At 39.0% G+C, this 70,541-nt stretch overlaps 7 protein-coding genes, 1 long non-coding RNA gene and 1 pseudogene across 11 annotated transcripts; 3 read left to right on the top strand and 6 right to left on the bottom strand.

The window, feature by feature from the left end:
• Window positions 1-11,310: 11,310 nt before the first annotated feature.
• Window positions 11,311-13,243, bottom strand: LOC121750595 (expansin-like A2). The gene is made up of 5 exons (XM_042145157.1): window positions 13,003-13,243; window positions 12,822-12,931; window positions 12,580-12,758; window positions 11,757-11,889; window positions 11,311-11,679 (listed from the first exon to the last, which is right to left on the bottom strand). Exons 1-5 carry the CDS (start codon window positions 13,121-13,123, stop codon window positions 11,428-11,430), a joined length of 795 nt encoding a protein of 264 aa, XP_042001091.1. The 5' UTR covers window positions 13,124-13,243; the 3' UTR covers window positions 11,311-11,427.
• Window positions 13,244-14,571: 1,328 nt separating this feature from the next.
• LOC121752130 (alanine--tRNA ligase, chloroplastic/mitochondrial-like) lies at window positions 14,572-19,722 on the bottom strand. Of its 2 annotated transcripts, XM_042147034.1 has the most exons (13): window positions 19,472-19,722; window positions 18,990-19,091; window positions 18,687-18,895; window positions 18,166-18,344; window positions 17,797-17,875; window positions 17,569-17,703; window positions 17,346-17,495; window positions 17,138-17,248; window positions 16,129-17,046; window positions 15,781-16,053; window positions 15,501-15,710; window positions 15,158-15,318; window positions 14,572-15,078 (listed from the first exon to the last, which is right to left on the bottom strand). In XM_042147034.1, the coding sequence occupies exons 1-13, from the start codon at window positions 19,569-19,571 to the stop codon at window positions 14,745-14,747; spliced, it is 2,961 nt and encodes a 986-aa protein (XP_042002968.1). In that variant the 5' UTR covers window positions 19,572-19,722; the 3' UTR covers window positions 14,572-14,744. The 2 variants fall into 2 exon arrangements, with proteins under 2 accessions (XP_042002968.1, XP_042002969.1); XM_042147035.1 differs by lacking the exons at window positions 18,990-19,091; window positions 19,472-19,722 and having other exon boundaries at window positions 18,654-18,829.
• Window positions 19,723-25,004: 5,282 nt separating this feature from the next.
• LOC121750239 (lysine histidine transporter-like 8) lies at window positions 25,005-27,646 on the top strand. Its single transcript, XM_042144733.1, has 5 exons — window positions 25,005-25,484; window positions 25,592-25,728; window positions 25,814-26,241; window positions 26,676-26,807; window positions 26,907-27,646. Exons 1-5 carry the CDS (start codon window positions 25,105-25,107, stop codon window positions 27,393-27,395), a joined length of 1,566 nt encoding a protein of 521 aa, XP_042000667.1. The 5' UTR covers window positions 25,005-25,104; the 3' UTR covers window positions 27,396-27,646.
• A 244-nt stretch (window positions 27,647-27,890) lies between these two features.
• LOC121751155 lies at window positions 27,891-29,967 on the bottom strand. 3 transcript variants are annotated; one of them, XM_042145872.1, is made up of 4 exons: window positions 29,602-29,967; window positions 29,423-29,533; window positions 28,642-28,737; window positions 27,891-28,247 (listed from the first exon to the last, which is right to left on the bottom strand). In XM_042145872.1, the coding sequence occupies exons 1-4, from the start codon at window positions 29,959-29,961 to the stop codon at window positions 27,954-27,956; spliced, it is 861 nt and encodes a 286-aa protein (XP_042001806.1). In that variant the 5' UTR covers window positions 29,962-29,967; the 3' UTR covers window positions 27,891-27,953. The 3 variants fall into 3 exon arrangements, with proteins under 3 accessions (XP_042001806.1, XP_042001807.1, XP_042001808.1); XM_042145873.1 differs by having other exon boundaries at window positions 29,611-29,967; XM_042145874.1 differs by lacking the exon at window positions 28,642-28,737.
• Window positions 29,968-36,274: 6,307 nt separating this feature from the next.
• LOC121750659 lies at window positions 36,275-38,232 on the bottom strand. The gene is made up of 2 exons (XR_006039915.1): window positions 38,045-38,232; window positions 36,275-36,488 (listed from the first exon to the last, which is right to left on the bottom strand). It is a non-coding gene; the product is annotated as an uncharacterized LOC121750659 (long non-coding RNA).
• Window positions 38,233-46,959: 8,727 nt separating this feature from the next.
• On the top strand, window positions 46,960-51,049 carry LOC121752928 (L-ascorbate oxidase homolog). The gene is made up of 8 exons (XM_042148030.1): window positions 46,960-47,182; window positions 47,622-47,731; window positions 48,749-49,019; window positions 49,117-49,219; window positions 49,365-49,707; window positions 49,852-50,220; window positions 50,340-50,418; window positions 50,579-51,049. Exons 1-8 carry the CDS (start codon window positions 47,060-47,062, stop codon window positions 50,777-50,779), a joined length of 1,599 nt encoding a protein of 532 aa, XP_042003964.1. The 5' UTR covers window positions 46,960-47,059; the 3' UTR covers window positions 50,780-51,049.
• Window positions 51,050-51,256: 207 nt separating this feature from the next.
• Window positions 51,257-53,718, bottom strand: LOC121751077 (annotated as a pseudogene).
• A 502-nt stretch (window positions 53,719-54,220) lies between these two features.
• Window positions 54,221-56,592, bottom strand: LOC121752920 (coiled-coil domain-containing protein 124-like). The gene is made up of 3 exons (XM_042148021.1): window positions 55,817-56,592; window positions 55,343-55,462; window positions 54,221-54,567 (listed from the first exon to the last, which is right to left on the bottom strand). The coding sequence occupies exons 1-3, from the start codon at window positions 56,372-56,374 to the stop codon at window positions 54,550-54,552; spliced, it is 696 nt and encodes a 231-aa protein (XP_042003955.1). The 5' UTR covers window positions 56,375-56,592; the 3' UTR covers window positions 54,221-54,549.
• A 10,056-nt stretch (window positions 56,593-66,648) lies between these two features.
• LOC121750339 (rop guanine nucleotide exchange factor 1-like) lies at window positions 66,649-69,434 on the top strand. Its single transcript, XM_042144859.1, has 5 exons — window positions 66,649-67,118; window positions 67,447-67,563; window positions 67,654-68,183; window positions 68,274-68,627; window positions 68,743-69,434. Exons 1-5 carry the CDS (start codon window positions 66,857-66,859, stop codon window positions 69,175-69,177), a joined length of 1,698 nt encoding a protein of 565 aa, XP_042000793.1. The 5' UTR covers window positions 66,649-66,856; the 3' UTR covers window positions 69,178-69,434.
• The last annotated feature ends 1,107 nt before the right edge of the window (window positions 69,435-70,541 follow it).

Genomic DNA, 70,541 nt, shown 5'->3' with positions numbered 1-70,541 from the left:
AGGCGGACTACTGGTGGTTGAGCTTCCGAGGGCTTCGGGGTCGAACCAATTTCACGCCTCGTCCCTCAGTAACGTGACTCGGGCCACCCGCGTAACGCATTGCGAGTGGCCCTAGCCTTCCATTAGGTGAAGTTAAAATGTTAAATCGATTATATATCCAAGATTCAATAGATTTGAAATCAAATTTAAAAGTAGTATAGTACTACTTCCTTCTCTACTTTCACAATTTCTTTACCATACGACAGTTATAAAATTGTTTGAAGATTAAGAGCAAAGAGAAAATGGAACAACTATTAAAAAGAATAAAACAAAAGAGTGAAATAGAATAAAAAGAAAATATTTTTTTTACAAAAAAATAGTGTATATAGATTAGGATGAAGATAATACTAGTATAATACTTAAGCTATAATTAATTTAATACAACGCCATTAAAGGTTTTATATTAATCTCTTTGTTTTATTAAAGTCGAGCTGTATTTACAGTCCCATTAGTTGAGTTATTTTTATTTTTGGAAAAAAAATTCAATAATACTATTAATTTATCTTTCATCTCAATTTTATTATTTCTAAGAAATGATATTAAATTTTCTACTAACTCATTTCAATCATATTTTATTACTGTATAAAATTATTATATCTCTTATGTCCTATGTTATTTGAATCGTTTTATTTGATGACATGCGTGAACTAATAGAGTGGTGCTTGATGAGTAATTGCAAAGAAAAAAATAAAAAAGAGGAAAGAGAGTAAATAGAAGTGGAAAAATAAAAGAGCTTAATAAATGTGTTGTATTTATCATAAATGGAAATGACTCAAGTAATAACGAATAAGTATACAACTCACATAATGAATGACGGGGAAATATATATATACTTAATAAAAATAAGATAAACATTCCACTAATTTTTATATCTATTTTTTAAAATATTATTTTGTGTAGAGATATTTAATCCCAATTAACAGAAGGAGTATTAATTTTGGCATGAGAAAATGGTAGATTAGGTTATAGATCGAAAATGGAAAGTAATAACAATAAAAAAGGAAAGGCCAGCATATGACATGTTGACATACTATTTTGCTTCTGACTACACTTGACCTTTCCCATTTGGAATGTTCAAAGCTTCTGTACCCACACCTCTCTGCCTCTTAATTTCTTCTCTTTTAATTTCTCATTTCTTACACTATCACTATTTACATATGCATGTGAATTATTTCACATAGAAAATAAGTATCAAATAAAAAGACCGATCACATGTGAAGCAGTATGCATAAAAATTTAGATGTGAATTGTATCATATCATAAATAAAAAACTGAAATGGAGTAGTATGTAAGAGTCTCCCTTGTATCAGAATGGTGGAGGTAGGATTTTGACTGGGAAAAGTTAATGTTAATGGTAGAGAGGTGGAGTATTTTTTAGTGTCGATGTCATCAGAAGTATTTTAGACATTGAAGGTGAAAGTTGAGAGAGATAGATGGGTAACCAGATGAATCAAATTAGAGAATTAGTAATGAAATCAAGAGATACACGATGGGGTTGTTGGTATCATTCTTCCTTAATACTACCAACTACACTACTTACTTACTACCCCATATAATAGGAATATATTTTTTAACTTCTACGGAGTACAAAATTATTCAAAATCTCATCATGTTATCAATAACTTTTTTGGTATATTTAATCAGAAATTTCCATGATGAAATTCAATATAGACGATAAGGAAATAAATCGAAGTAATTTTTTGAAAATAAAGAGAATAATTTTAAAATTAAATTTATTAATATTATACTAAGACTAATCCCATGAATATAAAATGTAGAAAAATTGGATGTAAATGATAATAAAAAACATACTAATATACCTATTTTGTACGTGGAATCCGAACTCCAACCAAAATTAAAACCTAGCCGATCAGTGATTGAATGAAATTGTTGGGTCAAAGCAGGGACGGAGCCAGAAATTTTTAGTAAGAGGGGCAAAAATATACATGAAGATAATTTAAATATTCAAGAAGGGGCAATTAATGGAAGATTAACACAAAAAATGTTATAGCAAGTTATATTTATATATACGTAGTTAAATATGAGCAGAGGCATTTGCCCCATCTAGCAACATGCTAGGTCCGTCCCTGGGTCAAAGGATCACACAATTTTAACTTCGCAACGGTGTATCACCAATTAATTATAGGATAGAACACTTGAAGGATTTTATTAATACTCCATCTTTTTACCTTACATTTTTTTTACGTGGGTCAACTTGAATATGGGAATATCAGAACACACTCACTCAAATGTGAGACCTTTGTAGTTTGTTTATATTGAACATATCACTAATGTCCAGTCACTTTCGAAGTTATTCTACAATTTTTTTATACTCCATATAAGAACTCAAATATGAATATATTTATATAGTAGTACTCCATAAAAATATATATAACGCCGTGTTTATCTTTTTCAACTTGAAATCGTATGTGTTGTTCACATGTTTTTATTCCCGGCCATTAGTTTTCCACCTCAATTTAAAATGTGGTTTCGTAACATGTAGGGTCACTAATGCTTAGCTTGTTATTTATTTTTATTTTTATTGCACCATAATTTTGATATACTGTATATGGTACTGGTAATTATAACTTATTCATATAAAAATTTTATTTGGATTACAATATAAGATAGATTTACTAAACGGGTGTGCACTGATTATTTGAAAAATAGTTCCGCTGCGCGCGTGGGTCCTTATCTATTTTTAATTATATAAATTATTGTAGTTCGTTACAAATAAAGTGGATTCATAATTAACTATTGTTTGTAGCCATGCATGGTAAAGCCTATGCGTGTGCATGCAATACAGCTTAAATAGGCCCCCCCTTCTCTCTCTCAACGTTAAGAATCAATCTGCCGTTCCTCAATAATTATTTGTCCTAACAATCTAACTATATTCAACATATACTTTCTTCACTCATTACGCACAAAAAATTCTAACCGTTTGATTGTCTGAATATTTTTTTTTTTAATAGTACAAATCTAATCGTATGTCCATTGTATACCGCATAACAAAAATAAAAGGTCCACGCATTTTATATCGCATAAACATAGGAAGAATATACCTTTTTTTAAATATTGACCTAAAAAACTTATATATTTCCTGCGTTCGCCACGAAGGCTGTTCATATTTTGTCTGCTCAGTACGCACATTGGACATTAGGACTAGGGATTCTTCGCATCAACACCTTGGGGAGACAGTGAACCAACACAAGAAGACACATAGTGTAACAATTGAGTACTAATATTTTAAAGTTCATAAAAATACAAGAATCTGGCTTTGGTTGGTTCATGATTTTTCGAACCAATATCTCTGTATAATTCTTAGTTACGAGGCTAAAACAAGTGCAATTATCTATACCCTGTATGCTACCGATTGCAAAAATATTTATATTTATTTTTTTCACTTATATTTTGCGTACATAGAATATCCCCTAAGGGTATCCACAATAGGGGCGGCGCCGGAGTCGCCGCAGCCGCGGCGATCCATAGTGCAGGAAACGTCCGCCCCGGCGTGGACGGATGGGAGGGGGCGGAAGGGCCATCGCCGACTACGCGGCGGGTGGGGAGCGGTGCGGCGATGGCGCCGCGGCGGTGGAAAAATTATTTTATTTTTTTTGTTTTTTTTTTAAATTTATTTTAATTGCCTATAAATACACCTCATTCCCCTCATTATTTTCACATCATTCCAACTCTTTACCTACTTTGTCTCTCTAAAATTTGTGGATCTCATTGCTATTAAAAAATGGATGATTTGTGGAATGACGCGTAGGATTCTCTGATTCAAGGGGTGCAGAGGGAAGCCGGCGAGGAGGATGAGGCGGCGGCGCTCCCTCGTGCGATTCATCATCGTCGGACAATCCCACAAGACCATACCGGAGCGCACCAGCGGCTGATGGCAGACTACTTTGGCGATAACCTCCGCTACCCACCAGAGATTTTCCATCGGCGTTTCAGAATGTCGCAACAGCTCTTCACCCATATAGCGATGACATTGGCGGAGCGGTACAAGTGCTTCACCCTCCGGAGTGATTGCACTGGCCGGATCGGGCTGTCTACTTTTCAGAAATGCACCGCTGCAATTAGGCAGCTTGCCTATGCCGAACCGACTGATATGTTCGGCGAATACCTGCAGATGGGTGAGACGACTAGCCTAGAGGTGTTCCGGCAGTCTTGTAAGGGAATCCGGGAAATCTTTGGTCCGGAGTTCCTACGAAAGCCAACCTCTAATGAGTGCCAGAGACTGCTAGATATGCACGGTTCGGTGCACGGTTTCCCATGGATGATAGGCAGCCTCGATTGCATGCACTGGGAGTGGAAAAACTGTCTGGTGGCGTGGAAAGGCCTGTTCACTACTGGTTTCAAAAGCAAACATCCATCGATGATTCTTGAAGCCGTTGCTGACTACCGTTTGCGGATCTGGCATGCGTATTTCGGTGTTGCAGGTTCGAACAACGACATCAACGTTCTGCAGACATCGTCTCTCTTCAATGATGAGTGCCGGGGGGAGGGTCCAGAAATCAGATTCGTAGCCAATGACACACAGTACCACAAGGGATACTATTTGGCAGATGAGATATACCCTCGTTGGCCCGTATTCGTCAAGACAGTTCGCCAACCGGTTGGAGCGAAGAAACAATATTTTGCGCGAAAACAAGAGGCTGCTAAGAAGGATGTTGAGCGAGCTTTTGGTGTGCTCCAAGCGCGATGGGCTATTATACGATGCCCGGTGCGAGTTTGGCACAAAGATGATGTCGTGAATATTATGTTAGCATGTATCATATTGCACAATATGATAATAGAAGATGAATGATTTGCTGCAGAACGCTGGGCACCGGAAGATGGTGCAACTACAAGTCACGGTGTCGCCTCCGCACCGATACAGATGGGTGTACCACGTAGTAATGAATATCTGCTCCAACGTTTCACTGATATGCGCAGGAGCACAGTACATACCCAACTCCAAGCCGATTTGATTGAAGAGGTCTGGGCACGTAGGGGAGGGGGCGCAGTGTGAAGAACATGTGTGATTTTCCATAGATGAAATTTTCGCTGTATAATTTTCCCCTTACTCTAATACGACGAAAATTTAGTTTTCAATTTTAATTTATTTAATTAGCTATTTTTTTCTAATTATGTATAATGCGATAATCTAAATCTTCATTGAATTAAAATATATAAAGAATAAAATAAAGTGAAATGTGGCAAAAAAAATGTCTACTATTGCTATGAGGCCATCCACAACGCTGTCTCTATACCGTCTCTTAAACCGTCTCTTAACTACTATTTGAGCACTATTTGAGGGCCCCACTGTCCTTTTTTCCTCCATCTCTTAACTAAGAGACGGAACCTGCAACGCTCCGTCTCTTAACCGTCTCTATACCGTCTCTTAATTACTATTCATTCAATTTAATTTATAATTTTTTTTAAAACCCAATTCAATTTAAACAAACACACTTTATTAAAATTAAAACAATATTACAACTTAACATTAAAAAAAACGAAGACATAATTAAAATTCTAAAAAAATAAAAATGACATAATTTAATCTTCTCCGCCAAAGTTTTCCCAAATGTGCTCAATTAGATCCTCTTGGGCGCTAGAGTCGCGTAAAGTTTTCCCAAATGTGGGCGCTAGAGTCGCGTGTCCTTGCCCGAATAGCCAACCGTTCTTGTATAGATGGATGCGCTCCACTTCGCGGCGGACTACTTGCGGTTGAGCTTCCGAGGGATTCGGGGTCGAACCAATTTCCGGCATCGGGTCCTTCGTCTCGGACAATCATGTTGTGCAAGATTATGCACGTATACATGATGTCGATCATGCTCTCCATGAACCACGAACGAGCCGGGGAATAGATGTGTGTTTGTGTTTGAAATGAGTATGGAATAGAATTATTTATAGAGTAAAAAAATTAAAAATTTAAAAAATGAAAATAAATATTTAACGGTAATATTACCGTTTGAAAAAAAAAATTTTTTTTATTAAAAATCGATTTTTTTAAAAAAAAATGAATTATTGCGTCATCAGTGACGACGCCCACTCGCGGGCCAGCGAGTGGGCGTCACGCACGCATGGGGACGTGCCACGTGTCTCGGGCGCGTGGCGAGACAGCTCGTCTCGTGTCTCTCCGAGACGAGCTACGCGACGAGACGGTCGCGAGCTGGAGACGAGATGGCCGCTGCAATGCGTCTCGCGGGGGTCTCGTCTCTCCGAGACGAGACGCGAGCCCGGCGCGAGACGCGTTGTGGATGGTCTGAAAACCTTTTTTGTGGCTGTGGATAAATTAGAAATGGCTGAAGATAAAAAAAAAGTGAATGGTCCAGGAAAATGTCCTCCTATCGGGGATACTCTTATAAGTCCTACGCACAGCATGATTTCCTGGGATAATGTCGTGAAAAAAAGAGAAAATTAATGAGAGGCCAAATCAAATTATAATTGTTAGTACAACAATCATTGCAGCTGCAGAATGAAGACTAGCCGATAAGTATTTGTTTAGAGGAAAAATTAATTTATTACTCCAGCTAAAACACACACAATTAGTCATGTCAAATCGGGTACCCGATCCGAAATTTTCAGGTATTCGATCCTGAAATTCTCAAAAATCGATACCCGATCCGAATTTGATTTCGGATACCCGGATACCTGACTCGGGTATTCAGTCCCGAAAAATCGAGTATCTTAGTCCCGATTGTGATTTTTTTTATAAAATTAATTACAAATTTTTAGAATTTATTTAATACTTGTATTTATCCCGAATGGCAAATTTAATATAAAGTTGAATCCTCACCCTCTTCCATCTATAGATTATTTTTACTATTAGTTGGATATTAGAATATAGGGCATGTATAAGAAATTAAACTATACAAAATCAAGACACCTTTTTCTTTAGTGTTCAAAATCAAGACACCATTTTTCTTCTGTTTTAGAATCAACATCCCATTTTCTTGTGTTTTTAGAATCAATACACCATTTTAGTTTGTGTTTTAGGATCAAGGCTTTGAATTATACACCTATTGTAATTCTCAAGACATTAAATTCTCCCTTCAAACATAATCTTAGAAACCCAACTCAAATAAGGTGGAGGTGGCAGCAACATTAATTTGACCCGGGGATTTAATACAATGTCAATAAGAGCCTAAGAGGCAGTGACGGGACTACTATTCCGGCGTCTTCGATGGCTTTGTCGGTTTGCGGATATGGCGGAAGAAAGGGAGGGTGGCGACTGGGAGGAGAGCACGCGGCGCTGGGAGAGGGAGACAACACAGCAATGGGCGGCGGCGGCGGAGGGAGGTGTAGGCGAGAGAGCAGCACAGGAAAGGGGAAGGGGAGGGAGGCGCTATAAATTTTGGATATACCTTTTAGTCACTAATAGCCTACGCTAATTATTTACTAAAATATAATTAAGAAAGATAATTACATTTAATTAGAATCAAATCATAATTTATTAATTTTAAAAAATAAACCGGATAATTCGGGTATACCTGATAATCCAAATTCTCACTACCCAATCCCGATCCGAAACCCGAAAAATCGGGTTTCGGGTATCCAATTACCCGATTTTTTCGAGTTTGGATATCGGATATCCATATCCGATATCCATTTTAACAGGCCTACCCACAATGTTGGAATTTGCCAATTTAGATTGCGAGTGAAAGAGATAGAAGAGTGGTGGTGATGGTGGCGGTCGAGCAAATCATAGGGCGGCGCGCTTTTATGTTTTTTCTAGCGGCGGCGGCGGCCGTGCTCTTCCTCAACGTAAAAACTCCCTTCTGTCATAGAATTAACTCTGCATTAATGAATTCGTTTCCCCAAGTTGTAATAATAATACTAATATTTCATTATTCTGAGAGCACAATCGTTCTAATTTGCTTAGAGCATCCACTATAGGCTGATGCTTTCAATAGCCCTGCCCCTTTTTTTATCCACAGTCCCACTTTTTTGTTCATAGCCCCAATTTTTTTCTCCAGTGCCTCACTATAGGCGGACACTTCCAATAGCCCCAAAATTTTATAACAAATTTTTATTTTAATTTTAATTCAATTATAATAATTAATTAAATTTATCGGACTATACGTAATTATAAAAACACGGGTATAAGTGAAGAAATTAAAATTAAACACCACATTTTCATTGTATTAAAGTGGGGGTAAAATTTTGTGAAGTGGTGGAATGTTTGGTGTGCAAATAATGAGAAGTGGAGGAGGGAGTATATATATATGTAATTTTCGAAAAAATTTAAAAAAAAATAAAAAAATCAAAGTGGGGCGGACGTCCATAGCCCGGCGCCCCACTATAGACCGCCCCACCCATCGCCCCATTTCGCCCCGCGGACCCCACCATCGCCCAGCGATCGCCCCGTAGGAGGCGAAGCCTCTACCGCCCCACCCTCGCCCCATTTTTCTTATCCGCCACGGGGCGGACGTTCTCTCCACTATAGACCGCCCCACCCTCGCCCCATTTTTTCGTCCGCCCCCTTTCCTCCTATAGTGGATGCTCTTAGAGCATCTCCAATAAAGATAGCCCAGCCATAAGCTAGCCATAGCCTAGCTACAAACTTCACAAACCATATCATCAGTACTAAAAACTCCTTATGCCACATCATCAGGACAAGCAATAGGTCAGTCATAGCCTAGCCACAATAAACAAAATTATAAAAAACAAGTAATTAACAATCACACAAAATACGGAATTAAATTTACGACACAGATACGGGAAAATTCAATAATAATATTAAAATTTTTAAAAGTACATTAATTAAAAAAAAGTACATTAATTAAAAAAATTACATTAATTTTTTTTAAAAAAAACTCCTCCACATACTAGCCCCCCGCCTCCGCCTCACTCCTCGTTGTCGTCGCCGTCGCCGTTGTCGCCGCTATCCGGGACCCCCAAATCTGCGGCATCTGAGCCCGCGTATGAGCCCCCCAACTGTGCCGCGGCGGAATTCAAATCGGCCCGCATACTCACAAGCATTGAGTGAAGAAAACTCTTCTTCTCGGGGTCAGTTTCCGTCTTCCAGTCAACTAAGATCTTGTACATCTGAGCTTGCGTTTATTGACGAGCGAAGAAGGCCAGCTCGGCTGTCGACCTGCCAACATGGGGGATGCCGACTGGACCTCCTATGACCAATGGCGAGCCCGTTGGGCCCGCCTTTGACCAACCGGGCGAGTGCGGCGAGTAAACGCCGGAGGAGACTGGAACTCCTGAACATCCTCGGGGAGGTCGTGGGAACCGCCGCTGTAATCACTGGTATAGTTCAGTCGCTGCTTCTTCGGCCAGCCAGCATCGATACCTGTCGGATCATCACCTCATAGGCCATAGCAGTTCCAGTAGGTGAACTCCTTATAAAGCTGGGGCACGGGGAAGGCTTTCTCCGCTATCCTCCTGCAGTCCTTGTCAGTTTGGCCACTGGTCTGCATGCGGAGTGTGTTGGTGTACAAGCCCGAAAATCGGGAGACCGCAACCCTGATTCGGTCCCACCCCTTCCGGCACTCCTCCCCGCTGCGTGGCCTCCCCTCCGGGCAAAATGCCTTGTAGGCTGCTGTTATTTTAGCCCACAAGTTGACGATCCTCTGATTGTTCGAGGCGAGGGGATCATCGCAAACACTCACCCACGCCTTGGACAACGCGACGTTCTCCGCATCCGTCCATTTCCTCCGTGCCGGGCTCTCGTCATCAGCCGGCTGCGACGACTCACCGACCACCCTCTTGCCCTTGCCCTTCTTCTTCTTTGGCGCGCCCCGACCCCGCCCTACTCCCCCCGTTTGAACGGGAGTGTTTGCATCCCCAATATCTATCCCCAACTCCTCTAAGGAGAAAGTATCACAATCAGTGAACTGCGTCTCCGATGGGGTCGATGTGTGCGAAGAAGCAGTCAAAAATCAAAACTGGGGCGATAGACGTTGTCTCCCCCCGGCGTCCCCTGCATCCCCGGCTGCCACCCCGACATCATCTGCATCTCGGGTGCCCACCCCGGCATCATCTGCATCCCGGGTTGCATCCCGGGTACCCCCTGCCCGCTCGGCATTGCCGGTCCGCCCTGCATCTCCTGCCATCCCGGCATACTACCCCCTGATGCCATCCCGAGCATCATCTGCTGCCAAGGGTACATGTTGTAGTACCCGGCCATCGGACCTCATCCACTTCCCACGGATACCGTGGGAGTTTGAGACCCGCTCGTCACTGGAGTAGACTCGTTGTTGTGCTCCATTTCGCGTTGTTGCTCTTGTACAGAAATTAAGATAGAGAGAAAACTTGTTAAAACAAGTGGTGCGAATGGAAATGACGTGCAAATTGTGTATATATAGTGTTTCGAAAATTAAATAAAATAATAATAAAAAATCGACTGCCCAATCGCTCGCCGATCAGGAGCCTGCAATGGCGGCTAGCCGATCGGCCAGCGCCCGGGAATCGACGTGAGCTCGCCGTTTTTCTCGCCGATTTGACGCTCACCTACTGCAATGGTTCGGCGAGCAGACCGTCAGCGCCGGGAATCGGCTAGCCGGTCCGCTCGCCGCCATTGTGGATGCTCTTATGCTACACAGATTGATTTTTTGGCGTCATAGGCCATGCCTTTATTAATTTTCGACTCAATGATGTCCATTTATTGCCTTTTCATTTTAAATTTCTTTTCTGTTTATCCTTGTTTTAATTAGATCAGTCCATGTGAGTCTTTTAACTTTTGAAAATACTACAATTTAGCTTCAGTTACTTTTTAATCTGATATTGATTTTTCATATATTTTTTCAAAATTATTGCAATAATAAGAATGTGATTTATACGTGATTGATATATATATGGTTAGTACAAATTAAATTTTCATCTATAATGTAGACTGTAGTAGTGAAACACCGTCACATTTTTCATCATTTTGGATGTGTCCACTTTGTAAGAAAGTATAAACAATTTAAGATTTGATTTTATGGAAACCTTTTAAAAATACGTGCCATGCAACACACTACAAATTTATTTGTGATAGATCAGATATGTAAAACCTAATTTATGAGACTAACTAAAAAAATCAAATCGGGGCTATCTCAAAGCTTGTGGACTATATCTACAGTTTATGTTTTGGCCCAATTGGCTCTCATAAATTTAAACAAAATATAGTTATACAACCAACTAAGCCACAAGAGCTCATTTGATATGTTGTAGTATGTGATTAAATGTGGTAGATTAAATTAGAATATTTCAATTTTATGACATCTAATCTTATTATCATTAAACCCAATAACGAAGAAGAAGAAGAAGAAAAAAATCATCCACTTAAAAAACTGTATCCCAATAACATGAAAGTATGTATATATTTTTTTGGTTACAGCATAAAATATATCTTCAACTACTGCTAAGTTTCTACTTATGATTAAAGGAGTGAATAAAAGTAGAATTTGTTTAATGTTTCCAGGTGCCATCATCACAAATCACACAAGCCTCTTGCGCGATATCAGTAATCTGGATTCCGGAATCATAAATCGCGCCGTTGATCCAATCAGCTGGAAGCACGCTTTTAGCCCAATACATTTTACCATCGAACCCCGCTGTCACCACAAACCGCAACTGCAACGCCCCTTCTGGAACCCTACTCGTGTCCCAAACTGCCCCATAATTCCTCCTACCCATGAAATTCCAATTTGGAGACCCCACCTGTAAATATTAAATTAAAAAATTGTGTCACATTATATTAAACTATAAATTGGACTTGTAAGTGGAATTGAAAAAACCTTAGCAACGTCGATTGCTCCGATTTGGGTTTGGCCTCCTTGATATAGTAATTTGATTGCTAAATAGTGTGGCTTCTGGCTCGATTCCTCTACCCGGACTGCCATTTTCTTCTTCTTGTAGTCACATGCCACCCTAATTTTATTTTTATTATTTTGGTCAGATTATATTTACAAATAATAAATGATTAGCATGGATAGTATCCGACAACTCTGAACTGCATTCATTATTCACTACTTTTTCAACATAATACTAAATCATGGGATGTACTATGGAGAAAATGTAAAATTCAAATCAATAAATTGGGACCCGCTATAACCCTAAAACGGTCCATACAAATCAAGTTGATTATTGGGCAACATCCTATTTAGCTAATTCATAACGCCACTACTAAACACTTATCCATTTAGCAAAACAATAGTATTAAATAATTCTATATCTCATAATTAATTCAACGTCAATATTTCGGGATTTGTGTACCGAACCTAAACAATTTAACAATCCACGCTGTTTCCGACTATGAAATTAAATTTATTAGAATACGCAGCATTCTATTTCCGACTCTGAAATTTATTATTCTCTAATTCACTATTTACTACTATTCGTAGCATTCCATTTCCTCTTTCCCCATTTTAAATGGTTCAAATCAAAATTACGAATGAAAATCGGCGTTTTGGTTGCAATAAATGAAACGAATCCTACTTTTTAATAACACTATTGGCTTAGTAATATAAAACTAATATAAGACGTATATTTTCTAGACTTTTTCAATTAAAAATGGACTTAGCATCACATATGCATGTTAGTAAAGAAAAAGGCTGTTACCTCCGATATTGAACATTAGCGAGGCCAAGTTTGAGAAGCTGAGGCCCCATTCCATTATTGGCCATCGCCGCGAAAGCTCGGCTGCTTAGGACGAAGTCCGTCGCGTTGTCGTGATTCCGGTCCGTCACCACCACCGTCGCTCCCTCTTTACTGCATATTTTCTTATCGTCGCACCGAATCTGCCACGCCAATATATAATTATCATATACATATACATATTAGGAGCATTTAAATAGGCGTACCTGAAAACAAGCGCCGCAGCCAGCTCCGTCTTTGTAAATGGACGGAGCTGCCGCTGCGATGCGCCCGTCGTTGAATCCGGTGGCCAGAGAGCCGTAGCCGCAAGCTCCAGCTGCAATTTTGGGCACATACTACTTAATAAATATATAAATGCAAAGTAATTGAAATATAGTATGTTCTTACATTGAAGAGCTTGAGCTTTGGAGAAGAAGGCGACTTTTGATTGATGCACGCAGCGATCGCAGGCAGCTGCAGATGAAGCCAGAAGCAGAGCTACCAACAAGACAAAACCAATTGCGGCCATGATTTTTTGCTAGACAGTGTGTTGTTTTTCACTGGTTGGGAATGGAATTATGCGATTCAAGTGCATATATAGAGGAGAATATTAAGAGAGAGAGAGAGAGGGGTGGAATACAGACAGGTGTGAGAGATTTCAAAAAATAGCTGGTACTCCTACTACTATATTGGATATATATTGGGAATTGGTGATGCAGAGTGATGGAGACATCAAATTGCGTAAACGCGCTATCATCAATATCATTACTGTTAGGGTGTCCGTAGGGCAGACACGCCCAATAGCCCCACCCCAGTTTTTGTCCATAGCCCTAATTTTGTTATCTATAGTCCCAAAAATTCTATTTCCGCCACTATAGTGGACACCTCCAATAGCCCCTAAATTTTATAATCAATTTTCATTTTAAAATATTTTTTAGTTTCAATCAAGTGTAATTTAAATAATCGCAGTATAAATAACTAGAATACGAGTTAATTAGGGCCGAATATTCGTTGTATTGCAAATCGGTAAAATTATACAACGAATAATTAAAATAAAATACAACTACAAAACTCCGCCACCGTCTACTCGGTGTCGGAGGCGCATATCCGCCAAAGCCCGACGGCTGAGAAGCATATCCGCCAAAACCCGATGGCTGCGAAGGATAGCCCGAGGGGTTTGATGGATTTTCGTCATATCTCGATTCCTGAGAGTCGGGTGATTCGTCGTCTCCTCGATGCATTTTTTAGAGAGTGGTTGTGTAGATAGTGAGTGGATGAATTTTGTGAAAATGGTGAAAAATAGGTGGTGGGAAGTGGTATTTATAGAGGAAAAAAACCAAAAAAAAAAAATTTAATATCACGCCGCATGCGCCGCGGCGGATATTCCCACTATAGTCGCCGCGCCTATAGGCGCGGCTATGTCCCCTCCGCCGCGTCCTCGCCCCGCACACGGCGATCGCTCGTCTGCCCACTCTGCCCACGTCCGCCCCGGAGCGGACAACTCCCCCACTATAATTCGCCCGCCTACCGCTCCAACCCGCGGCTATAGCCACGGGCGTCCCATAGTGGACACTCTTAACATTCATTTCGGCGTCTCATTGCCAAATCCCTAGTCCAACATCTGCATTGCATAGTTATTGAATTTTAATAAAACTTTATTTTTGTACTTGTATTAGATTAAAAGTATTTAAATATTATTAAATTATTGTTTTAAATATGAAAGCCAGATATTCTAATTCTACTAGTACTATTACTTTTATAATTAGGAGCACTTGCTGGTAAACAAAGAATATTAACTGTATCCAATATACGAAGTGGACTGGACTGGACGGTGTGAAAGTGAATGTCGACGCACCGACTTTCCCAGTCAAAACAACCCCTATTTTGCTATATTTGTGTTGTGTGTGCGCGCATTTATTAATATGTGTTGACACTAGTTTCCAGAGTTTTACCTATCCTATCTATATGTAAATCCACTTTGCGCAATAATTTTGGACTGTAACACATGATGTCACACCATAACAAATGTTTCTTACACTATACTATACTATACTCAAAATCTATTCTTTGCTTCTATCAAATAAACATCCATCTTGAGAATTAAGAATATATTCCATTCCGCACACACTATTATGCTAAAGCCTCATAACTCAAGTTGCTTCAGAAAGCGCGGAGACTAGCTCTTCCCGCGCTTTCTCAAGCGCTGCCGGCAAATTCTCCGACTCACTCCCGCCCGCCTGAGCAAAATTAGGGCGGCCCCCTCCTCTCCCGCCACACACCTTCGCTATCGACCCAACGAACTTCCCCGCTTGCAACCCGAGTTTAACCACTCCCGGAGAAAATGCAGCCACCAAACTCACCCTTTTCTCATCCGGACACGAACCCAAGATCACCGCGGTTGGATCTTGCAAATTACTCACGAGATACTCGGCCGCGCTCTTCAATGCATCGGCGTCAATGTCCTCCATGCTCGACACCAGTACTCTGCACGGTAGAGAAGTTCGAAAGTAAGACGAAGATCATACTACTTTTTTTTTTCTCGAATAGATAACACGTTACTTACGTTATCTTATTAGAAGAAGATCCTACTGTGAATGCGCTGCTGATGATGCTCGATGCTTTATAGATCGCTGCTTTTGTACGAGCAGAGGAGACCTCGTTCCTTGCTTCGCGTAAATCCTTGAGAAGATTGTTCACTCTAGCTGTAACATCTTCTGCATTCACCTTTCACAATGCACAATAAAAGGACAAAATATGAGTATAAAGAGTACATAAACAGTGTGTATGTGTTGGCCTAGCGGTAGAGTTGATAATGCATGATGAGTCTTTGTCGTCTCAGGTTCAAGTTTACGTCTTTAAATAATGTTGCAATTACCAAAACAACAAATAGCTGAGAAATAGCATACTTTGAGAGTAGAGCAGAGCTGCTTCAAGTAGTTATCTCTGGTGATGACATACTCTACAAAAGCGTCACCTGCCACGGCCTCAATGCGTCTGACTCCCGATGCTATCCCTTGCTCGGATATTATCTTGAAACCGCGTATTTCTGAAGTGTTCTTTACATGTGTGCCACCACATAGCTCCATGGACACACCGGGAACCTCCACAACGCGTACCTAATGGTGTTTTCGTGTTACAAAATAAAATTATCGAACAATCTAAGCTTATGGCAGACGAGAACCACACCTCTTCTCCGTATTTTTCACCAAACATTGCGATAGCTCCAGCCTTCTTAGCTTCAGCCAGCGCCATCACTCTTGTTTCAAGGAGTGTCGCCTCTCCAATCCATTGATTGATCAGCAATTCGATCTCTGCAATCTCATTCTCGCGAAGAGGTCTATTGAAATTGAAATCAAACCTGAGGCGATCAAATGCCACCAAAGAACCGGCTTGAGAGGTTTCGCCACCTACCACTTTCTTGAGAGCAGATTGGAGGAGATGTGTGGCAGTGTGATGGACCTGAAAGCGAAGCAAATACAGTCGATCAAATGGCTTCAAAATCACTCAAGACGACACAAGTGAATAAACTCTCACCTTTGCTCGTTGCCTCAAGTTTGCATCGACTTCAGCTTCAACTTCTCCACCTACATTGATTAGGCCTTTCACTACAGTTCCTTTGTGAACGAATATGTTGCCAAGTGACTTCTGCACGTCTTGTATCTCCACGACGGCTTCCTTATTTTCCTGAGCATCGGTAACATATAAAAGCCCGTGATCCCCAATTTGCCCTCCCGATTCAGCATAGAACGGGGTTCTGTCTAGCAACACTTCGACTTCATTTCCCTCAGAAACCTCTCCTACTGGCTTACCATTTACTAAGAGACCCTCAACCACTGCTCTAGTAAAAAGTGTGTCGTAGCCAAGAAACTTGGTGTCTGGAATGCTATCCGTCAACTCCGCTCCATCTTCAACAGAGAGCTTTACCGTGTTGTGTGCAGCCTGTGACTGACGTCTCTGATTCTCCATTTCCACATCAAAACCAACCATATCTATACCAATGCCACGTTCCTCAGCAACTTCACTAGTTATCTCCACTGGAAAACCATACGTATCATAGAGAAGAAACGCGTCCTTGCCAGATATACAAGGCACAGTCCCGTTCCTCTGTCCAGTCGACAATGCATCAGTTAAGATTTCTTCTAGAAGCTTCTCTCCTCTCTCGAGTGTCTGAACAAAGCGAAGCTCCTCCCTCTTCAACTCCTCAAGGATGCGGGGAGTTCGTGTCTTCAAGTCTGGATCAATATTGGTGCTTAATTTGATGACTTCTTCAGCTAAAATTGGCAAAAACGCGCCTTCAAGGCCTCCCACACCGTCTCTCCTAATACCTAACAGCCTTCCGGTTCTTACTGCCCTCCTGATCAGACGACGAACCACATAGCCTCTTCCAATATTTGATGGGAAAACACCGTCTGATATAAGATAAACTATTGCACGCATGTGGTCTCCGATTATCTGAAATGGACAAAAAATGAAAAAGAAAAACGGTTCAATCACTCCATTGACAAGAAGATCAATGAATATGGCAACTCCACCAATAGCGTACTTTAAGGTTTGTTTTTGCGGACTCATCTGCAAGTGAATACGACTCGTATGCCAAATCCGCGGCCTTCTTGATAATAGGAAAAATCAAATCAGTTTCATAATTATTTGGAACCTGCAAGAGAGAAAATGAGCGGTTAAGCACGTGAGACACTCAGACACGACATATAGTACGCGAACAAGTTCTTTCTCTCTCGGTTCAGCAGACTTGCCCGTTGAAGAATGCGAGCCATGCGCTCTAACCCAAGCCCAGTATCAATGTTCTTCTGTTTTAAGGGCTCGAGTGATCCGTCTTCCTTTTTATTGTATTGCATAAAGACGAGGTTGTAGAACTCTATGAATCTTGAATCATCTCCAAGGTCCTGTTACAAGAGTTGCATAAAATAACATGGCAAAAAACGGAAAATTTCTGTCCTAAGTAAGATAGCTGCCTACAACATCTGAATGCCCTCTCTCAGGATGGAAGTCGTAATAAATTTCAGAGCATGGTCCGCACGGACCAGTCGCTCCACTCGTCCAGAAGTTGTCCTCTTCACCGAGTTTCTTTATGCGGTTTGCTGGAACGCCCATCTATGAGAACAAAATATAACAATTTCATAAATCGATATGCCTCTTAAGAATTCACAAGTAGATGGATCAATAAACAACAGAGGTTCTACTAACCTTATCATGCCATATTGTAAAAGTTTCATCGTCATCTTCGTACACACTGATCCATAAATTTTCAGCTGGTAGTCCAAACCTATATGCAACAACTATTGCACAAGATGAGCTTAGAAGATTTGAATATAGACATCGAAAACTTAATTTAAATGTCATAAAGAAATTAAAGACAAGAGGAAACCAATGATTTTATAAAGAGGATTTTCAAAGGTAAAAAGGAACGAAGATGGTCTCTTGTAGGTCTAAGCCATGCACCGTTTCTATATGATTATTAAGAAACACCTATGTAGGCTAAGGTGCAATCGAAATTACGCTATATATATCAGTAGAAAGCTTCGATCAATCATCATATGATATTATGATACATACTCCACGGTTGATAGCTCCCAGGCCCATTTTATAGCCTCTTGTTTGAAGTAATCTCCAAAACTAAAGTTCCCAAGCATTTCAAAGAATGTCTGATGTCGGGAGGTTCGGCCTACATTCTCAATATCATTTGTTCGCATGCATCTCTGAGAGGTCGCAGCACAGGGTACTTCACGAGGCACCTGTAAATTTTCAAGTAAACAACAAATGCTAGTTAGAAAACACGGGATCGGTTGTATATTCAATCTAAAATCAGCATAAACAGACACGGGCTTTGGAGATAACGGAGCAAGAGCTTGAAGGCTTGCTAGAAGTCAAAAAGGTATCTTAACTTGAGAAGAAAAAATGACACATAAACATATACATACTTGCAAACGTGCAGACATAATCATATACAAACAATCACATGGTTATTAAAAGACCACCAAAACCTTGGATTTTAAGGATTTCCTGGTCATAAACTATAACCCCGACTATGCATACTCACGGACCTAACAGAAAAGCTGAGGAAGCGTGTATAGAACCTTCCCAAGGAAAATAGGCTTGAACTGAAGCATTCCAGCAATCGTTAACAAAACTGTTGGATCCTCTGGGACTAGAGAAGCACTCGGGAGAATTTTGTGACCTCTCGCAGCATAAAACTCAAGAAATCTTCTGCGGATGGAGTCACCACTCGTGGAAGGATCCAACAGTTTTTCTTCCACTAACTCCCCAGTCAAGGGCTGGGCTGAAGCTGTAAAGAAAGGGAAACAATATGCATTTTGTGTAGTGGTTCAAAGCCAGAAAATACTACAGCCATTCATAAATAGATGCAGAGAGATATTTACCACTTGCAATGAGCCTTTTCGTGTGGGAACGCCTATAGCTCAATGAATAAGGATCAACTGATGCAAGAGATTGCAAGGTGAAGCCTCTGTAATCTCTACCACCTGTATTGAATAATTAATTGCAAGTTACTTGCAATATAACACAAGGATATAGGTAACTACACAACTCTAAACAGCAAATTTTTTATACACTGGTTTAATTTAATTTGATAGAATAAGCCATATCTAATTTCAGCAGGGAAAGCCTTTAATAAACAAGAATGGGGAAATTTAAATTAATAATGCTGAATAAAAATTGGATCCTTTTCACTCCAAATTTCATTGTAATATCATTTATTATAGAAACCCCAGAAAATACAAGAAAGTTGGAGTCTTTCCAAGATAAGAGAAATGGCATCAAATCCAACAAAATTCAATCTTGGGTCGAAACAATGAATAGTAGAACACACCAAGACAAAAATAGAGAGAGTGAAAGAGATTACGAGAGGTGAAGGGAGAGTGGAATCTTGAAGTCGGAAATGGCAAGAGGAATTGGGCGACATGTCTGGTTTGTAGAGAGAAAGGCGGCTTCAAGCTCGCCATATTCCTCCTCAGCAATCTTTTTCACCGGACAATGTGCTAATTGACCGTCGTTATGTAAGTTGAAGTTGCAACTCCAGACACACAGGATAAGCCTTTGGTTTTAATATCCACACAATTAATAATCAACTAAAAGATGGAAAAATACAACCCCTAAAAAAATCACTTAAAAAAAACTTCAAAAGTACAAACTAAAAATTCTTTCAAGAATTTCTAGCAGTGCTCGAGATCAATTAACTACGAATGATGGTTAGTCCAAAAAAACTAGTAATAAAGTGACATGATTTCAGCAATCAATCATTTCAATTTTACACTGAGGCCAAATTAAGCTTCACATCTTTTTTGGGCTTTCGTGGCTATCAACGTACATGGACTTATTTAAGTTGAGGCCCAATTATTCGTTAAAATCTCTGTGCCTTCATATATTGCGTACTCCTATTTTAGTATGGATCCAAACATAATCACAAAATACGTCACTATATACAAAGTTAAATCTGAATTAGTCTCGCTTGGGTTAAATAAATACTTTCCCGTTTAACGAAAATTGGTGACTAATGATTGAGAAGGTCAAAAAAGGAATGAAAAACTTTTTTTTTGTAAGAGGGAGGGAACATACATTAAACTATATTGTTAATTTGTTATACTATATTAAAAACTACTATATCTTTAACCTCTGTTCACAAGTATACACTTTTGTATTTAAATGGTAGAGTTTGACCTCAACATATATAATGAGTTTACATTACCTGTAGAATTTTGTTGGTTAAGGCCATCTACATTGGGCGGACGATAGCGCGCCCGAATGAGTTTACATTACTTGTAGAATTTTGTTGGTTAAGGCCATCTACACTGGGGCGGACGATAGCGCTCGATGTATCGGGCGCGCTATCGTCCGCCACTGTGGCTCCGCAGACGATGGACAATGCATCGTCCGCGCCCGATGCTTAGTTCGCGGACGATAGGGCATCGTCCGCGCCATCGTCCGCCCACTGTGGGCGACGCAGACGATGCAACGTGTTTTAGTTTTTTATTTTGTTTTTAAAATTCAAAAATTTTGTTATATATACCATAGCTTCACTTTTCATTTGTAACTTTTCGATTAACTTTTAAACTCTCAAATTACGCTATAAAATGGATTCCGGTGGATACTCAAGTCTTAGTAGCCCGATGTTTGGATATGGCGCATGGTGGCCGGGTACACAACCTGGCGAATATCGGTGGTTCGACGCTAACACGCAGTGCGATCCGGACTTCAGTATGGATTCGTACGGTCTCTCCGACATGGAGCCGTCTCCAACTAGCCCTGCCGCCGCCGACGCCGCCGCCGCCTAGCTAGAAAGAAGCGGACCAAGCACTGGGCGCACAAGTTGCCACCTCCAACAACTTGTGAAGAGTACGCCCCCGGCCGTACGAACTATCAGCCGGATGAAACCCTTGTCTTGGCGAGGTGTTGGGTGGATATATCGGAGGACCTGATATTCGCGAACAACCAAAAGCAGTTCCGCAAGCACTGGGATCAGGTGAAGAAGTAAGTCAACTTGTTCGCGGCGGAGTACGAGAAGTGCTCGAGGGATCAGGGAAGCGGCGAGAGCTTGAGTGACGTGCGCAATAGAGCGATGTTGTCGTACCAGTCCATGTACGGCGACTTCAAGCATTTCAACATCTGGGCGCTCTTGAGGGACAAGCAGAAGTTCCAATGCGGGATTCTGCACACCGGTGCAGCGAAGAGGACGAAGACCACCGACACTGGTGGTTACACGACCAGTGAAAGCGGAACTCATCCGGTGGACCTCAACCAGACGTGCACGAAGGAAGAGACTTCCGGCACACCGATGTCCTCCAGGCGGCGTCCCATAGGCGTCAAGGTTGCGAAGAACAAGGGGAAGGCGGAGGCGACATCCTCCTCGGCCGCCGCCCCCCATCGCAGATCCCGACCCCGACCCCAGCGACACTTGCCTACGCGGATTTGCAACGGCCTCGATGGCACGGACGTTGTTGGATACACACAACGCCCTTATGAAGTGTACGGATCCAGCCAGAGCCGAATTCCTCCAGAGGTTGATCGATGAGTTAAGCCGGAAGTTGGGGGTAGGATAGTCAATTTTTTTTATTTCTAACCCGTGTAACTTTTTTTTATAATCAATGAATTTTTTACCGTTATTAGTTAATCGTTGTGCTTTTTCTAAGTTTTGCATTTATATATTTGAAAACATTTAAATTAATTAACAAAACAATAGTAAAATGCTTAGGCGCGCCTTAGGGCGCCCCACTGCAGGTGGAAGGGGATGAGGATAAAATGCTGACGTGACTATGCATAGAGCGGGCTTTAGGACGCCCCCATTGTGAATGCTCTAATATTTTAATTAAGTCTGACCGATTTTATTAAATTCTCCAAGAAACTTCTCTATTGGGTCAAAAGATATGCTTTTGAAGTTACCAACTATACTTTTATTAGATTCTTCATGTTCGAATAAATTGCCAACTTTGCTTACTTTTTAGAGATGTACTACCATTTTTCTTGCAATTTTGCTAAGATTCTATTTTCCCCTTGATTTTCACACTCCATTTTATGTTGAACGTGGTGCGTTTTGTGTATTTGTTAAGCCAACACACACAGCACAAGCCAGCTAGTCCTCAATAAAAAATACTTACAATAATAATAATAATAATAATAATAATAATAATAATAATAATAATAATAAATAAATAAATAAATAAACATAGGAACTTTTAATACCTATTTTGACCAACAAAATGGCTAAGAAATAGACTTTTCCCCAAGATCAATTAGTGTATTTACGTATTTTATTATTTTATATGAAAGCATCTACTTAATTAAAATAGAAATAGAAACATGTTGGATAATAACGTATATAAATGGCACTATGTATATGTCATATTTTTGGTTCGTGTGTGATTATGATATTTTTTGTTTTTGTTTTTTATAGAGCATCTATATCTGATGGAGTGATGGTGGACTATTGTTAAATATATCCAAGTATAATTCAAGTTTATAGGTAGGAATTAATTGTGATGAAGGAAAAGTCTTTAATGGCAGCATAACTATTTAATAATGTATTTATATGATTATGATGATTAGAGATTTGTCATATACCCTGTGTCGATTTCCATTAATTACAGACCTGAAATTCAAACTATGTGAGCCATATATAGTTTTATTTATCTATCTATTGGCTGCTATACAGCTTATACAGTATACCCTAATTAAAACGTTGGCAAATTTTGATTACATTATACATCTACCCTTCATTTCGAAAAAAAAATTCATCAATTACATTTTCAGTTGAAATGCAGCAGTACTCTCATTAAATATTTCATTTAGACTTGATGTGAGTTTTAAGTAAATGTAAAATAAATTATGTGAAAAAAGTTAATGAAATATTAGTATGTATTACTCCCTCCGTTTCACTTTAAGAGTCCTGGCTAATCATATTTGGGTGTCCCATTTTAAAAGTCTCGGTTGAAATATTCCATAAATGATAATAAACTCTACATTCCACTAACATTTTTTCATCCAAATTTTATTATAAAACTAATATATTAAAGTATGATTCACATTCCACTATCTTTTTTCAACAACTTTCCTTTATATTTCTTAAAACTCGTGTCAAACTCAAATGGGATTGAAGGAGTATATTTTTATATATAATATTAATTTTATAAATAGGTTAATGAAAAATGTGTCAAATTGGACATTTAATAGTAGTAATATATTTCTCAAAATAATAATAAGCCTATGTGAAAGACGTGACCACTTAACAAAACTTGTAAAAATATTAATAACGATTATATGAAATGTGGCTAGATCTATTAATTAGAGGATTCTCTTCTGATTAATAGGTTATGTCTCATCGAAAGAATTTGGGGTTAGTGTGCGAGTCTCAACACCATTAACTCTTACTCTCTTAGTGCTAGTATTTCTTATTTTGCTCAAGGCCATAAGTATTAATAAGTGGCAATTGCAGACAATAAAAAGAAAAAAAAAACTGAAATGCTTTCATTTTCTTTATTTCAAAAGAAAATAGAAACTTTTTCACGAGAAATTTTACCTATGTGGGAATGGATACTTTTTTACTCATACTGTCATCAATTAGGACATGATTAAATTGTGCTATTATATGTTAATAACCTGCATAAAATAATACTTAGTATAACATAACATAAAATACAAATAAAATAGAATAATACTGCTAATATAAAAACAAAATCCTGACTCGGATTTATTCAAAGTGGTTGTCCAAGGTGATTTCAATGTTTTTTTCTATACAACTTATAATATTTTAAAAAAAATATATGGCGTGCGGTTATAACACAAAATTTGAGATGGACTTATGATGAGGCTTCTGTCTGTGCTTGTGTTAGTGACATGATTCCAATTTTATCATTTTATTTCCCCTCCATTTCAAAAAAGAAATACAGTACTTTCTTCATTCAATAATTCAACTTTAAGTACCTAATATTTGTTTTTATCCTGCCACAAAATCATCACTAACTCATTTGATGGCTGTATTTTGTCATTGGAAACATTATTAATCAACAATAATCGTAGATGGTTACTTTCTTTGATCTTCTTTCCCGTCAACTTGTGGTTTATTTACTTTTTCTTTTCTTACTATTGGTTGAATTAAATTCGTAATATTCAAACATTGATGACCAGAAACGAGTAATTATAGTACTATATTTAAATGGAGAAGTAGACTGAGTGCATCACATAATGGGATGAGTCGTAGATTTATTCTATTTTTTATTTTTTATTTTTGGCTTACAACTGCTCTTCGAAGTGCACTCTAGCTAGTTAAATCTTGGTTTTCTTGTAATTGAGATTGATATCAGACTGACTATACATGATTTCTTATGTAATCCGCTGCAAATTATACAACATTGCTAATTTTGGATGTGTTGTTTGGATCATTCAGTCAATGATCATTGGTCATCCAAAATAAAAGAGCGAGACCTCTTATTTAAAATATCTTTCGTTTAGATCAGAAACTGACAAAAATATTTTTTTTTAAATACAATTAACTAAAATAACACTCATGATACATCTATTAATGCATTTCCCATATTCTTTTCGTAAACAATGATAGCCCCCCAAACACGACCTTGTCCATGTATGTGAAAACAATAGCATGTTTCCACGCAAATTCAGCATAATAAAAAGGGCCAGCCAGCCAATTTCGTAAATTCCATACTTGCTTTATTTCGTCAAAATCAACTAAAAAATTGGCCAACTTACACACACTAACCACCTATTTTTCAATAATTAAATGCTCAACTATACAATTATTCAATTCAATTACACACCTCTAAAATACTCCACCTCATTTTCATCAAACCAACTTTATCCATAAAAAATCAAATTAAAATACCTTAGCACACCCCTCTCTCTATATATACACCCTCATATTTTCCACAAAGCTTGTGACTTTGTGAGGGTATAGAAATTAGCCATCCCTACAATAATAATATTTCAATAATCACACACACTCACCAACACAACACAAGAGAAGCCAAAATGGGTGACCATCATCCGGCCCACGGTGAGACGGACTCCATAAATTCGGCTCCGATAACCCCGCGGCCGGCCCCGACCCCCCCAATCGTGTCGCTCCCTCCCTCGCAGTTCCACTCGCCCTCCCTCACCCGATCGCCCCTCCTCACCCCGGGAGGCACCAACCGCAAAACGCCGCGAATCCGGACGCCACGTTTCATCACCCCATTGGGCAGCCCCCTTAGAAAGGCCATCAAGCTCACCAAACTCGACCCCCAAGATGCTTGGCTCCCAATCACCGAGTCAAGAAATGGAAATGCTTATTATGCAGCTTATCACACTTTGTGCTCCGGAATTGGGATCCAAGCTCTAGTCTTGCCTGTCGCTTTCACCATCCTTGGCTGGTAAAAAATCAATCTAATTAATATAGTTACTTACTAATATTCATTAAATTTAGCATATGTATGGGTTTGATTAAATTAAGCAAACTCGATCTTGTTCAATTTTATAGGGCATGGGGCGTTATTGGCTTGACTTTGGCTTTCATTTGGCAACTATACACTCTCTATTTACTTGTGCACATCCACGAATCCACCGAAGATGGAATCCGTTACAGCCGATACATGCAATTAGCTAGTGCAACTTTTGGTAAGTCACGTGAAATACTATTCCAAAATTCAAATTTTGTGTATACATATTTTTTCTTATGATAATTTTTTTTTTTTAAAAATAGGTGATAAGCTAGCGAAGCTTCTAGCGTCTTTTCCGATCATGTACCTCTCCGGTGGGACGTGCGTGGCGCTGATCGTGATAGGCGGCTCGACCTCAAAGATGTTCTACGAGACGCTTTGTGGGGCCGGGTGCACTTCGAAGCCCTTGACGACCGTGGAGTGGTACCTAGTGTTCACGTGCGCAGCGGTGCTCCTGTCGCAGCTTCCGAACTTGAACTCGATCGCCGGGGTTTCGTTGGTCGGGTCGCTCACCGCGGTCGGGTACTGCACCGCGATTTGGGCCGTGTCCGTGGCGGAGGACAGGCTGCCGAACGTCTCCTACGACCCGGTCCGGTCAAAGACGGAAATTGCCAAGATTTTTGACGTGTTGAATGCGCTTGGGATTATCGCTTTTGCTTTCAGAGGCCACAATCTCATTCTTGAAATTCAGGTGAGTGAGTTCATGCCAAACCTCTACTCTTCCATTTCTATGTTAATATTCTCCAGGTTTGAAATTTAATACATGATTTACTGATTTTAGGCTCATAGTGGGACTTTGAGAAAATTGCCATTTAATTAGGCCACATATTTGACTCAATATCTCTATTCAATCATTATATTCTTATTTGAATTAAGAATTATGAAACTATACATATCTCACATCTAAGTGATTATTATTACTCAAATAAAATATGAATTAAAATCATAAGAAATCTTGACTTCTGACTGCTATCAAATTGAAATTGCGGCAGAATTGACTTTTCAACAACTCATGTTTCAAGGTTATTTGCAAGACAAATCCTCATATTTTTGACAAAGTTGCATTTGTGGTTTTTACTTTTTACACCTACTTTGACATTAGTATGTTTTAAATTTTTTGCACAGGCCACCATGCCTTCCAGTGAGAAGCATCCATCAAGCATACCAATGTGGAGAGGTGTGAAAGTTGCTTATACGATTGTAGCGGCGTGCTTGTTCCCGTTGGCGATCGGTGGATACTGGGCATACGGTGGCATGGTTCGTACATTTATTCAAAAAAATAGTAGTAATTAATATTCCATAGATAATTAATAAGAACGAATCTGACTTTCAAATAATTTCTGTATGAATCGACAGATTCCACCCAACGGAGGTATGTTAGCGGCTCTATTAGCGTTCCATAGCCGAGACGTTGCGCGGTCTATATTGGGCCTGATAAGCTTCTTTGTCATAATAAATGGCATATGCTCTTTCCAATTATACGGAATGCCTATGTTCGACGACATGGAATCCGCTTACACCACGAGGTCCAAGAAGCCGGCGCCCTGGTGGCTACGGGTGATCATTCGAGCAATGTTTGGGTTCGGATGCTTCTTTGTGGCTGTCGCTATCCCGTTCCTCGGGAGCGTGGCCGGGCTTGTGGGAGGGATCTCTCTACCGGTAACGTTGGCCTACCCATGTTTCATGTGGCTGAAAATGAAGAAGCCCAAAACATATAGCCCATCTTGGTGGATCAACTGGTTTTTAGGTCTTCTTGGAATGGGCCTTAGTGCTATTTTGACTGCAGCTGGTTTGTATGTCGTTATTGACACTGGTGTCCAAGTTAGCTTCTTTAAGCCTCACTAATAAATTAATCAACTATATAGCTTGATAGGAGTTCAGGGGTGAAAAATATCTCTCTTTATATACAAAGTTACCTTTTTCTATTTTTTTAAAAAATGCTTTTGGGGTGATATTTGTTTTCTTGTAATTTGATTTTTTTTACTTTGGGAAATATTGAATTACTTAGGTTTGTAGTAGGTTTTGGGAGACAATCATTGTATTTGTTAAATGTAATATGAAGTGACTTTTATGCAAATTTTCTCTTTTTTGGCCAATTCTCCGGTTATTTTGTTCTTTTAGTATCACTACACGATTTATCAATATACTATTAAAGTATCGAAATTGACACATGAATAGTGTAAGGGAAAAACATAGGTTCAGCTTCTGTTGTGGATGCTCTTAATAGAGGGTGTCGTGTGTGACCTAGTCAGTGGAACGACGACCTTATCGATGTTAAGTAAATGCTTCAACAATCCCTTAATAAGGGCACAAGCATAACTTTTCTTTACCAAGAATGAATGCACGAGCAAGAGAAGAATATTTGCATATATAAATATAGTCACTACAAACTAGTACTATCTCCTAATGATAAACACAAGAATCAGACTTGATCATACTAAGTGGCTTGCCCAAATGGTTACCTCTAAGGCTAACTTCACACATAACTTTTCTGTAGAACTTGGGCTTCACCAGTCTTCCTAAGATGTACACCCTCGATCTTATTACAAAGCTTAGGTTCAGTGGCACTGAAATGTCGTCCACACGCCCCTTAGCAACGTCCAGAGCTGCCATCCCTCCATAGAGGGGCACCTGCCGCCCCTGAACAACTACAATCACTTTCCTTTCGCTCTTCCTCGACTGATAGAACTTCGCCATCTGCTCCTCAAAATTCATCACAAGCACGAACCACTAAGTACTTTTCGACTAATTTTGAGCATCATCACAAACAAGGGAGAATTAAGTTTTTGAACTATTTCTAATATTAAGAACATATCATAAAGATTATAAACATATACAGACATACACAACTTTTTGCCATAGTTTCTAAAAATGGAAACTACACGACCACCCCCCGAATGACACATCGAATGTATGAACAATCCGAAACAGTTAAAGAGCTGCATGTCACTATTTCATAACCAATTCAGCCATGGACATACCACATTGCCATGAACGCTAGCATTAAATACAGCATCCACACAAACGCGTGCCCTAGCTAATCTCATGTCGATAAAGTACGAGAGTGAAACAAGGGACGAGGGCAACTCACATGGCCGGACACGACCTTGAGGTCAAAGTAGTGAAGCTCGAGGGGGGTGGAGGTGACGTGGACGCCAAAGAAGGTGGCTGGATTGCGATAGAAGATCTTGACAGTCGAATTCAAGGTGAGCATATCCGTTGGTACCCCACTGGCATTCATCCCAGCTTGTACATAAAAATTCTCAAACAAAATGTTGTGTCCACACCATATCATCACACTACTCAGTTTTCAATAAATGGATACACACTGAAACAGACCTTTGCAGTTGGTGATAGTAACATTTCACTACCAATCCTTATCAACTTAGTATACTGAATTATTTTGATGCTTCCAACAAAATTAAAATCTACTCACATTATTACAAGAAAACTATTTCAATCATGTATTCTGAAGCAGTATTTAAAGTTCACAATTTGTAGACTTGATGTGCCCCTTTTTCAAGTTAGGGTTACCAAAAAAAGGGTGTTCCATTGCTTTTAACCAGTGGAGTAAAAATCCTTTCTTTACACTTCACCACTTATGAAAAGCTATTGACCGTTGGTTATCTATCGTATAACCCAGTATGAACTCGGAGAGCTAGTTAACTCAGTAAGCTCGAGTAACGACAAGAGACCAAAACACCAAACAACAAGAAGAAACAAACAAACATAAAAAGTGAATCTTGACACAATTTCCTGCTTCTTTTCAAGCATTCGAGGTCCACATTCACCGATCACGCATTCTTGCTCCAAAACCAGTAGACAAACAAATTCAAAATCTAAAACACAAAAATGATAATAATAAAACTAACCTTAACAAGAATCTTGGGCTTGTCAGAAAAACTCGCCGCCCAAAGAATCAAAGAGAAAATAGTAAACAGCACCACAAACGAGAGCAGAAAGCACGCCACGTAGAACCTCACCTGCGAAATGGAAAATCAGTTTAATACTAATTCAAGTCTAAGATACATTTAATTGCCAAAGATGTTACTTTTTTCACCTGGGCGCCGTCTTCTCTGTTATCCTCACCCTCTGCCTCCTCGGCGCCTTCCGCCTCGGGCCGTGGTGGTCGTACTTGAGGTGCATTCGGCGCCAGCCGGAGGAGTGGCGGGGGTTCTTGAGGGAGGCGGAGAAGCGGGAGGTGGAGGACTCGCGGGAGTGGTGGATAGGGGAGCAGTGGTAGTGGTAGTGGAAGTGGGGGTGGGCGGGGGAGGCGAAGGGGCTGGAGCCGTAGGATATCTTCTCGAGGTCGTGGTGAGAGTGGGAATGGCTCTGCACGCAGTACAGGGGCCGCCGAGGGGAACGCGGCGGCGTCGAGGCTCGTCACCTCCGAGTCGGATTTTACGTGCATTGCTACGCCCATTGATTCGCAAACAAACAACAATCGGATGCTTTATTTATTCTTCTTCCCGAGAGCATCCACAACCGTGCTCTTGCCAGCGGCACGGTTGTGGGCCCGGGCGATACTATTCATGCATGCTCTCTGGCAAGAGCACAACACCCACAACTGTGCTCTTCCGCAAGGACGAGCACAATTAATTTAATATTCAATTAAACATAAACATTTCCATAATACTAAAATTCATTAAAAAATCACAATAAATATTACAAAATACAAATAAAATAAAAAAGACATAATTAAAATCCTAAAAATTAAAAATTGCATAATTAAAATACTAAAAATTAAAAATTACATAATTATTGGCTAATATTACCCGAGGAAGACTACTCATCCGGCGGCAACAACCCCAATTGTTTTTGGAGACCCACTATCATGCCCTCGTGCGTTTGAAGTTGCGTGGGGGTCATAGTTGACCTATCGGCCATATTGAGTTGGGCCAAAAGGGCCCACAACGAGTTGTTCGAGGGTGGAGATGGAACATAGGGTGCGGGTTCGGGGGCGGGGGCCGATGGAGTCGCGGAGCGCCGGCGCTCGGCCGCCTCCTTCTTCCTTCCTTGCGGTCGGCGTTGGGAACCGCTTGGTCCGGCGTCGGGGCTACCCAAGTTAGCTCCGGCGAGTTGGCTAGCCACTTCTTCGGAGGCGGAGGCGGATAGGGATACCGACCTTGACCGTTTGGAGGAGCCTCTAGAGGAGGATGTTACGCCTCCCAGATACCTCGGGTGGAACCGCGTTTCCTGCCAAACGTTGAGGTACTTGAACGACTTACCGTTCATGGATTGGTATGTGCTCAGCGCCGCAGTGATGATGTCGACCTCTCTCCGGCCGCTCCCGGCATTCCGCGACTCCTGGAGGAAATAGCCATTGAACTTGCCAATTTCGTCGTTGACTCGGCCGATGCAGTTGCGCACTATACTCTCGTTGCGCTCGATCGTTCCCGGCGGCCGGTTTGCATTGTACCGGCGAGATACGCGCCACCAAAAGTGATCGCCCGATTGGTTCGTGCCAACCGCCGCATCTTCGGAGATTTCGAAGTACGCCTTGAACAATTTATCCATCTCCGCATGCGTGTACGGTGTGCGGACACCGCTGCCGCGAGTAGCAGCTTGCGGAGGTTGGGAGGGGGCGGTCGACCTAGGCTCCGGTGTCCACCCGTATCGTCCTTCGGAGGCACCTTGGTCGTCGATTGGGTATGGACGGTAGCCACCCGGAACGACCGAATCTTGAGTTTGAGGAGGGGCCGAATATTCCGTTTCCGGACTAGGAAACGGTTGTGAACCGAACCATTCGGGGTTCCAACCGTGGGAGCCCGTAGGGTTATCGCCTTGGCCGGATATAGTGATGTTGTAGGGTATGAGAGAATGAAGATGAAAATGGATATGAGAGATTGAAGATGAGAATGGAGATGAGAGAATGATGATGAGAATTGTGTAGTTTGATGTGAATTTTTGGGAGTGAAATTGGGGGTATTTATAGATTAAAGTGTGTATTTTTGGGGTAAAAAAATTAAAAAAAATTAAAAAGTGAGAAAAAACAGTTATAAACGGATATAATTTTTTTGGGAAGTGAATTTTTTTTTTTATCGGTTTTTTTAATTAAAAACCGATTTTTTTTAAAAAAATTATTTAAACCCAACGGCTATGCCGTTGACGAATGAGGGCGCGCCACGTCAGCTGCTCGATGCATCGAGCAGCGCCGTGCCAGCGGCGCGAGCGCAGCGGCAACGGGCGGTGTCCGTGCCAGCGGTGCAGACGGCGGTGGCGAGCAGCGCCACCGTTGCGGATGCTCTGAGATTTTGAAGAGAGAGGGGAGAGGGATATTTGTTGTGTTCTGTTTTAATGGATGTGTGTACGCTTTTTAGAAAGTGGGAGTAATAAATGTTTTTGCATTTGGATAGTTTGATTTTTAGAAAGTGGGAGTAATAAATGTTTTTGCATTTGGATAGTTTGATGGGTTTGTTTGTCTGAAAATGTTTGCGAATTCCGAGGTTAATTGTGTATGAATTGAAATAGTAAGAGTATCCACACTGGTCTAGGACCTCACATAGCCCTGTCATAGCCTTCCCACTGCCACATCATCCAGCACTAAAATCCTCCTGCCACATCATCTGGACATGCAACTGGACATCAAATAGCCCTCACATAGTCTATCCACATCACAAATAACAATTATATAAATTTAATTTACAATTATAGCAACATACAGAATTTAATTTACGAGATAAATACAGGAAAATTGAATAATACTATTAAAATTTCAAAAAGTACAATAATTTTAAAAAAATACATTTAAAAAAATTACATAAATTTAAATAAAAACTAATGTCTTCCAATCCTCCGCTCCCACAACTCTTCAATTAAATCCTTTTGGAGTCGAATATGAGCCTCCGTCTGACGCATGTCGGCATGTGCTTGGAGGAGGGCTTCTTCATCGTGAGGTACCCCACCTCGTACGTTGGCGGCGGCGACGCCGTGGCTTGGACCGGCTACATCATCGTCATTGGCTACCACCACCACTACCACCGGCATTACTCATTTCTTAAATTGATCTTGTACAGAAAGAAAGATAGAGAGAGTACTCGTTAAAACAAGTGGTGCGAATGAAAATGACGTCCAAAGCGCGTATATATAGTGTTTTCGAAAAAAAAAAATTAATTCTGACGCCGGTCTGACGCCGATCCGGGGCCTACAATGGCGCCGTGAGGATCGGCGTTAGAACCGGCGTCACCACACGAATCGGCATGGGTACGCCGAAATTGACGCCGATTTCGCCAACGCCGGTCGCAATGGTTCGGCGTCAGAACCGGCGTCGGTGAAAAATCGGCGTCGCGGTTTTGACGCCTCCATTGCTTATGCTCTAATATTTCTATTATCTAATCTTAGAAGAAATATGACTAACTTTTTATTATACATTTACTCAATTATTTGGTGCAGTAATTACACAATTGCAGAAATTAAATTGTACTTATATGATTTTATACATTGAATTGAATTTTTCTTTTAAATTATTGAAATCTAGATAATTTTGCTAACGAATGTATTCAAGCTTAATTTTGAATGCGGACAAAGCCATCTCAAATTGATCGATTATTTTAGATTTTAATATTGAGTTCGTCCACAACCTACACTACATTTCATACTCAGACGGGTTCTTCTTTTCTTGTCACATCTCCATTTTCATCATGTCATGACCCCTATGACCCATATCTCTGCTTCAATAAATTTAATTTTTTAATTATCATCCGTTTTATAAAATTAAATAACACTATATAATTTGAATTAAAATTTTATAAATAATACTCCCTCCATACTTAAAAAATTTGTCACTTATTTCTATTTTGATCCATCTCTAAAAATTTTTCACCTTTCACTTTAATCAATTTTCAACTAACTCTTTATTTCATTTCTTAAAATATGTGTCGAGTCAAATCTGTGTCGCGATCAGCGGTGGTGTGCAATAGTACCGATTGGCACGACCGATGCGTAGGGTGGGCGGGTTAGGCGTGAGATTGGCGTAGGCGGTGCAATAGGGAGGATCGCCCGGTTGTGCATGAATCATTCCCAATAAGTGTATTTTGATAAGCAACAAGGAAGAGTAATAGTTAGGGATGTCAATCGGGTCGGCCGATCAGGTTTCGGGCCAGCCCCATTGGGTGCGGGCGAATCGGGTTGTAGTTTCTTTCGGGTTATAGAAGTTCGACACTAACCCTAAAAGGTCGGGTTTAGGGCTTGTCCAACAGGTTAATCGGGTTGCTACCGATAAGATCAATATGCGATCTATCCATTAATCATGATGAAAATTAGTTATATTGATAGAATATAAAATATTTAATTATGATAAATTTGAGATATATGCTTAAACTCAATCATAAACATGATCAATACTAATATTTGAGATATTTCGTGAAATTTTAATGCATGTTTTAGAAATTTAAATATTCTTTTAGTGAATTTAATTTATTTATCAATTATTATATTAATAAAAATTTAATATATAATTTGTATATTTAATATAAAATTGAAAGTTATTTTTATAGTTTTCTATATCATAAAATTAGTCAATGAAGTGTCGAATTAGGAGTAAAAAATAGAATAATAGAAATTTTATCGAGTTTTCGGGTCTAGCCCTAACAGATTGCGGGTTAATCGGGTGCGAGCTTATCGAGTTTTGATTTTATCGGGTTAGAAATTTCCAGCCCTAACCCTAAGAATTTGGCGGGCCAACCCACGGGTTGCCTACACTGACATCCCTAGTAGTAAGGCCATCCGCAACGCTGTCTCTTATCCGTCTCATCCTTTAACTATTCATGGGTCCCACTGTACTTTTCACTCTATTTCTTAACTAAGAGACAGAACCTGCAACCCTCCATCTCTTATCCGCCTCTTAATCATCTCTTAACTTACTATTCATTCAATTTCATTTTTAATTTTTTTCCCAACAAATTCAATTAATAAAAAACACACTTCATTAAATAAAATAAAAATACAACTTAAAATCCTAAAAAATACATAATTAAATTCGTGGCAAAATAAATAAAAAAACATAATTTAAAATACAATTTTATAGAAATTAAAAAAACTACTCCGCCGGCGAATCATCTCCCGAAGGCGGTGGCGGTGCACTCAAGCTACCTGGAGACAGAATACCAATTTGTCTTGCCATATACTCAATTCTGGCAAGATGGGCTTGGTATTGTGGAGGCGTCATGCGGGAAGTGTCCGCTATCGTGGCGGTCAAGTACATGGATAATAGGGTGTTCGAGCCCGAGCCCGCCTGGGTTGATTCGCCTCGGCCCTTCCTCCCTCTAGCCTCCTTCGCCGCCTTGGTCCCTTGCGGCCGACGGCGCACACGGGAGGACCCCCCGACATCGTCTGTCGTGCCCTCAACCTCCTACGAGGCAACCTCTTGTGTGGCGCTGCCCGAACCGCCCCCACTAGACGAGTATTGGCCACCTGCCGTGTGCTTCCTGCGCTTCGAGGTCGAGCCCGAGCTGGACCGCACACCGCCGGCCCACCTTTCCGCGTCTTTGACGGCCTCCCAGACATCAACATATCTGAATTCTTTGCCGGTGTTGTCGAAGTAGACTCGCAAAGCCGATCTCAGAATGTCGGCTCCCGTGGCTCCGCTTTGGTAATGAGCCGCTTTGTTCTTGTAGATGCCGCAGAATTTTTTGACCTCCCTGTCGACTCGGTCAAAGTGAGCGCGGAACATCTTCAATGTGGGGCGGCGGGACCCTCTTGGCTTGATCTCGTTGTAGGCCTCGGTGACCTTTTCCCAGAAGTACTTCCGGGATTGTTGATTACCGACGATGAGATCGTACGAGACGCTGATCCAGGCGTTGTACACCGCCATCGTGTCCTTGCGGCTGTACGGATGCCGGCCTGCATCCTCATCCTCCTCAACCACCTCCGCCTCTTCCTCCACGGCGTTGAATGCCCTGGAGCTTCCACCGTCTTGTCCTCCTTCCGGATGGGGTTCATCAGGATAATCCTCTCAAATTTGGGATAATCCCTGCTAATACCTCGGGGCGGAGGGACGAGCGTATGCATCCACATCAAAATGGGGTGGTTGGTACCCCCTCGGCATCGACGAGCCCTGAGTGCCCGGCGTAGACTAGACGTCACCACGGTTCGTGAACCGCCGGTTCACGGTTCGGAACCGGCGGTTCCGGTTCAAGAATTGGTGGAACCTGAACCGGCCCGGCCAAGACCTCACGGTTCCGGTTCATGAACCGTGAACCGGCGGTTCACTTGAACCGGCTGAACCATCGGTAGTTATCCGGTTCCGGGCCGGTTCCGGGCCGGTTCGGGCGGTTCGGCAGTTCATCCGATTTTTTTTTACATTGTAAATTGTAATTCAAGTTAAAAATGTAAAAAAACTTGCGTAAATAAAATTAGAATGAAGCGATGTACAAATGTAATTTTATTGATACAAATTACAACTTCAAAATTAAAAATTACAACTATAAAATTACAAATTACAAGTTAAAATTTACGAATTACAACATAAAAATTAAAACTTACTAACATATAACATATAACATAAAACATATAACATATTAAAACATATAACATATAACATAAAACATATAAAACATATTTAATACAAACGGATTTATTACTAACATATAAATAAAACACATTAAAACATATAATACTAACATAATTGTAAAACATATTAAAACTTATAATGTAACTCCCCCTACCCGATCAGCGAACGGTCGAATAGGAAATGTCACAATTACGGTGTCATAAATTGTGGTCAATTAAAAACCAAACTTAATTCATTAACCTATCAGTAAAAGTTCCAACACTATTTACAAACACAGCGGAAGCTATTACAAATATTCAAATACTATACATGCCACATCTAACATAAATGGACACAAACGCCGCAAGCAGTGATCAGTGACCCACCGAGGATGCAGTGCTGGCGAAGAAACGAATGAAATATCCAAAGGAATCCCCGATCCAATTAACCTGTAGCACACTCAACACTTCAGCCACAATTCTCTAACAATCAATAATCATACAACTTAAATTCTTATTAATATATTTACCAATCATTACCGCATATATCTTATTATTATTGTCATATTAATTTCTAACATAAATTGGGCAGCATCTCCTCTAGAACCAACACATGCCCAAAACCCAACAATAGGCAATATCAAACCCAGAATTTATCAACAGTCATCAGCATTTATATGAAGCATCTAATATTCCAAATGATATCCACACATTAACATAGACAAATCACAGACGTCATCACACGTATCAACATACCCGTACCAGTAGTCAAATCTTCGTCCACGACTTCAAATTTCCAAACTATGTCATCAAAGGGGTATAATAATACAAAACTTCACATGTCATAAACTACATCTGCAAGTCTCAGATTTTCAATATTTATAACAAAACTCAACAGAACTATGTAACATAATCCATTTTCACATATAAGATATTATCATATCAAATTATAACAGATGTTTCACACAATCTCATATTATAACTCATATGTTGTCATACACATATTGTCACATATATCATCAAGAATATTTTGATCGACATTATCACATAATTTCACACATGGCCCCTTAATGTGCTTAGTGACAGACTAGGGTACGCGGACCAGATCAGAATCAGAATCAGATACAGACGCGGATTTGTCCTCGAGAGGACTCCGCACAGACCACCCAATTAGGGTGCAGACAGATAATCCCGGGAACAGACCACCCATAGGGTACAGATAAGACAGATCAGATAACAGACGATCCTCGCTTCGGTTATCCAGAAGACGAGAGATCACAGATGATGCACTCAAGCACTGGGCGTAAACACCATCAGATTTACTCTTTTTCATCTCAATACATATTCTCAATTATTTCTAATATAACACATCAACAACTTATTTTCACACCATATCATATCGAATTTATAGATTAAATTCCGACATTCTCAAAATCATCCCAAATTCCCAACAACACAGACAGATCATACCTCATCACAGATAGATAGATAGATAGATAGATAGATAGATAGATAGATCAGACATCATCACATTTAATCATATTTGTATACATCTCATCATCATATATCATTTATCATATCCTCCTTAATGCTCATTTCCACATTATCTCCAGTCACAACCATATTCTTCCATTTTCACATCTCATTACCAAATCATTCAATAATTCATAATAATCTCATGTTTTACTTCATAAGTCTTTTATCACATAATTACGCATAATCTACTAAGATAATAATATATCAACACAGAAAGACAAATCAGACCTCATCACAGATAGATAGATCAGACATCATCACATTTAATTACATTTATTTCCATCTCCACAACGTATACTCTTTTCACATATTTCATTATCAAATCAATTAACAATCCATCATATTCTTATATTTTACTTCATGAATATTTTATCACGTAATTAATCATAAATTATTTAGACAATAAGTCACGTAATAATCATGGAAAAACACGTAAGAGATTTAGGTCATTTAAGTGTTGAGCATGCTACCTGGATGACGTTATTTCCAAACCTTTCCATTCGACATTTCTTCTTTCGCCGATCCTTTTTTCCTTTCATTTGCTAACATTTGGGTGTAGCTTGATTTAACACCGATTGCGCGATCGGGTATTCAATACGTTGAGAAACGGGGCTAGAATTTGAAGATTAAAGCTTGGAACTCCTTGGCTATGGAGGGCAGACTTTTGGGATGAAAAATGAGGATGAATAGTGTTATTTTTGGTTTATAAAAGTGTCCCAAATTATTAATTAATTTCATGGTATTTTTGGTGTACAAGTGGCATTCTTCAAATCATGGATAGTTATTTTATTTTCTCTAGAATTTTCTATTAACTTCAAGGCATATTTTGAAGTCAAACATGTCCAAAATGCTGGAAATTTCGTTCCCTAGGATTTAAACAAGATATTTTATTTTATTTCATGTGAAAAGGCGATTTTGCCCTTCTACCGTATTCTATTTATGATTCCTGATTCAACTCCGATTTTCTTCTCATTCTCACCCTCATTATACTTCTAATACTTACTTTTAATGCTACTTTAGTCCTTAATCTTTGTTACTAATTATTTTAATTTATTTGGCTCTTTTTTGTTATCGAATCAACCACCGATAATTCGAAATCGACAATTTTAACACAAACCTTATCTTGTTTATAATCTAACTCATATATTATTTCTAATAAATAATTCTCATCACCTTTTATCCTTATAAAAATTATCAACTATATTTTATCGACTATCATTATTTCCAATATCGATTTATTCGTCGAAAACCCTGAGTCGTCGATTTCTTAACCTGAACCATGAATTCGTCTAGAGTCATTTTAAGGATGTTACATATAACATATAACATATTAAAACTTACTAACATATAACATATTAAAATATATTAAAACTTATAACATATTAAAACATATAACATATTAAAACTTACTAACATAAAACTTACTAACATATAAAACTTACTAACATATAACATATTAAAACATATTAAAACTTATAACATATTAAAACTTACTAACATATTAAAACTTAAACATATTAAAACTTACTAACATATTAAAACTTAAAACATATTAAAACTTACTAACATCTTAAAACTTACTAACATATTAAAACTTATAACATATAACATAAAACATATTAAAACTTAGAAGTTTAGAACTTACTTGTACTCGAAGAGCGGCTCGCCTTCCCACCTCCTCCGCAACTTGTGCTCTAGTAGGGGCACGGCGACGAGAGTCACTTTGATCTTGGGCAATTCCCTTGCCCCGATCACCACCACGACGAGATGAAGACATGATATTATGGAAATTGGAAGTAGAGAATAGAGAGTAGTGTTTACGTGAATATGATAACGTGAACAAGAATAACGTGAGTAAATTATGAGCGCAAATAACGTAAACAACTTGAGAGAATGAGGATGGAGAATAGAGAAATTGAGATTGAGAGAGAAATTCTTATTAACACAAGAATGGGGTAAGTAGAAATGAAGAGGAATGGGGTATTTATAGGGGAAAATTGTGATTAAAAAATTTTAAAAAAAATCAAATTTTCAAAAATCACGGCGAAACCGCCGGTTTACCGCCGGAACCGCCGGTTTTCGGTGGAACCGGCGGTTTCCGTCCACGGTTTTAGTCAAAACCAGCGGCCGCGGGAGTGGTTTCTGAAAAGGCTAGGGAGTAGGCCTGAAATTGTGTCGGAAACCGCCGAACCGCCGGTTCCGGCGAAACCGGCGGTTCCGAACCGCCGGTTACGGTTCCCCAAAAATTGGAACCTGAACCGGCCCGTCGGAACCGGCGGTTCCGGTGCCGGTGACAGTTCCGGGCCGGTTCAGCCGGGCCGGTTCGGTTTGGTGATGTGTAGCGTAGACTAACCGGAACCACCCAACACGTTGTACATGCCCCCCAGTCGCCAAACGAGTTGATGTCAAACTCGCCGGAGCCGCCACCACCAGAGTTTCCATCGCCGGACATTTTGTGATGAGAGGATAGATGAAAATTGGAGAGAAAATGAAGATGATTTGGAGGATTTGATGTGTATTTGTGTGTGAAATGAGGATGAAATAGGGGTATTTATAGAGTAAAAAAATTTTTAAAAAAAAGGAAAACGGTCGAAATACGGTAATATTACCGTTTTTGATTTTTTATTTATTTTTATTTTTTTAATTATATTCAAATTTTTAAAAAATGATTTATTGTGTCACCGTGACGAAGCCCACTCACGGGCAGGCGAGTGGGCGTCACGCATGGCGCCAGAGCGCGCCACATCGCGCAAGCGTGTGGCGAGACAGCCCGCGAGGTATCTCGGTGGGACGGGCGTCTCAGCGAGACCGGGACGAGACAGGGCGCTTCAACGCGTTTCGCCAACGTCTCATCTCGGCGGGACGAGATACGAGCCACCCCCGAGACGCTTAGCGGGTGGCCTAATTATGCACGACTAGTACCCTAAGAGCATCTCCAATGGCGGCGAGCGGACAGGCTAGCCGATTCCCGGTGCTGGCCGGTCTGCTCCCCGAACTATTGGAACCGGCGAGTGCCATTTCGGCGAAAAAATCGGCGACCCTACCCCGATTTTCGGGCGTTGACCGATCCGCTCGCCGGTCGGCTGACCGCCATTGCAGGCTCCCGATCGGGAAGCGATCGGCCAGCTCAATTTTTTTAAAAATTTTTGGAAACACTATATATACGCGATTTGCACGTCATTTTCATTCGCACCACTTGTTTTAACGAGTTTTCTCTTCATCTTAATTTATGTACAAGAGCAACAACGTGAAATGAGTTACGCGGGTGGTAGTAGTGGTAGTGGTGGCGATGCTGAGGAGTACGAACGGCAAATGAAGGTATACAACTGACTAGTTGGGCCAATGTCGATGCTAATGAAGCCGGCCCAAGCCACGGCGTGGCCGCCCCAACGTACGAAGGGGGGTACCTCACGATGAAGTCGGCCGCCTCAAGGCACATGCCGACATGCGCCAAGTGGATGCTCATATTCGACTCCAAAAGGATTTAATTGAAGAGTTGTGGGGCGCGGAGGACTGCACGTCGTTAGATTTTTTTTAATTAATGTAATTTTTTTAATTTAAATATTATTATTGAATTTTTCCGTATCTGTGTCGTAAATTTAATTCTGTATTTTGTGTGATTGTTAATTATTTATTTTTTATAATTTTGTTTATTGTGGCTAGCCTATTGCTTGTCCAGTTGTCTGTCTTGATGATGTGGTAGGGGGAGTTTTTTGGCCATCCACAATGGGCGTACGATGGCATGCCCGATGGCGCGCATCGTCCGCGCCATTCATCGTCCGCCCCCACTGTGGGTGTGTGGCATAGGCCGCGGACGATAGTCGCGGCCTATGCTTCGGGCGCGACTTAAACCGCGGACTATGGCCATCGTCCGCGCCATCGTCCTCTCCATTGCGGACGTCGCGGACGATGGTCGCGGACGATGGCCATCGTCCGCGACATCGTCTGCCCCATTGTGAAGGCCGCGGACGATGGCACGCGGTTTCGTTTTATTATAAATAGCGTTCATTTGTAACATTTCATTTCACACGATTTCATCTTCGAAACTTACATTTACATAATTACTACGAAATGAATTCAAGCCCCAATAGCCCTACGTTTAGCGGAGAGGCGCATTGGCCGGGTACAGAACCCGACGATTATCGTTCGTTCGGCGACAACACCCATTACGATCCCGATTTCAGTACGGAATCGTATGGGTTGTCTGATATGGAGTCGTCGCCGCACCGCCCAACCGCATCGGCCGATCCCGCCCCCGCAGCGACCGGTGCCGCCAAGGGGAAGGCGAAGCGGAACCGACAGTGGGCGCAGAAGTTGCCGCCTCCCGGTGACTGCGATGAGTACGCCCCCGGTCGTACGAACTACACCGGCGACGAAACTCTCACTTTGGCCCGGTGTTGGGTAGATATATCGGAAGATCCGATATTCGCCAACAACCAGAGACAGACCGCGTACTGGGAGCGCATCGCGGACCTCTACAATTCGGTCAAGCCGCCGACCGCGTACAAGCGCAAGAGTGAGCAACTCCGCAAGCACTGAGATCAAATCAAGAAGCATGTGAACTTGTACTCGGCAGAGTTCGAGAAGTGCGCGCGGTCACAGGGGAGCGACGAGAGCGTGCACGACGTGCGCTCTAAAGCGATGTTGTCGTACCGGTCGATGTTCGGCGAGTTCAAGCACGAGGCCATCTGGGCGCTCTTGAGGGAGAAGCAGAAGTTCCAAGGTGGAATTCTGCACACTGGTGCGCCGAAGAGGACGAAGGTCACCGAAGCTAGTGACTACACGAGCAGAGGCAGCGGCACTAACCCGGTTGACCTCAACCGGACGTACGTGGATGAAGGGAGTTCCGGCACACCGGTGTCCTCCCGGCGTCCTCCCGGCATCAAGGCTGCGAAGGCCAAGGGGAAGGCGACCGCGACGTCATCGTCGACCGCTGCAACCCCTGTTCCGGACCCGGATGAGCTCCCGACGCAGACAGCCACCGCGTTTGCGTCGTTAGCTACAGCGTCGATGGCAAGGACGATGTTGCAGACGCACAAGGCCCCCAAGAAGTGCACCAACCCCGAACAAGCCGAGTATCTCCGTGCATTACTCGATGAGTTGCGTAGGAAGTTGGGAATTGGCCCGACTTAGTTTTTTTCTTTTTTTAGTTGAATGGTGTAATTTTTTTTATTATTAAAACTTCGCCTCTTGTTATTTAGTCATTTTTTTTACTCGTTACGTGTTATTTGAAAACAGTTAAATTAATTAAACAAAACAACAAAATGATGATGTGGCGCGTCATAGGGCGCGCCTTAGGGCGCCCCACTGCAGGTGGAGAAGGAGGAGGATAAAAATGCTGACGTGGCGCGCCATAGGGCGCGCCTTAGGGCGCCCCACTGCTGATGGTCTTAGTGCTGATGATGTGGCGGGAGGAGTTTGTGACTAATCTATGGCTGACCTATTACCATTGGAGATGCTTAGATATCGCGAGGCCCAACCTTTGTGAAAGTTTAAAAGCCATCTGCAACCAAAAGCTTAAAGTCTATATTCATAATTTTATTATCCACGAAAATACGGCTTTTGAGCTAGATTCCATTTTTTCTGAATCATACATATAAAAATTTATCGTCGGAATTCATTAATAATAATAAATTAGCAACTAATTGTGCTTATGGTTAATGATTAGGGAGTCTGTGTTCTAATAACTGATTAGTGTATTGAGTCTTATGCTTATTTAATTGCTTGGGTCTATAATTCCAGGCCTGCGGGAATGGTTTGCAAAACGACTAACTAAATATTTTAAACAAAAATAAAATAGCATAACAATTTTTTTTAATATAAAAAATAGTCTTATTTTGCCATTTTAGGATTTGCACAAAAATTAGTCACATTTCTAAAAATATAAAGTTTCTCTCTCATATTTTATCTATTTTTCTTCATATCTATCTTACTTTAGCTATTTTTTCTCATTCTCTCTTACTTTTTCTAATTTCTTATTGTCATGCACAAATGAGACTATCTTTTGTCGACGGAAGGAGTATGGTTTCCAAACTCTAAGCGGCATTGCGTTTTTCTACTACTTTGTCTATACCATTCTCACTTTTCCTGGGGCTACAGAAAATGGTTTGCAAATGATCATATTACAGCTTTTTTCTATTTTTTAAGTAATATGGTTTCTAAGGCTTCATAACAAATTACAAATATACGTATACATCTCTTTTCGGGACATCTCTTTTTTCCCGAAACAAACTATAAAAAGAGAAAAGATACACGCGCGAATCGGTTTTTTTTAGCCTGCTCCGTTTGAGAGAATGAAATAAAATCCACCACAAAATTAAGTTTCTTGCTACGTATTATTGGGCTTATAACTTGATTAATCGGCCCATAGTAGAGGGACGGGCCCAAAATAGAGATATTTAATTTAGAGTTTAAATTTGTAAAGTACAGTATAATTTTATTAATAAAAACATATTTAATTCTTCATAATTATAATTGAATAAACGAATTGTGACAAAACCAACTAAGATGTAAGAGGTCAATTTTTTTCATGTTAAAGATTAAGCCGTGAGATTATTTAATAGGAAGGAGTTGACTATGACTAATTATCACATTAGTTAAGTCATGAGATTCAATCTCATAAAATAAACATACTACAAATTTAATCATAGGATATAATTTTGACAAATGGACATATGTTGGATGTAGTTTCATGTATTATTCAATTTTCTTTTAAAAAGAAGTCCTTTAAAACTTAGAATAAAATATTCGAAATATTGTAAATTTAGGTTACACTTTATAAAATTCAAAATAAATATTCGATTGGTATTCACTAACAATCAAATAAAAAGATATTTGTAGGAGGACTTGCAACTTAGTAAAATACTCCCTCCGTCCCAAGTTGTTTAAGTCGTATTCTATTTTGGATTTTTTTTTAACAAAAGGAGGATCGACGGTGGTTCCCCACCTACCCCCCGAAGTGACTCGGACCCCCGGCCTAACGGTCGGAGGTGAAGCATCTTACCAAGCTGCGCTTCGTTGTGGGACCCAATGGGTCCACCAGCCTCGCAGGAACGGGTTCAGGATTTTTCACCTCCCCCAGCTCCTGGGTCCCCAAGCACGGGTACAGGCTTAATCACCTCCCGAAGCTCTGGAGTCAGGCCAGTGAATCCACTAGGCCCCAGGGAAATTAATCCCCAAGATGCGCCTCCCAGGGGTCGAACACGCGACCTCTAGGATGAGGCGGTATCCTTGCCTCCCTTCTCAACCAGTTGAGCTAGGAGGCTTGGATTCGTATTCTATTTTGGATTGTCCCAAGTTACTTGAGTCATTTTTTTCGACTAAAAACAAAACATATAATCTCACATACTTTATTCATTCTTTTACTTTACTCTCTTTTCTTCCTCTTACTTTATTCCCTCCTCTACTTTATTTAATTCACTAAATACAACTTTCTTAAATCTCGTGCCGAAAAGAAACGCCTTAGGTGACGTGGGACGGAGGGAGTATTATATTTAAATTGTACTAGTATTTGTTTCTTCAAAATATTTAAATATTAATTGATTTCCATGTCCAATCCCATGATGATGATCAATTTTTTAATTCATCACTACATTTATATTTTTGAAGTGAACTAAGAAAAGTCAGCACAAAAAACTGGACAAGGCATAAAATATAGAGCCACCGAGATTTAAGAAAGTTCCATTGCTTCAGCTTATATACATGAATTAATTGAGATATAACATTATGATACCAATTAAAGGCAAGTTGAAAGTAGATACAAGTCAAATTAAGAATATAAATACAAGTTGTCAAACGCGCAATCACAAATCCCAATGGTCACTCCCCTGATTGATTATAAGTTACTACAACCATGCTGTCCAATAAACAATAAGTCTTTGTATTTTTATATTTATATTTAGGGTGGTCCACTATTTATTAATACATGAAATTATTCATTTTCCTCTTCAACATAAAATAATACTTCTATATAGGATTAGAGCGAAAACAAATCTTATAGTACAAAATTAAATGAAATGTGATTCATTAGATCAAAATATAATACTATAAAAGAGGATTAAAGTGAAAACACATCTCATACTTAAAATTAAGATTAAATGTGATTCATTAGATCAAAATATAGATAGTGGAAATTTAATTATTTCTTGTTCATTATATACACATTGAAGGGACATTTTGGGATATAATGTCCCATCAATGTGTTCATATACTATTCTAAAATATCATATTTTTCAGGATTATATACAATGCACTTATGTACAAAAAAATCAAGAGCCCTTATCATAGGTGTGCACGACACCCCTTAATGAAAATAAAAAATAAATAAAAATATTTTAAAGACTCTAAAATATCACACATAAAATCAAAATGAGAAGTCTCCTGTGAAATTGCTTCACTCCTAGTCTAGCTGTGTCCAGATATTCCAGTAACATATTTGTCATTTTATTTTATGTGCAATATATGTGACTGGATATTGTTTTAAATCTGAATTCTGTTGAATCTGAAATACTAAAAATTGTGTAATAGTAGTACTATATGTTAAACACTCCCATAACCAAATGACTATAAATAAAAAGTTGGGAAACCAACAAAAGCTACAAACTTATAACTGTAAAAGGCTAACAAATTGAGATAAAATCCACATGCAAATTCCGTGTGCCCCGTCTATGATCACGGACGCGCTAGATTTCCAGCTATAACGCCCAAAATCCAAATATACATCTATTTATTAGGAAAATTAAAATAAATAAACAAAGTGAAATTACATACTGATTTCACACTGCTACATGTGACATCCAAATCCTCTTAGTCAACACTTAACATTATAATTCGCGTTCAATAATTTTGGCAATTAATTCAATTGAGATATTAAACGTATATGATTAAATTGTTTCGTTTGCATAATATTCACATGCGAAAATAATAATAATGTATGAAAAGGAAAGTGAATCTTGATCACGTCACAACATTTTCAAAACTAGGAATTCGATCTATAATTACCAAAACTAACTTCGCAATCTTGCTCCGTTTACTAAAAGGTGTATTGATAGAACAATGGAGTAATTAATATCTTGACATTAATTAATATTATTAATTTACTAAAATTTTATTGTTAATTCGTTACGGTGCGTGGAATTTGAAATGAAATAATCCAACACGGGAGGTATAGCTTATATTCTAGATATGCATACAATGCAATAAATTATTGTACGTTGTGCTGAGATGTTTGTACAATTGGGATGTGGGGTATGGTTTTGGTAGTCTGAACCCTCCGCTACGCTATCTATTTCTTGACGCCTTTTGTTTGTTGATTTCACACACATTGCATTTTCAACTCGTCTACTAATGCCATTCTGTTTCCAGTTCATCTTCATTCATAATTTAACTTCTTTCTCATCCTCCTATTTAAATCAACCCTTCACAACCTCACAACCCTCAACTTTGGTTCCTTTATTCATTACGATTGTAAACAAGTCGTTGCAAAAATGTTGCATTTGCTGGTTTTGATCCTCTATGTGGTCGGGGGCACGAGGGCCGAGGACCCTTACAGATTCTTCACTTGGAACATCACTTACGGCGACATTTACCCTTTGGGCATTCGACAACAGGTGTGTATATATATCTACATTCATGCATATATAACAATCTTCGAGATTGTACGTACATTGCTTTGATCTTTTTTTTCCATAAAATCATTGAATTTTATGTCCGTATCGTGTATTATCATGTGAACCGCACATATAAAGCTGCCTTTATCAAAAAATGAAACATATGTCGCCGTTCTAACGCATGATGTCCATTTCAAATGTAGTGTAATAAAGATAGGCGAGTTTTTGAATAACAACGGCATATATTATTTTTACTACATAGAGTATTGAAAATTTGGTTATATGTGCTCGTTAAATATTGCACTAGTGTGCCATTGCTTGAAAGAAGCTAAAATCTTCATCCCATTCTATTCGAGAAAAGGTGAAACAAACTGTTTATGCATGTATTCATATGTGTACTAAATATTTACTAACTTATATTCCAATTTTTCATTTTCAGGGAATTTTGATAAATGGGCAATTTCCAGGACCTGATATATATTCAGTCACAAACGATAACATTATAATCAACGTTTTCAATAATTTACCAGAGCCATTCCTCCTCTCATGGTAAGTTATAAAAGTTTAATAAAATACTTTATTTTCTTTTTTTTTTAGTTTTAATCTTAATAAATTAAAACTAGTTATATAGCAGTCGTGATACACATAACGCGGACAAATTGTAGTAATATGTAGTCGCGGTTGTTATATGCAATTTAAATTGATTATTGCAACAGCACGCCTTATTAATTTAATATCTATAATTAATCCTCTATATGATATTATTAAGTGTGAAAGTGGGCTGGCTAATTAGGCATGCAAGTTGCATAACAACCTTCATCTCTCCTCTCTTAGAGAGAGAGAGAGAGAGAGGAGAGAGAGAGAAGAGAGATAGGAAGAGAGAGAGAGGAGAGGAGAGCGCAGAGAGAGGAGAGAGATCGAGAGATAGATCTCCTATATCTATCAGTAGAGAGCTCGATCGATCTAGCTATCTCGCTAGATATCTTCAGCTACTCTATCCTCTCTCTTCTCTATCTATCTATACTCTCTCTCTATCTATGCTCTATATCTCTCTCTCTCTCTCTCTCTCTCTCTCTATCTTATATCTCTCGCTCTCTCTCTCTCTCTCTCTCTCTCTCTCTCTTCTCTCTCTCTCTCTCTCTCTCTCTCTCTCTCTCTCTCTGCTAAAATATATTAGGGCTGCGCGTTACATGTATTAATGTAGACCTCTTTCGATCAAAATAATTCAGAGCCTTATTTACATAAAGTAAATAAACTACATTAAATTAATTTGCTTGTATCACAATCAAGTCTAACTAACTGCATTTTTACCTTGCTCGTGCTTAATTTGATGACCACACTCCTCTCTTCAAAGATTTTCACTATAAAAATAAACTTTAAACGCATGCACGTTACGCTCCTCCCAAAAGTAAATTCTTTTCCTTATAAGTGAAACATTAAACCTTATGTTCTCAATAGATCCTTAATTTAAATAAGTAAAGTTAATAATTTTCAATTTTCTAATAAATCTTAATTACTGATAAGTCAAATTAACACATTTTCAATTTCCTACTATGACCCCCCCAGGAGTGGGGTCCAACAACGGAAGAACTCGTTCCAAGACGGAGTATACGGGACAACATGTCCGATCCCTCCGGGCCAGAACTTCACCTACACAATGCAAATGAAAGATCAAATTGGCAGCTTCTACTACTTCCCATCTCTCGCTTTCCACAAGGCCGCCGGTGGGTTTGGCGCCATCCGCATCCTCAGCCGCCCCAGTATCCCCGTCCCTTTCCCCGAACCCGACGGCGACTACACTATTCTTATCGGCGATTGGTACAAAGCCAACCACAAGGTCTCATAATTATAGCACCACCATCTTAATACTTTGTATCATACATTGCTGTATTTGGAGTTCAATGACTTAACTTCCATCGTCCCGAAAATGGCAGGTGTTGCAGTCGGTTCTGGACTCTGGGAAAATGCTCGCCTTCCCAGACGCCGTTCTCATCAACGGGAACGGCGGAAACAACACGCAGTTTACGGTCGAACAAGGTACGATATAGGTGGTCTAGATTGAGTTTTACTTTTAGAAGTAAGTTTGGCTTTAAAATAACAAATTGGGATATTATTTCATGGATGGAAAGAGAATAAGTGAGAAGACTTTATATAGTAGTATTAATTAGTGTTTTGTATGCAGGGAAAACATACAGGCTGAGAATATCAAATGTGGGATTGAGAAACTCACTGAATTTCAGAATCCAAGGGCACAGCATGAAGCTGGTTGAAGTGGAAGGCACGCACACAGTGCAGACCATGCTGTCCTCGCTGGACGTCCACGTAGGCCAGTCCTACTCCGTCCTCGTCACCGCCGACCAGCCCCCTCAAGACTACCACATTGCCGTCTCCACCCGCTTCTCCTCCCCCGTCCTCACCTCCACCGCCGTCCTCCACTACTCCACCTCCCGAACCCCTGCCTCCAGCCCTCTTCCCCCCGCCCCCGAAGACGTTCAATGGTCCCTCAACCAAGCCCGTTCCATCAGGTAACACATACGGGGAGCAATAGCCCCCTCTAATATTTTGTTTTTTTAATAAATAAATAAATATATTATAATTTATTTTACAATCTATTTTTCTGCGTCCGCCCCTTTCTAACTGTAACGAAATTTTCTAATTTTTCGTTACAGGACTAATCTGACAGCTAGTGGACCGAGGCCTAATCCGCAAGGCTCGTACCACTACGGCCAAATCAACGTGACGCGTACTATTAGGGTAGGCAACACGCCCGGCTTGCTCAACCGCAAGCAGCGCTATGCTGTGAACGGCGTGTCTTTTGTGGCAGCCGACACGCCCCTCAAGCTGGCGGACTACTTCAACATCGACGGGGTGTTCCGCGTCGGGAGCATCCCGGACTCCCCTCCCGTCTCGCGAGACATCCGCAAAGACACAGCGGTGGTGGGAGCTGACTACAGGACCTTTGTTGAGATTGTGTTTGAGAACAGAGAAAACATCTTGCAGAGCTGGCATCTTGATGGATATTCTTTCTTTGTAGTAGGGTAAGCTCCCTGTTAACTCATGACAAATGTCTCATTTCTCTTGGCACATTTATTTAAGTTAAGATCAATTAGACTATGAAAAAGGAGATGTCTCATTTCTTTTAGCACATTTTTTGCAGGATGGATGCAGGTTCTTGGACACCTGATAGCAAGAAACAGTACAATCTTCAAGATGCTGTTTTCCGCTCTACAACACAGGTTAGAATATTCTCTAATAATAGTCTTTTACTTAAACTATCTAATTGCATTTGTAATTTATTCGATTCCCTATTTGGACTTGTTTGAACTGTTTCATTGTGTTTTTAAGATTTTGCATTTTAGCAATGGGACTTATATATTTGGAACTGTTTCAACGCAGGTTTATCCCAAGTCTTGGACAGCAATCTATGTTGCATTAGACAATGTAGGAATGTGGAACCTCAGGTCTGAGTTCTGGGCTCGACAGTACCTCGGACAGCAGTTTTATCTCCGCGTCTATACACCGGTCAAGTCCACCAGAGACGAGTATCTCATTCCTTCAAACGCCCTTCTCTGTGGGAGAGCTGCCGGCAGAAGCTAGCACATATATTAATGCCACTTGTATAACCTCAAAAGTATAGCTTCAAATGCACCCACTTACCATCTCATTCTTTGTATTTCTTTAAAATAAGTCATGTAAGAAAAAGCTATATAAGTTCGAAATATTTCATTCCATAATTATCATGTTTCATGTTGTGTAGTGTATCAATTCTTGAATTCACAATGGAGTAGTTTTCTCTGTACCTCTTCAAAATAAGTTATGTAATGTAAGAAAATGCTACATATGTATGAAATCTTTCATTCTTTTTCATGTTTCATGGTGTTTAGTATACCACTTCTTGAGTTTACAAAGGAGTAGTTTCTTTGCATCTCCTATGTTGTTTAGTAGATCAATTCTTGATTTTACAAAGGGGTAGTTTTCTTCGTATCTGCTCAAACTAAGTTATGCATTGTAAGAAATGGCTACATAAGTTTAAAATCTTCCATAGAAACTGGCTAACACTAAGCTGAAGGCAGGTACAACATGCTAAAAATCGTATTGCTCGAAAAATTTTCATGTAAAGAACAGACATCATATTTCGCGACACAACAGAAGATACAACATAGTATACACTGATAATAAGTATGACAAAAACTGAATGAATCAGTACACTCATACTTATGCACTTGAAATCGAAAAGAGAAACTAGAGTTCATCATCTATAGGCCACATCACCAGAACCCGACTTGGCAAGTCTGCTTAAGTCCTTCTCATTCTCGGGATCCTTTTGCACGAGAAGATCCCCACTCCTTCTCTGGATATCTAACACGTGATTTGGCTCAGCGAGGAATTCTAAGATCTGCCAAGAAACAGAAGTAGCTTATTCAAATTTGCCAATTTATTTTGTAATGGGCGCTGTTCTACTAACAGGATCAAAAGTGCAGATGATGTACCGTCTTCATTGTTGGCCTCCTAGAAGACGAATGCAAGAGACACAGGCGTGCTATGACCATCATGGCTTTCATCTCATCATCGTTGTACTCTTCGTTTAGGCTGGGATCAATAAGGCGTTCGTATACACCACATGTCAGCAGAGACCTTGCCTGCAATTTTCATCAGCAGTCTTGATAAGGTGATAAAAAAAATTGAACATTTTGGCTCAAAATTAAATTTAATTACCCAAAGAATTAGACTTGCTTGATTTGATGCTTGATTTGTTCTAGTAGCTTCTTTCCCAGTTATCAGTTCCAACAGCAAAATCCCATAAGCATACACATCTACCTTCTCATCAACTTTGCCATACATTATGTACTCTGGGGCTAAGTATCTGAACGTCTCGACTACATGAGCCGGCCTTCTGTATGTAGTGGATCGACAGGCTGACGACATATTGACTATTGCAGCTCCAAAATCAGACAGCTGGAAAACCAAAACTTAAGTACTTACAATTTACAAAGATTCCCTTTTTTTTGTTGAAACATTACTCTTAAAAGGAACCTCTTTCTTGAAAGAAATATCACAATGTTGAAATATAAATCTTACTAGTGGCCTTCCATCTTCTTGAAGGAGGATATTTGCTGAGTTTATGTCAGTATGTATAATCGGAGGATGGCACGAGTGAAGATACTCCAACGCCTTAGCCACACCAAGTGCAACTTGCATTCTCTCACACCATTTCAACTGGTTAAGCTTTTGCTTGAGGCTTGAATCGCTTAAGCTGTAAACGACTGCACGCATTTCTTTACAGTTACAATATCCAAGGACTTGAATTACGTTTTCATGTTTCAAGCCACTCAAAACCTCCTCTTCTCGAAGAAAAACTTCTTCAGCCTCATGGGAGCCCGAGTCCCCAAGAACCTTCACTGTCACTGCCTGGCCGTTTCCAAGAACTCCCTTATAGAGCCGACTGTTTGGACCTTCCCCAATCAACATATCGGCTCCAAAACTTCCCGTAGCATGCTTGAGCTCTTTGTACGTGAAGCACCTGTCACGGCCTCTCGTTTCCACCATGAAAGATCTTTGGAACAATGTTGGAGACAAATTTCCACTCGGGGATTGCTCTGAAGTTGAAGGTGCTGTTGATGAGGATGGCATGGACCAAGATTTCCTGACTTGAGGCCTGGACAGATGTGGATCGGAGCTGCTGGATTCTGATAAAGATGACACAAATGTTCGACAAACTCTGGAGCTGGACCCTTGCTGTGAGGTCCCCATCTGTTGTAATATGACTTTCCCTCCACTGTCCATTATCAGAAGCTTGCACGTAGGAGGCAAAGCCTTCAGGTATTTGGAAACAGTTGTACCTTCCGGGCTGCTTAAATAAAACCATTAGAACATAGTGGTGGTCGGGGTGGAGAGTAAGGAAATTACCAGCCGCTGCTGCATCCAACAGCAAGGATAGTTGCAAATGTTACTCTAACTTGGTGTGCTAGTTCTGCTGTGTAGCAGCTTCCACTACAAATCTTGACTTCAAAATCCACCTTATTACAACATAAAATGAATCAAACAAGCTCAAAAAAGTATAAGAATATGTTTAAAACTTTCACTACGAAAAAGAAGCAAAGAAAAGATTCCAACCTGCTTTGATTTGCAGATATCTTCATACATGTGGAATGTATTGGCATCAAAGGCATCGTCTTGGTGCTGCTGAACATGAACTGCAAGCACGCTGTCCCCATGCACAACGACCAACTGGAGCAACCTCAACAAAACTTGTCTACTGCAAGTATCAGATTTCAAGCCAACAATGATTCTTCTTCTGCTGCTCACTGCCTTGCTCCCGAGCCGCCCCAGAATCCCTCGAGTCATTCTCAAGTTTCCATCCATAACACACAGTCGATATTTCTGCTAAAAACGAGCATCCCATTGCAGGAAATATCACTTCAGCTCTAGACTAGGCTTGAAAATCTGCCAAACTGCTGTGAGATTTTTCAAATTAGGGAGAGCTGATATTGATAACTGCGGACCCTATACTTAAATTTGCTGTTGGTTTAAGCATTTAGTGTGATGTCTGGCTAGAAATTGATAACAGAAAAAACAAGTAATGCAGCTAACTGCCTTCACTGAAATTGAATAAATCATAACTTCTGTAGTGAAATTAAATAAATTACTAGCATGCAAACACTGTCTTCTTCTCTAGATTCCTCCATTATTGTTAGGCACGACCATTATTGTTGTCCTTGATAGCCAAACAACAGTGGACACATTAATGATCCAACCCAAACACCCAAAGCCATGTCGTTTTGAAGCTCTCTTCATGACACTACCCAACATGACATGATACCAGCTCGTTGAGGTGCACTGGTGGAAGGAATCAAAGGATGAGGCAAGACCACAACAGCAAACTTATTTATTGATCTCGACCTTTGGGGCTGAGTTCAATTGGTTGTATACACAATAGTTTTCGCATAATGCTGAAATAATTGCATACTGTGAAAAGTGTATCACTTAACTCTCTCTCACACACACCACACACACGGGAAGTGGAAACGCCAGTTGATATAGTAGTAGATAGAAACAGACAATTTCTGTCAAGAGAAGTAGCTTTATTTTACAAATAAACCACGCAGACAAATCTGTAAAGCAAAAGGTCAATTGGGATGCATTCACATAAACATACATGGTTGTATTTCAAATGGTTTTTACATAGTTCGCTTTATTATTTCAATCTACTGCGCCGAGCTGAGATGGAATACTGCAAATTTGGTGGAGGAGGTGGAGGGGCCCAAGCTGTCTTGCCTTGTCATCAACATACTCACACAGATATGAAACATCAGCTTATTTCCACAAGTTCCAGAGGAAAATCATTGGGTTCTCATGAAAAGACACGCCTACGCCTTCTCAGCAACCTGCACATTCAAATCGAGCAAGATTAAGTTGCAGTTAAGCATATATGATTTTTTACAGTATTAACATCTGGGGCAACACACAGGCTCGAAAAAGACACCGTAGTTTAGGCACTCAACACATAGTGTGATTTTTCTGTTCTTCGTGACGAGCCAAACGATGCAATAAGATAAAAGAAAGCCCAATACATGATACATCAATGTTACACTTTCATCTAAGAACTTTCCTTTAATGGCAATACTCCTATTGTAACTCCAAAACTAACTAATTCAGATGAAGCGTCTTATCCAAAGTTGTGTAATCAAATATGCAAAACTGACTACATACACACAAAGCACCAAAAATACAATTTCTTAAATTGGTTTGTTCAGGCTTGTGTTCAGGTAGTGAAACAAAAATCACTGTGTTAGATCACGAAAAACCGATTCAAATTTATCATTAGACACTCATTACTCATGGCAAGTTTTAATCATTCATTTGTCTGAACCACATTCAAACACGGGAATACATTTAACTTTAACAAGGATAAACTTCATGAGAATAAAGATATAACAGAACAAAGACTTCGCATATAATTAAACAATTAACTGACCATGACAAGTCCACCCAAAACAACTACTAGTATCTTTCAATTACAGATTTACAGTTAACACTCCTAATAACTTGTTCTCATCCACATACAATAGAAATCTAACTAAACAGTCCAGAACCTAAGATAACATGTGTATAAAGCATGCAATTATTGCAACCATCTTTTCAAATTAAATTGGTTTTCACCTGGTTAAGAGGGTTGTCAGGAGATTTCTTCCAGAGTTTCCAAATCATATCCTTGTATTGAGTGTGCGTTAGACCCGGCTTCTCCGCCTTCAACTTGGGGAGCTCAGCTTCTTCAAAAGCCTGCAGCCATAAACGACACAGCAAAACATAAACAAAGAATAGCTTAATGCATTAATCTATTATTAACTTGGGGAAACAATGCAAAATGAGATTATATTAGGTCAAACAACCAATTCCCCACAAACACCACTCAGAAAAAGAACATAATTACCTTATTTTCATTCAAATTACTTATCTAAAGCAGTTAATTCGGCTGAATTCAGAATTCTAACTCTTAATCTAATTCCAATAATCATAAAAAAAAATAAAAAAAAACCAAATCAATCATGCTAATCCAGCTAAAATACTAAGAATTTCTCTAATTCTGATTCAAATAAGCATTAAAATGACGAGAATTTCACCAATTAACCATACCTTAAACGAGGCCTTGAGTCTCTTCTCCGGATGTTTGTCCACCGGCAAACTGTCCACCATAGTCATCCGTGCAAGCGCTTCATCAACCGACCTCGCCTCAATAATCGAATCATCGCGATTGGTGTTCTCCACGCTCACCATCCTTTCGTACTCCTCCTCCTTCGCCGTCCGGCTCTGCTTCCTCTTATCCTCCTCCGCGCGACGCTGCAACGCCGCCTGCTCCTGCTCCCTCCGACGGATCAGCTCGGCCTCCGTCACCTTCGGCAGGGGCACACCGACCCTATTCGCCTTCTTATCCGGCTTCGTGAGGCTCTTCTCGAGCTCCTTCTCCTCCAGCTCCGCCAATCGGCGCGCCTCGGCTTTCCGCGCGTTCGCCTCGGCTCGTTTCTCGGCTTCCTCCTCCCGCTTCTTCGCCGCTTTCGGCTTATTTGCCTCGGCTTCGCGCCAGTACTGCTCTTCCTTCTCCTTCTCCACGCGCTCCTTCCGCTCAGACTCGGTTGCGCTCCTCCGTGCCCTAGCCGCTTCGGCTTTGCTGTTCACACCCATTTTCTTCGGCATTTTCGACGATTTTTCTCGGATTAAACCTGCTTTACACAACAAAATTTCGACAAATTTGTGCCAATCTATCAGATGATTATGTTGATTGGAAATTTGGAATCGCGATTCGAATCGGATTGAGCCGAACGCATATAGGGATCAGAATTTAGAAGTAGTACTAACAAAGAAAATCAGAAAAATATGACGTGACACGGTTTGAGTTGGGCCTTTCCCGGTACGGCCCAATATAATATCTCTGTAACTCCTTTATCCGTTACGCCGCAGTATAATATTTCTTCCCATCCATTTGGGCCAATACAACCAATGGAGTAGTCGGTTAGGTGATTTGTAAAAAAAATTTTACCCAAATCACTATAAGGTATAAACTCACTGCTACATGTTAGTACAGTATTTATTTTCTTTAAAACGTGTCTAATTGACAATACATAAATATAAAGGATTAAAATAATTTAATTTAACCCAATAAACAAAGTAGCGTATGTGAACACGTCATCGTCCGTGAGTTCGATGACACAATCGGCAGCGTCATCATCCTTGATTTGGAGGTTGTCCTTGGTTACTAGTTTGTGGGCCACAACATATACTGTACTTCACATGCGGATAACAATCCGAAGATGGCATAGACTAGAGAGAGGATCGGAAAGGGGCAGCCTCGTGAGGGAACACGGCGGCTGCGAGTGTGGCAACTGCCGCGTAGCCAGACCAAGAAACGCTCAGCCTGGCCTAAGGAGCACGACGTGGAGGACGTAGTAGACGATGAAGCATGAGAGGGCGACGAGCATCGTGGTGCTGATCAATGAGTTGAGTGATAATGGAGGTCGTGAGCTGGTGCTGGTGGAAGGACTCCGTCAACTCCGACATTTTTAGGCTCTCTACCAGTTGAGAATTCAGATTATCAAATCCACACACGGAACGGATATTTATAATTATTGGAAATTCGGAAACGTGTGTTTTTCAATTATTAGCAAACTGTTACACTATAAGATTCGCAAACTATAGAGCTATACTCTGATAGTCCAATTAAAGTTATAGCCGGCAAACTCTGTACGCTTCCAACAAGTGTCACAATTAAAGTTATACTCGCCAAACTATATCATTCGGCAATTCGCCAAAACTAAATTCTTTCTTCGTCTTAACATTAGAAACTATACAATTAGCCCAAAAGTAGATTCTTTTTGGTCTTAACATTACAAACTAAATTCTTTCTTGGTCTTAACATTAAAACTATACAATCACCTATGTCATTTCCTACTCCATCTCCTACTACATATATACAAACATGAATGATGAACGGCACCATCACTTATCATGTTTATGTGTATGGAGTAGAAAATGGCATATAAGTGATCTTTTCCAATAAACACTCTCTTCGTCTTAACATCGACAACTATAAGATTCACAAAGTTATTTGGCTAACGCTTAAATTTCAATTGGGGTGATTGATTTAGAGTTTTTTCTCTTTTTCAAATAGGGTGATTAATTTTAGAGTTAGTTCTCTTCTTTTATAGGAAGATGAATAGAAATTAAAAGGCTAGACTCAAATTTGAAATCTTTGGCCTCGAACTTAACAACTCTACCACTAAGCTAACTAACACATGCATAGTTAGTTTTGTCATTATATACATCTTATTTTTTATTAAATTCTTATATATAACTTTTAGATAAATACAACAACATAATGCATGTTTATATTTTATGTAGTGTATGTGCAACACATACAATAGACGTCAACTGCAACCTAGGTTGCCAAGGTTGGACGAGTAAAGCACCGTCGCAATGTGGTTATGGTTCGACTTTGATAGTTGATGGATCACTTTTACGATTGTTGAGTCTTTAGGGATGAGGTTTGTCAAATCCGTTACGTTCGAAAATGGTGCCTCACACTTAAGATCTCCAACAGGGGTGGACACATGTTCGAGTAAGGAGGGACGTAAGCTCCTCCCGAGTTAATAGTGCTTTTGTTTTATTTATGTAGTATAAGTACTGATTTTTGGTATTTGTGTGAATTATTTTGCAAAAACCTCTACAATGATTTAAAAAAAGTAATGAATTATTATCTCGAAATTCAGAATGTATAGCCCCAATTGAAACAGTTTCCAGTGTCCACACTTAATCTCCAACAGTTTTTTAGAAGTTTCCTCATCCTATCACCGGTGGTATTCTCAAAGGCGTCGAGCTTTTGTGAAGGCGTGAATCCATCGCGTTGGCGTCAACAAGACTATTTTTATTTGTATGTTGTCGAGGAGTAAATCTACAAAATCTACAAATCTATAAATTATTGGACAATTATTTTCAAGTTAAAGTATATTGGAATTTAAGTGTGCAAGATATTAAAATGAAGTTTGTTTGTGACTGAATGCATAGAGACTGATGGAAATTCAATAATTTTGGCCCCCTTTTCATTCAAAATTTAGCAAATTCATCAAAACAATTAATTAATTAATTAATTAATTAATTAAAAGTTAAACAACATACTCACATATTGAAACTATGCAATACCCAATCAAATTCAGCTAAATGAATAAGTTTAGGATAAATCATAAATATTGAATAAAACTACACGATTCTAAAAATGTGGGACCATAAGCATGCGATGTAACATAAGAAATTTAACAAAAGACGATTCTCAATTTATAGGACTTACACAGGTTAATTTAATAAATAGTTATACTAAAGTATGATATTTATATTAAATTAGTTACTTCTATTGTTTTTAAATATAGAAATTCTTTTTTTTTATGTTTGTTTTCTTAAAATAGAAATTTTCCACTTAAGGAAGCATCTTTTCCTGGTATGATCCATTTTTCACTATCACATTTTTTCTTTCTATTTTTCTTTTACTTTAACAATTTTGTATTAAAACTCATATTATTCAAAAGTTCTTATATTTAAGAAATGGATGGAGTTAAATTTAAATTTGTTTCAAGTTAAGCACTTAATTTTATAGTATTTCATTATTACTTGAGGTTTAGTTCAAAAAAATTAGTTAATTATATTCTGTGGCAATTAAAACAGCCACATATAATATCCCTTGAATAATAGTACCCATTACTTTCCACATCACTGGACAAATGCAACAAAGGAATAATTTGCAAAAGAAAAATCTCATTTCTGCAAAACCTCCCCAATTCTCAAATGAACTTTCGCAAATGAGAAGCTGATGATGATGATTCGGTAATCAGAAAATCAATTTTTCTTTGGCAAATTATTCTTTCTAATTATTTAAGGGAAAATCTATGTGGTTGTTTTAATTCCCACATGAATAAATTTAAATAAAAAAGTCGAATTAAACCTAAAGTAATACTCCATGAAATATGAAGTTAAATAACCAATTTAACATAATATCATAGTTTAGTAATCGTCTATGAAACTAATCCAACTTATACACTAAGAGTGTCCACAGTGGGGGAGCCGCGGCCCGTGGCTCGGGTACGCGGCCCCCACTGCAGAGAGCCACGACGGGCGGCTGGGAGCCGAGAGGGAGCTGCGGCCGCGGCCCTCACGCGGCTCAGCCGTGTGCGCCGCCGCCCACCACTGCAGCGGGCCGAGAGCCGCGGCCCGGCCACCGAAAAATATATATATTTTTTGCTTCTTTTTTTTATAAATACACATCATTTTTCCTCCATTTTTCTACCCCAATTCAAACACCACTCTTTCCAATCTATTTCAATTCAACGAAGTTCTTGTTAAACTTTTTTTTGGTTAGGTTGTGCAACTTTTTTTAATTTACAATCCAAATTGTTTTATTTTACTTAAAATTATAAATATCATAAATTATAATCTAATAAAATTTATTGTAGTTAAATTACAAAAATATCATTAAAAAAGTAAACAAATTAATTTTTATTTTGGAGCGGGCCACATTTCGTGGCCCTTGTTATTTACCATTGTGGAGAGCCCACGAGAGCCATATTTAGTGGCCGGGCCAACTTTGTTGGCCCTTGAGGGCCACCATTGTGGACACTCTCCATCATTTCACTCTTGGGTAATATATCAACCCCATTTATTGTCAAAAGGTCAGTGCAATTGTGTGTCAAGCCTTATTTCAGTAATAGTCCCAAATGATAACATTAATAACACTTGGAAATACAGATAAAAACTGTAAATTTCGTAATTTATAAATTTATCACAGAAGCTCTATAAAGTTTGACTCAATTTCTATGTTTTTTATAGGTAAATAAATACTCCGTAGAACTTTTGTGGCTAGGATACGGCATACTCGAACCCGAGACACTTGGCCTCCGGCTTAACCACTCCACTACTATTCCAATTCACGCACTCAATTTCTACTTTTTAACTAACTAAGAAGGTTTCTCATGCATGTTACAAGTTGCAACCAAACTACTTAATTAATACTAGTACTAATTAAATACACATTATATTTCACTCGATGTTGTTATTTTCACATGACAGGTTTATTCATACTTTTTTTCACAATGATCTAATGATATAATTAATGACAAAATATAGTTTAAAGGAGTTAAACTCGATATTTTACTCATAATAAATGTTGGAAACAAATATTACAAATTCAAATTTCATATTGAAAATAATCAAAAATACGAGAGAAAATTCAAACTACAACCCCTTGTTTATTAATTCAAATCGGGTCAAAACTTAAACTTGATTTTTCTTACGTGAGCGAAATCGGCTGATCCGACAACAAGACAAAGGAAAATAAGGTCAAAAGGATTCGATTATTGGATTTGGGGCAAATGATCTTACATTTCATAACCCATACCCGAATTAGAATTTTAAGTACCGTCCACAATCATTTCGTTTTTTATCCATGAGATTTTTTCAATAATTTGAATGTTGCTTTTGTTTCGATAGGAAATTAAAGTAGTTTTATTTTTTCAATCCAATATTGAATGTTAGGAATATGAAGTAGCAATTTGGAGTTTGGACCACCAAAGGTCAAAGGCAAAAAATTGTTATATTAACAATTGTGTGAAGCAAATGGGGACTTGATATACATTCAATTATGCATAGTACAATTTTTAATGAATGTATACAGGCTTCCACTATATGATTTGGTAGTTGGGGTTCAATAATTTGTCCATGTTTTTTTTTGTAGTTTAACTTGCTAGAAAAATAAATCGGCTTATTTACAAAGCGAACTCCTCATGTTTTATACCCAATGGCGGATCCAGGAACAAATTATCGTGGGGTCGAACAAGATAGTAAATATTTATTTAAAATAATTGTTTAAATTAATTATTTTTATAAATATATATTTTTAATATAAATAATTCATGCGAGTATCGATATTCTTAAAACAACATACTCCACTTTCTTCGTCCCGTTATAAGCGAGACTCTTCTTTTGGATACAGAATTTAAGAAAAAGACGTTTATGGAGCTAATTGAAGAAAGAATAAAATATGATCTTAGATAGTAAAACAAAGATGCAAATAAATAATAAAGTAAGAGAGAACAATTATGTTATATTACGTGTTTTGACAAAAAAAATGACATACACATAGCATAATTTTTCTGTAACATACCAAATTTTTAAAGATTTAAAAAATTGAATATGAATAATAAGGTTGAAATTTTAAATTATAAAACTAAGAGTAGAAGAAATTAAGAAATATTTACTTTATATAAGTAGGTGGTTAATTTAGATAAATTGATTTTGATATACTGTAAAAAAAATATTACTACTACTACTACTATTTAACATCAATTGATAAGATAGAGAAAATATTTTTAATGGACTTCTAAGAATTAATTCAAATAAAGAAAATATTTCAAAGCCCATTTTACAATTAGATAACATATTTAAGATATTTAATCTTTTAAACTTAGTTAAATTTATTGATGCCGGTTTATTCTATTTCACGAGTGAATATAGGGATGAGAAAACAATAATGACATCGCCAATACCATTCATCTTTCTCTTCGAAAACAAAAACCGCGGAAGGACTCTTCCCCTCCAACTCCTTCGTTCTCGACAACAGTCTACCCATCCGGCTGCCTCACTTCCTTCTTTTCTCTCTGATCAGTCTCCTCATCATCTCACACAGCGTGAGGACGTGAGGTGGGGGCGGAGACGTGAACGTCGTAGGGTCGGAGGCTGAAGAAAGTAGCTTTCCGGTGCACTCCGTGGCAGGTGGTGGGGTCGGCCGACCCCACCCGACCCCACCTGCATCCGCCAGTAATTATACCACTATTATTATTTTATAAAATGCTTCTAATATTCTCGATGAACTAAGCTTAGAAAAGCTTACTATCAAATTATTACACTATTTAGTTAGGGCCCATCGAGGGATCATGACATTTTATCAGGTTGACCCATGATGAAAAAACGTTGGTAATCAAAATCTATCAAATTTCCAATGATAAAACGTGAAAATTATACCAACGAAAATTAATAGTTAGTCTGAAAAGTTCAAGTTTTATGTTATCCAACGTGAAAGAATATTACAATTATTGTTTTTTTAATATAAGTTATTTCGGTTTTTTAATTCACTTCCTAGTTTGATTGAACAATCAAGTGAAAAAGAAATTTATACAAATAAAAAGTGACAGTTGGATGAAATTACTATTGTACCCTTTTTGGAGAGAAAAGTGAGTTGATTATGCAAATTTTTTTATTTTATTTCTTTTACAAGTGAGTGGTAATTGACTGTGAGCCATGTCAAATATAACGGGACAAAAAAATGGACCTATCAAATGCAAACTTCTTGAAGAAGATTTATAACACTTTTAAATAGATGCACTAGAATCTGTATTTTATGAACTAATTTTGTGATTGCAGTATAGCAGGTGTGGTTATGCTTGGAATCCGGCGACGGCTCCGACAACAGCTGGCGGGTGGGGCGACGAGAGAAAGTTGAGTCATACCTGATAATAAACTGCCGAGCACACCACAGGTGGGCTAACGCGGCGGGTGAGTCGGTGAGGCAGCGAGAGAGATGCCGGAGATGAGGAGGAAGCGGCAACGACGACGCGGCAGGAGAGGAATGCGAGGCAGGGCGGTGGGCATGGGCGAGGAAGGCTGATGCAAGGCAAGTTCCGCCGGTTGAGAGAGAAAGAGGGAGATGGCGAGAGATTGGAAGAGGGGAGGAGGCGCCGCTTTTTCATCAAGGGTTTCTAGGGAATTTTAATTTATGGAGAATATTAGTATTTGGGCTTTATTTGTGTTGGATTCTTCTTTAATTAAATTTATGTATTATTTTGTCTTCTACTTCAATCAAAATTGGAACTGTGCTATTTAATGAGATAGTGGCTTCTATTTCGATCAAAATTGAAATTTTATTTATTGTTGCAATGCTTCGTTCTCTAAATTAATTGACAAGTTAAAGTATAACACGAATATGTAATCTTTTTCAATTTTCACCCTATATTTACTTAATTAAAGTATTTAATATATTTTTGTTAGTCTTCAATTAATTAAATCTAAACTCGTAAAATTTGTATAGCTTCTTCTTATAATACAAAGAGTAGCTTATATTGTCATATTATTCAAAACAAATAAGATGTATAAAAATATTATCATTATTGATGAAAGATTGGGGAAATATTAATTAATTAAACTAATATATTATATATAATGAAGGGCTAGTTGTGAAAACAATTGGACAAAATAGTTACTTTATTTTATCACTCCTAATCTATACTTACTCTATAATTTAGCCAATTGCCACTTACTTTATTAAAATTTCACATTAAAACTTAGCATGAATATAATAACAGAGTACAACACTTAAATTAAAACCATATTATTACATCCATGCCAAGTCTTATCACTCCTAATTTATACTACTTCATAAAAAGGGTCAGTTGTGAAAATACCTTGATGTCCTTTTTGGAGGGAAAATGGAAAGATGTAGTGTCTTTTATTTCTTTACTTTATTTTGAATTTTTCAAAATATTTACAGAATTAATTTTTGAAAAAAAACAATTGGACAAAATACTTCATTTATTCTATCACTTACTTTACTCTTTTTTATCTCTCTTATTTTATTCATCTATCATAACTATTTTATTTTTATTTAATTCATTTAACACCATTTCTTAAAAGTCTTTGTAACGATAATGTTTCTTATTTTTATCAATTAGTATTGATAGTGTTGTAGTATGTCATTGAAGTGTGATAGCTATTTTGTACTCCCTCCGTCCTACAATAATTGTCACTCTTATTATGGGCACGGGTTTTAAGAAATGTAAAGAAATGTTGGTTAGAATAGTTAGTGGAATGTGAGACCCACTTTTTTATATTAATTTTATAATAAAATGTGAGCGAAGTGAGTTAGTGGAATGTGTGACCTACTTACCATTTATGGTAAAGATGAAGTATGACAACTATTGTGCGACGGACCGAAATGGAAAAGAGTGACAATTATTGTGGGACGGATAGAGTATTAGATATTTTATAATGTTCCAATTAATATTTTAAAAAAAATACATTTAACTAATTAAAATATTTTTATTTATAAAGGAGTATACTGTTATTGTACATTTATTATTCGAATTATCTGTTTGTACTATTTGATCTTTACTCACACATACTTATTCTAGTTAACTCATACTCTTTGATCGTTACTCACAAATCTTCTCTTTGTCATTAATTTTGTTGTTTTTATTCCATTTAAATCATAAATTAAAATTGTACTCCCTATGTCCCATGTTACTGACACTTTTATAGTTGTTTTGATGAATTTGAAATGTTCTGTTAATTAAGGAGTAGCTAAATTCTTCATTTAGAATGAGACAAGATAAGTATATTTTTATTTTTTTAAATTTCTACATTGCTTTGGATTCTTATTTTCTATATATTTATTGTATTTTATACTATTCATTATTTGAACTCTAATGTTCTGTGGATACGGGTGTCAATACTAGAACAAGAGGTATAAAAAAGAGGAGAGAGAAAAAGGCAGTCAATCTTTCTTTCCGATCAAGTGCGCTCATAAATCTTACTACGTGGACTACCGCATCTTAGATTTTCCCAACATTTCAATTATAACAAAAATAGTAAATAAAAAAGCACGCCGATTCCTCTCTTCCACACGCAATGCCATCTAGATTTATTTCAAGGGCACCACATATTTTTCAAGATTTTATTCCTTCAATATTAATTAATTATCGATTAATTCGCATACTGTAGATTTAATAAAATAAAATGTTATTATGATGATTTGAATTTTGAAGGGAAGTTTATTCACTCTATTATTCGAATTCTCCTCACATGACTCTTGTGAGGATGGAAAACATTTATGATCATGAGTTTATGACGTTGGAAATAGTATACACCATTAATGATTTTTTTATTATACTGAATTATTGACGTTTTGAATGAATTTCCAACAGTCGCACGTCATTAGATTAATTATTATACGTATATTCAACTTCATACAGTAAATGCCGACTTTGAGAGAGATTATTAAGAAAAAAAAATTAAAATTTTATGTAAGGAATAATTATACGAATAATTATCCTACATTTGGCTATGTGACAATTAGGATAGGTTATTTGTCATGTGCTTGTGAGTTGTAGGCACAATAATTTTGCGTTTATAGAGGAATAATACACGATTAAAATACAGTAAATAATCATGATAATTTGAAGAAATGCAGTTAAAATAATCGAACGGTCAATGAAATTCATGAATGTAAGTGCGAAGCAGGGACAATATTAATTGTCAATCAATTCTGAGAAGTTGAATTGGTTTTTTGTTTTTATGACTCAAATTCTACTGGAAATTTATACTCCATAAATAAATCATTTATAGCAAGGGCAAAACCGGAATAATAAACACCTACATTTCTCAAAAATCAACAGCATTTAGTATGTTTTCTTGCTTTTTGCGAAATTTATTTATCTTGGTTGGATAAAGCATTATAAATAACACATGTCCTATTAGCCATTGATATTTTATCTAGGGAAATTGTATAATAAAATGTTTAATTTTGCCATATTATTCCGTTAGTGGTGGACTGCTTCATTTAATTATCTTACTTTTAAGTTGGTCAATGCAAATAAATTGGATTTATTTCCCAAAACTGCCGCGAAATTCAATTAATTTTTGTTGCGAAAAGTCCAAAACCAATGGAACCAAAAAAAAGGACGTCGTTCACGTGACAAGAAACACACTATAAACGCCGTTTCCCAACAGACCGTACACAGTGAACAGTAGTATATTCCAAACTTAATCGAGAGAATTTTACCCGTTGAGTTTTCACCCCGTTCCCTATTAACGCCGTCACCTCACAATAGATATATATAGTCAGAAAAGGAATTAGGTACACCTATACATATACTCTGAGATATATAGAGAGAGAAAGGAGTCGTACTTGCTCCTTTGCTTTAATAGTTGTCGGCTTTTGCTTATCTTCTCCGCCTTCACCACCACTCTTTTCTGCAACGAATTCACACGAAACGGCAGTGTGAGTGAAATGCCGGTAATCTCCATCTGAGATCTCTTCATTTTCCTTTTTCTTAGAAAAAAAGTAATTTCGTCCGAAGCATCGAGGCTATGGGGAGTGTGTCGTCGGAGGAAGGCAGCGAGGAGAGATGCGGGAGCTACAGCTTGAGCGCTGACATCAGCGAGTCGGAGAGCTCGAATGGCGAAGTAGAGGAGGACGAGTGCGGCGGCGCGTCGAGCTCCGCAGGATTTTCTCCCTTCGCCGCCGGCGGTTCGGCCTCCTTGTCGCCGACTTTTAGTTTTCCTGTCATCGGAGGCAAAGATGTGGTGGTATGGGACGAGAAGCCGCTCAAACGTAGCTCTGATTTGTCAGGTTTGCTGCTAGCTAGATTGTTTTGTGCGAATTTTGTCGTTTCTGCTTAGGTGAAGTAATTGCTGCTTAGTGTGAGTAATTGAGTTCTGTGTTTTCACGATTCTGGTGCTGATTTTGCTATTGATTAGTACTAATGTATAGTTATTCACCGATCTAATCTTTCCTGTTCAGTTTTGGCTTGAATTTATGCAACATTTATGTTTTAGATTTGGTGATTTGATGCATTTACTCGCAATCCATGGGTTGTACCCTAGAATCAGTGGTTTTTGCATAAGATTGATGCTAGCCATAGTAATACCCTAATTTTCTCTCTTTTGTTGGATTTTAGAAATTGAGATGATGAAGGAAAGATTTGCGAAGCTTCTTTTGGGGGAGGACATGTCTGGCGGGGGTAAAGGAGTTTGTACTGCGTTAGCAATTTCGAATGCTATCACTAATCTCTCTGGTATTTTCCCTTAGCCTCTGTCAACAAGTTTTGGTTTCTTGTGCTTGTTTAGTTTTTTTCCTTTTTTTGAGAGTATTTTTTTATTTGTAGCTACTGTATTTGGTGAACTATGGAGGTTGGAGCCCATGGCTGCTCAAAAGAAGGCAATGTGGTTCAGAGAGATGCAATGGCTCTTGTCTGTGAGTGATTCGATTGTGGAACTTGTTCCCTCCATTCAACAATACCCGGGTGGGGGCACGTATGAGGTGATGACAACAAGACCACGCTCAGACTTGTATATGAACTTGCCAGCGCTTAAGAAGCTAGATGCGATGTTGATCAGCATTCTTGATGGGTTTTGTGACACGGAGTTTTGGTATGTTGATCGTGGAATAGTTATGGATGATCACGATAAGTATTCATCTGGTGCGTTGTCTGGGAGGCCTTCAGTTCGACAGGAAGAGAAGTGGTGGCTTCCGTGCCCTAAGGTTCCTGGGAAGGGTCTGTCTGAAGAGTCGAGAAAGAGGTTACAACAATCCAGGGATTGTACAAACCAGATATTGAAAGCAGCATTAGCCATAAATGCCAATGTGCTAGCTGAGATGGATATTCCAGCAGCCTACATTGAAACATTACCTAAGGTAAGTATATTTTTATTGTGAAACAGTTTGTTGATTCGTTGAGGACATAGTTTAAATAACTGTATTTGTGTTCAAAAAATGTCTCTGCAGAATGGAAGAGAATGTTTGGGTGACATCATCTACAAGTATATAACGGCTGATCAGTTCGCACCTGAACGCCTTCTTGATTGCCTCGACTTGTCAACGGAGCATCACACTCTAGATGTGGCAAATAGAGTCGAGGCAGCTGTGCATGTTTGGAAGATGAAAGAAAAGAAGAAACACCCTAATGATGCGAAATTTAAACGGAAGTCATGGGGTGGTAAGGTGAAGGGTTTTGTAGCTGATGGAGAAAAAAGTTTATTTCTGGCTCAGCACGCTGAGTTATTGCTGCAAAGTCTTAGGCTTCACTTCCCTGGCCTTCCACAAACTGCACTAGATATGAGCAAAATTCAGTACAACAAGGTAGTCAACCAAATCTTGCTTTCCTCTACATTTTTGACCTATCATGTTGTCAAGAACACATGTTGCACAATTTGCATCCTGTAGAACTGCTTCTCACTAATTCTCTCTCTTGCAGGATGTAGGGCACTCGATTCTTGAGAGCTATTCACGAGTAATGGAGAGTTTAGCTTTCAATATAATTGCTAGGATCGATGATGTTGTGTTTGTGGATGATGCCACAAGGCGCTGTGCTGCAGCAGAGTCCATGTCAATCTTTGGGAGGGGAGGCGGTTTCAACGGCCTGCCCATTCAAAAGAAGATGTCACCAAGTCCCTTTTCCATTCAGCACACGCCCTACACATCTCCATTTGCGACTCCAACCTTCTGTTCACCCCCGCCCATGCCCAATAGCCCAAGAAGGTCCGTTAGTCCATTGAACAAATCTTCCCAGACAAGAGTGCAAAACCATAAGTTCGACAAGATTGTGTCCGCTGATCTGGATAAATTCTGGTCCTACACAGGAAATCTAGGGTCCAGGAGAGTCCCGTGGGATGCCCCAGAACGTGATTGATGATCTAGATATCTGGTTGGTGTTAAATAGTGGATGATTCATCTTTACATATCCTGTATATTTGCCTAGTATATGTATCAGTTGAAGTTTTGATCTTTCTTTTTAGCACTTGACAAGATTAATTAGGTTTATTTGTTACCGCAGTTATGCAGTTGCAACTCTAAATTTGTGTTCTCTACAGCTTGTTGAGTAGTACTACTACTACTAATTGTGGTTGCTGATTTCCAGATATTTAAAGAAAATTATATCCTAGAAAATCTGATGTTTTTGTTCTCTATTCTACCCACTTCTGTTTCTGCCCAAACTCATCGCTATCTTAACAGCAACAGAAGCGATGAGACCAAATTCATGTAGCTACCTTTACAGCTACACAAGCAACTCTAATGCTTTTTTTGGCAGTAGAAATTAGAATGCAAATCAACATTACCAGATAAAATATTTTATGAAACTAGTATGATGGCAGAAAGTAAAGGAAAAGCACAATATTCAGATAAACAAGCTGCTTCAGTAACATGTACTTCAAATCATTGAAAGAGAATCATTCAACAACAGCTCTAAAATGATGTTGTAGTGATACTTTAAATTGTTCAAACTTCTAACAGAGCTAATGCAAGAAAACTGAAACTTATAGTAATACAAAATTGAAAGAGGTCGATCAGCACCGCGGACACATCAGGAGAAAAGAAAACCTTGGAGATGTGAGTTAACAACTGCGCAAGCTTATAGACTAACGACTGGCTTCGTAGGCTTGCTTATCACTTTTCCAGCATCATATATTCATTTGATTCATCCCAACCTGCACGAAACGAGGGGCAACAAAATTCAGATGACTAGCTTCAACAGAGGAAAATTTTCACTCATATTATTTCCCACTCGCTTATAGCCTTTTGCCAATCATCAAAGCTCAAGACATAAACGACAACGAATAAGGTATCTACACACCATCAATTCTATCTTCAGCATTGTTACATTGTTTTCCTCAGAGAAAACTTCAGTAGTTACAAGTATATTGTGAAAAAATATTCCAAGCACTAGCAAAATCAACTGCAGCACACAATGCTGATCAATAAGCACAAACAATACACATATAAACCAATCTTTGAAACGAAAATGCAAAGCGTAAAGCTCATATTTGCAAAGGTAAAACGATAAACTGATCAAGAGGGGGCAAAATATCTCCGAATAACCATCAACGGGTCCAATGCTCCCGCTCTCCAAATCAAACACTCCAACACTATCTTCCCTATTGCAATGCTGGTCGGTAAAGAATATGCAGTTCCCCCTGCATTTCTCATTCACAAAAAACGCGCAATTATCACCCAAGAAGAGCATTGTCTCCTAAATCAGTAATCAGTAATCTTAAT

The sequence above is a fragment of the Salvia splendens genome, chromosome 10 (genome assembly GCF_004379255.2).
Source record: "Salvia splendens isolate huo1 chromosome 10, SspV2, whole genome shotgun sequence".
NCBI lineage: Eukaryota > Viridiplantae > Streptophyta > Magnoliopsida > Lamiales > Lamiaceae > Salvia > Salvia splendens.
The sequence above is the reverse complement of the archived record's forward strand: the minus strand, read 5'-3'. Positions and strand labels throughout refer to the sequence as shown.

Bases quoted from the DNA above. Each gene is read 5' to 3' on its own strand.
- LOC121750595 (XM_042145157.1), bottom strand. From the start codon at position 13,123: ATGGCCGCAATTGGTTTTGTCTTGTTGGTAGCTCTGCTTCTGGCTTCA. The intron at 11,890-12,579 runs GTAACAGCCTTT...AAATAAAATTAG, and splicing joins GCTAATGTTCAATATCGGAG to GGTGGCATGTGACTACAAGA. The intron at 11,680-11,756 runs GTTTTTTCAATT...TAATATTTACAG, and splicing joins GAGCAATCGACGTTGCTAAG to GTGGGGTCTCCAAATTGGAA.
- LOC121752130 (XM_042147034.1), bottom strand. From the start codon at position 19,571: ATGGCGAGCTTGAAGCCGCCTTTCTCTCTACAAACCAGACATGTCGCC. The intron at 18,896-18,989 runs GTAAATATCTCT...CTTTCTTTACAG, and splicing joins GAAAAGGCTCATTGCAAGTG to CTTCAGCCCAGCCCTTGACT. The intron at 18,345-18,686 runs GTTCTATACACG...GAAAATTTACAG, and splicing joins AGCCTATTTTCCTTGGGAAG to GTGCCTCGTGAAGTACCCTG.
- LOC121750239 (XM_042144733.1), top strand. From the start codon at position 25,105: ATGGGTGACCATCATCCGGCCCACGGTGAGACGGACTCCATAAATTCG. The intron at 25,485-25,591 runs GTAAAAAATCAA...TCAATTTTATAG, and splicing joins GCTTTCACCATCCTTGGCTG to GGCATGGGGCGTTATTGGCT. The intron at 26,242-26,675 runs GTGAGTGAGTTC...TTTTTTGCACAG, and splicing joins ATCTCATTCTTGAAATTCAG to GCCACCATGCCTTCCAGTGA.
- LOC121751155 (XM_042145872.1), bottom strand. From the start codon at position 29,961: ATGCACGTAAAATCCGACTCGGAGGTGACGAGCCTCGACGCCGCCGCG. The intron at 28,738-29,422 runs GTTAGTTTTATT...TCGACTGTCAAG, and splicing joins AGCCCAAGATTCTTGTTAAG to ATCTTCTATCGCAATCCAGC. The intron at 28,248-28,641 runs GTGAGTTGCCCT...TTTGAGGAGCAG, and splicing joins TCAAGGTCGTGTCCGGCCAT to ATGGCGAAGTTCTATCAGTC.
- LOC121752928 (XM_042148030.1), top strand. From the start codon at position 47,060: ATGTTGCATTTGCTGGTTTTGATCCTCTATGTGGTCGGGGGCACGAGG. The intron at 49,220-49,364 runs GTACGATATAGG...TTTTGTATGCAG, and splicing joins GCAGTTTACGGTCGAACAAG to GGAAAACATACAGGCTGAGA. The intron at 50,419-50,578 runs GTTAGAATATTC...GTTTCAACGCAG, and splicing joins TTTTCCGCTCTACAACACAG to GTTTATCCCAAGTCTTGGAC.
- LOC121752920 (XM_042148021.1), bottom strand. From the start codon at position 56,374: ATGCCGAAGAAAATGGGTGTGAACAGCAAAGCCGAAGCGGCTAGGGCA. The intron at 55,463-55,816 runs GTATGGTTAATT...TTATGGCTGCAG, and splicing joins GACTCAAGGCCTCGTTTAAG to GCTTTTGAAGAAGCTGAGCT.
- LOC121750339 (XM_042144859.1), top strand. From the start codon at position 66,857: ATGGGGAGTGTGTCGTCGGAGGAAGGCAGCGAGGAGAGATGCGGGAGC. The intron at 67,119-67,446 runs GTTTGCTGCTAG...GTTGGATTTTAG, and splicing joins ACGTAGCTCTGATTTGTCAG to AAATTGAGATGATGAAGGAA. The intron at 67,564-67,653 runs GTATTTTCCCTT...TTTTATTTGTAG, and splicing joins TGCTATCACTAATCTCTCTG to CTACTGTATTTGGTGAACTA.